Genomic DNA, 72,089 nt, shown 5'->3' with positions numbered 1-72,089 from the left:
ATTATGATCTACATAGATGAATGAAACTTTTATTTTATTAAATTATTTGACAAAAAATCTGTTATTTTTAAAAATGTATTTCCTTTAGGGTTATTTTAGAGCGTTCAGAGAGGATCTAGGAGTGTGGTATTATGTAGTTTTTAAGTAGGTATGAAATGGTTATTTATAGGATTGTTTCTTTAAGGCTTATGTATATTGTCCATTATATGCTATAAAATATTTTGAAAGTAAATTTAAGGTATGTTTTACATAGTTTATTTTTTGGAAATAAATATTGAAATGACTTGTGAAATTCAGTATATTCTCAACATTAATTTATTTTGAAATTTACCAGTTGTCTACTGAACTATTATATGGCAGATATTACTTCAGACTACACTGGTAAATGAAATACTTGGCTTTGTAGAACTTTTATTTTAATGGGTGAGACAATTCAAAGCTATAAACCTTAATAAAAATTGCATAGTGCATTCAAAAAGGATGAGTACAATGGGGAAAAAGAAAAACTCGATCAGGGTGAGAAAAATCAAGGTTGCTAGGCAGGGGATGGGGAGTTAAAATTTTTAATAGGAAGATCAGGGTAGTTACAATGAAGCTGACAATTGAACAAAGGTATGGAAAGGTGATGAATTTGCCCAGAACTATCAGCAATAAGGTCACTCCAGACAAAGGAATTGGCTATCTTGAAGGCCATAAGGTTGGATCATGCCTGGCATATCTGAGGAATAGCAAGGAGGCCACTGTGAGTGACTGAAGAGTAGCAGGGAAAGAGGTCACAGAGGTTAAATGAGTGGCTAGATCATGTAAAGCTTAGAAGTCATTGTAAAACTCTGGCTTTTATATTTGGAAACTTACTGTGTGATAGAATTTCTGCTAATAACTGAGAGTTCAATTGTCCATAAAATTTCAAGGACTCTTATTCTAGTAAGACAGAATGAAGAGAAAGAGTTCATATTTTCACATGGTGTAACAAATGCTCAGAGATACAAGTGTAGGAAGCTATAGGATCACAGAAGAAGGCACTAAAATCACACCAATATATTTGATGACTGTGACTATATATAAATTTGTATTTTCTAGATTTTTTATAGTCATGGAATCACACTGTATATACTATTCATTGCCTGGCTTTTCTTTTCTCAGCATCATTACTTTGAGAATCTCCAATTGTAAATAGTTCATTTTGATGTTGAATAGTAATCTCTTTAATGAATAGATCATAATTTTTCTTTGCTCTATGGATGGACATTGATGAACATTTCCACTGTTTTCAATTCTTAAAAATAAAGCTGCTATGAAATTCATATACAAGTCCCTGTATGAACATAGGGCTTGTTTCTCTTGGTTAAATGCCTAGAAGTAAAATGGCTATTTTTGTAACTGCAACATATTTTGCATTTAAAAAAATTTTCAAACTATTTTCCAAAGTGGTTGTATCATGATATATGCCAACAACAGTTTAGATTTTTTGTTGCTTCTCAATCTAGCTCAGACCAAGTACAATTAGCCTTTATAATTTTAGCCATTCTAATAGATATGTAAGCATGTCTCATTATGATTTTAATTTGTATTTCTTTAATGTCTAAATGTTGAGAAATTTGTCATGTGCCTATAAGCCATCCATATACTTTTGGTGACATGTCTCTTCCATTATTTCCTTCACATGTAAAATTGGATACTCTGTTTGGTTATTAGTAAGGTTTTTTATTTTTATTCATATTTAAATAATCAGAGTAGATGTCCATTATCAGATATGTAATTTGCAAATCCCTTCTCCATCTTTACGGTTTCTCAATGGAGCTTTGATAGCTGTGTCTTTCAAGAAATATGCTACTTCTTTCCTGGTACACGGAGGTATGACTAGAACATTATCAATGTTGACCTTTGCAAAGAAAATCATGGCTTAAGATATATGTAGTCTGCAGTTGTTGGGAGTGTTCACCATCCTTGCCTCTAACTCATCTCTCACTGCCCACACATTCAGATATAGGGGAATATTGATTGACAAAATATTAATTGCCAAATAACACTAGTTAGAGAATAAGAAAAATGCAGGCACCTGATTATATAATCTTACATAAATAAAATATGTTTTTATAAGTGCTATTAGAAGTAAATTCCTCTATACTTTAATCACACAGAATGATGGAATCCTAGATTTTTTTTTCTTGTATTTACTAAGAAAATGATCATGCCTCAAGTATATTAAAATGGAATAGGGAAAATTAAAAATTGTTTTAAGATGATTTGTGTGTGTTGTGCGTATGTGAGAGAGAAAGTGAGAGAGAAAGATAAAGAAAAAGAGAAAGGGAAAGACAGAGAGGTGGCTGCAGTGAATTGATGAGTTGGAGGATAGATTTTAAAGTTTTGTCTTTTGCTTTCTACATTTCTTTTTCCTTAGGTTCAAGAGAACAATCAGTAATATCTCAGAAGCCTGCTGGTAACATCAGCAGAAAGAATTAGAGGTTCCCAGAAAATTAAGATGACATATAGTTTTCCTGACATAAGAAAAGTCATTTTTTGTCCCCAGCTATTTTCAATGATCTATACCCCACCTGTGTACTTGCCCAAGCACACTTCTTCCAAAACTTCATGGGAGGTTCTTACAAAGAAATGCAAAAACCTCACTCCTTAAGGATTTTGAGGGAACAAGGCAATGGGAAAACTAACAGTCACCACCAGACCAGGAAATAGCCTAAGCTATTGAGACAATAAATCAGTGGTAAAACTCCTAGTGCTATTTCAAAAGCAATCAAGGCCTTGCATTCCTTGTCCCAGAAAATGAGCCCAAGACCCCATCTAGTTTCTATCTGCTCTTGAAGCCTGCAGAGTCCCTTTCCCTTGTCCAACAGTTACCTCTGCTTTATTCTACCATTGAAGTTTCTGCCCTCGGTGGAATACAAGCTTCATTCAGGTGAACATGCAATACATATTGCACAAATACATATGTGGATGTGCATGCATCCACAACCTTATGACCAACCATACACGGAATAATAAAACTCTCCCTTCTGAGTATTCATCTTAAATACTAAATAAAAATCTCTCTCCTGTTCAAACAGTCAAGGCTTTGGAACTTATTCCCTGTGATCTCCTTGTATGTTGTAAACAAAGATTCCTTTGTTTGACAACTCCACCTGTTTCTGTGATTCACCAAAGACTGACCTCAGTTAGTTCAGTTGCTGTAATGGCTTTCACTACTCTGATTCTACCTCTGCAAGTCTCCAAATTTAACTATTTTTTCTCCCAATTCTGCATGTTCTTGGCTTTAAACTGCAACTCTGAAGAGAAGATTTGCTTGTTTAAAAAAAAAATCAAGAAAAGGTAGTAGTAGTTAACATTGTTACTTTGAACTTCCTGCCCTAAGGGGCTCTCCTGTTCTTTCTCTTTGACTTCCTGGACTAAAACGACAGAAATTTGGCAATACATCACTCCCCAATCCAGATTACTGCCAGAACAGTTTATACTCTTAGAAAAATATTAGTTTAAAAGATCACATAATTAAATACTTAAGCATGTAGTGTAATATAGTGGTTTACAAGAAATATATTTTGGTCATCTGAATATTTGGTTTTCAACCATGGCTACTGACTCACAGCTCCTAAAACTCTTGGGATTTCCTGTGATAAGGGTGAGAGAGGTGTGTTTTGTTCTGTTAATGAAGTGACCTTCAGACCTCACTCAAGGCAAGGGCTGTTTGCCTGAAGGACCAACCACTTGGTGAAAGCCTTCACAACTTTTTGCCCAACTTGCCTCCCCTTCCTCCCAATACAGGATTATCTGGGGAGGGAAGAGGATCTGGAGATTAGATCAGCAAATGACAATGATTTAGTCAGTCATGACTATGTCATGAAGCCTCCACAGAAAAGCTGAAAGGACTGGGTTCAGAAAGCTTTTAGTTTGTGAAATGTATGAAAAGGCAGGAAGAGTGGCAGTCTTACAGAAGGTAATAGAAGCTCTGTGCCCATTCTCCATACCTTGCCCTTCTTTATCTATCTATTGATTTAAATCTTCTATTATATCTTTTAATAAGCTGGCAAACATAAAGTAAGTATTTTTCTGAGTTTTGTGAGTCCCTGTAGCAAATTAAAAGAACGTAAGAAGTAGGCCATTGGGACCTCCAACCTGTAGTTGCTCAGTCACAAGCACAGGTAATAACCTGGGGCCTACAGTGAGACTGGCATCTGAGGTGGGGTTGGAGATAGTCTTGGAGGACTGATCCCTTAACTGATGAAATCTTACACTATGTTCAGGTAGATAGTGTCAGAATTTAGTTGAATTCTTGGAGATCCTGCTGTTGTCTGAAAATTATTTGGCATTGTTGGTATGATGTCCTAAAACCCAAAAAGATATAGCTACCTCAAAATAAGAATACGGTTGACAGCTTATATATAATAAGTGAGTATATCAGGGATTTAAAATATACCCAATAAATAATGTAAGGAAATAAGGAAAGATTTTGAAATAAAAACAAGAATAAGAACCTAGTGGTACTAATAGATTAAATATATGTAATCTAGTTGAATTAAGAATACAATGGATAGAATACATAATGGATTCAATAGAGATAAGAAGTCACTTAAGGATATAGTCATCTGGATACCAGCAAAGCATTAAAATTATCAATATAAAAGAGGTGTAAGATGTAGGTGATGTGTGTGGAACAAAAGCTAGAGAAGAAATTAGATTTCCTTACTACTCATAGCCTGTTGACAAGTCCTTGAAGCTCCTCTGGGGACTCAGCTGCTTCCATGTGGACACATCCACTCAGGGCAAAAAGCATTCTTAGTCCTCCCCCCAGGATACTGAAAATCTACTTTCACATGTAAAAATTACTTTGGAAACTTCTTTATCTCTACTCCCCACCCCTGCTCTCAAGATATACATTGGCAATCATCTCCCAAGCATATACCCACTGATACACATCAGAAGAGTCTCTTCCCTGAGTTTTTACTAAATAGTAATAAATGACCTTTCCCTAACAATAGCTAGCCCCCTCAAGGTCCTGGAAACCTTGTTTATAAAATACCTTGGAGGCTTGTGCTATCCCTAACCTCCTCCCAAATTGAAAGTATATAATCAGCCACTCTTCATGACCCTCTCTCTCTACTCCAAATAAATAAATAAATATTTTTAAATAAAATAAAATAAATGACTTTTTTTAAATGAAAGAAGAAAAAGGAAAGAAATATTTGAATATTAATGTACATCTATTTCTCAAGCATAAAATAGTCAAGACACTGGATTAAAACTTACATACAAGAAAAGAAAGAAAATATTCATAACTAGAGTTGACTCTATGAATCCCAAACTAGGGCATACATACCAAAGACACAGAAAAAAAATCACAAGTGTTAGAGAGAAAAAAAATAATTCATTAATAAAGAAACAAGAATCAGACTGACAGAAATTTTTTAAATAACATCAGATATAAAAAAGAATGAAGTAATAGCTTTATTATCTTGAAAAAAAAATCACAAATGGAAACATTTATATCCTTATAAAATGTCATTGGCATAGGAAGGCATAATAAAAAAAATATTTTCAGGAATACAGACCACAGATAATTTGCCTTAATTTGTGTAGGCAGCACTTAAATACTAATATTATTTTAACAGTTAAAATATACTCTATGATCTTTGAGGTTGGGGAAAAGAGGATGACCAAGTCATCTTGAAATAATTCAGTTTTATGAAAAAAGTAAAAAGATAAAAAAAAAGACTTGTAGAAAAGAGAGATAAAACATATGCATAAAAAAAATAAATAAATAAATAAACAGCTGGAGTGCCTGGGTGACTTAGTCGGTTCAAGTGTCTGCCTTCAGCTCAGGTGATGATCCCAGGGTCCTGGTATTGAGCCCTGCATCAGGCTCCCTGCTCAGTGGAGAGTCTGCTTCTCCCTCCCATTGAGAAAAAAAAATTTGACTTATTTATTTGAGAGAGATAATCTTTAAATTTTACTTATTTATTTGAGAGAGAGTGAGAAAAGAAAAACATGCACACAGCAGAGGGAATAACAGAGGGAGAGGGAGAAGCACGCCACTGAGCAGGGAACCCCCTGCGGGGCTCTATCCCAGGACCCAGGTATTATGACCTGAGCTATAGGTAGACACTTAACTCAGGTACCCCAATAAATACAATCTTTTAAAAAAAATAAATAATAATAAAAATAAATAATATTTCAGATAGTATGATTTTTTTAATGTAAGACTTGGTATAAAAACAGGATGACATACTTGTCTAATTATAGCAAAGACTTTGATAAGTTTAGATGCAGTAGTACATAAAAAATTTAACTTCTTTCATTAACTGATAATTTAATTAGATTAAATTAAGAGACATCAAAATTTAGAGAATCTAATAGTCCTGATCTATTAATAAATGTAGCCATCCTGACCCCAAAACAAGAGTCTTCAGTAAGTATATAAGCATAAGTTGAACATTTACACAAACAGGCCATTATTTAGGCCAGAAGTATATGCCAATAAATTCCTAGAGTTAAATATCAGGCTATATTTTCCAAGAATAAGGCAATAAAATTAGAAAACAATGACCAAAATATTAAATTCATATAATTGGAAGTTAACTTCATACCTAAAAAGAAATAATACAGCTAATTCAGAAATTTTTAGAATTACAGTACTTTGGTAATATCAACTATCAAAATGAGTAACGGACAGATGGGGCTAGCAAGAGACTCGTGGGAGGATTAAATCATGGGCCCCTGTATCTCATGTGCAGTAGAAGCAGTGGATTTGGAATTTCAGTTTTTCCACAACGTTCCACCACAAGCTGGTTAGAACTGTGCAAAAGCAGGAAGGGAAGCCCCAGTAAAGTGGACTGGGGATGCCAGAAGGGGAGGCTGGAAGGGGGCGCCTGGTGCTCAGTGCCCATTACAGACCCCACATTGCAATCCCCCACAGGAGAGACTCACCAATTTTAGGCCCCACAGGGGAAGCTGGAGGTTCATCTCCTGACTTTTTGTAGGAGCTTTGCAGCTCAGCTGGTGAGAATTCTCCATCACCCTGCCTTTCTCCAAGGGACTTTCCTTCAAGCATCCTTCCCAACTTCTTCCTCCTCCATGAAATAATGTTCCTCTCCTTTGTTTCTCGCACTTGCCTGTGATGGGACCTTAGCTTGCTCAGCCCAGACTGCCATTCTCTGCTCTTCCCAATTAAACCCATGCTGCTGGTCAAATAACTGGCAGATTAAGTTTAAGGCCAATCGAACTAATAAATTCAAGAACTTGCAAGGAACAAAATCAATATGCACAAATTAGTGGCACTCCTAGGTGCTCGGAAGGACCCATCAGAAAAAGACTGCTGAGAACGATCTCATTTACACCTGCATCCAAGATAGCAAGATACCCAGGAGGCCCCTGAACCAAGAAAGTGACAGCCCTGCAACAATGACGACAGACAGGGAGGTGTACACACGGAGATGGGGAGGCACTGTGCTCAGGGAAGAACCCACACTGGGAAAATACCTACTCTCCCCCAAAACCGGCTACAGAGTCCTCACTCTGGCTCCCGAATTTCCGGACTCGGCGCAAGCCTAAAGTGGGTGTGGACACAGGAAGGACCCCGCAGGGCTGAGGTGGGGAGAGCACAAGCACCAAAGCAGGCGGACGCTCCCTGACCTCAGACCATCTGAGGAGCCCCAGGAACCGAATCCGCGAGCACACAAACACAGATGAGGACCTAGGAGCACCCGAGCCCAGAAAGGGGGGACCCCACAGCCCTGCGCACAGCACAGCAGGAGGCCACGTCTCCTCACACAAAACGACGGAAGCCCCAGTGTCTACACAGGGCGCCCTTTCTCTGTGGGGTCCTGAGACCACGAACCCCTTGACAGTCCACTAAGGGACTTCTCCTCACCTCCTCCAGCGTCTGGTCCTTAGGAGGTTGGACTGCTGCCAGTGTGGGCGCGTCCTCCACAACGGGTCCGGTCAGTGTGGATGCAGAGCCACACCCTCCTCAGCTTGTCCTGTCAGGGTGGGAGGCGCCCCACATTCTCCAGAAGTCTCCACAGTGGGTCCTGAAAAGGCAGGGCTCAGGTCCCAACTGTGGCTGTGCAGCCTGGGCTCAGGGCGGGAGCTGGGGTCTGGCGCCGTCTGCAGGCGGTGCAAGGCAGTGCAGGACTGTGGGAGCTCACCCTTCAGTGGAAGGTCCTGCTCCCTCCTGGGGTCCAGCTGACGCCATTTCATTCCGGAAATTCAAGCTGCATGGAGCCCAATACCCCCCAACGTCCCCCCAAATAGCTAAGGAACAATGAATTGGAAACAATGTGGAATTACAACAGTCCTTGACCCAAACAGTGTCACTGAACATGGCCCTGATGCGGACCCACACTCTGACCTCAACTTGGTCTCAAGCCTGGACCCTACCCTAATCCAAGACCCTAACCCTAGCCCCCAACCCAAACAATGTTCACAAAAATCAAGAGGTAGAAACTGCAAATATCCATCAATGGCAAGTGCATAAGCAAAGTGTGGTGAAGGGTTTGAATTTGGGTTCAGGTTCAGGTTTTAGTCAGAGTTCTAATCAGGCTTTGGGTTTAGTGTTATGGTGAGGATTTAGAGTGAAGGACAAGGGAACAGAGTTATAGTTTAGGGCTTTAAGTTTATGATTTAGGCTTTAAGACTCAGGGCTTATGGGATAAAGTTCAAGGTCAAATTTGGGGTTTGACTTCATGCTGAGATTTGGGTTCAGGTTTCATGACTTGGAGGTCTGGTTTAGGGTTTGGGTTCTTGGTTCAGGGCTTGGATCCAGGGCTCAGGTACAGGCTTTGGGTTCCATTCCAGGTTTGGGATTCAGGGTTCTAGTTTGGGCTTTAAGGTCAGCTTAGGTTTCAGTGTTGGTAGGGTTTAAGGTTAGGTTTAGGGATGACACATTTTCTTCAGTTGTCATCATGGACAAAATAATTCTATCTGAAGTTTCTAAGTCAGAAATGTATTTCATCTGGGGGCGCCTGGGTGGCTCCGTGTGTTAAGCCTCTGCCTTGGGCTCAGGTCATGATCTCAGGGTCCTGGTATCGAGCCCTTCATCAGGCTCTCTGCCAGGCATGGAGCCTGCTCCCTCCTCTCTCTCTCTCTACTTGTGATCTCTCTCTGTCAAATGAATAAAATCTTAAAAAAAAAGAAAAAGTAACAATTGTGAACTGTTGGTGGTGATGCAAACTGATACAGCCATATTTGAAAACAGTATGGAATTTCCATAAAATTTAAAAATAGAAGTCCTTTGTGATCCAACAATCCTGTTGGTGTGTATTTATCCAATGAATATAAGAAAACTTATTCAAAGGGATGCTAGCACCCCTATGTTTATAGCAGCATTATTTATAAAGCTAAGATATGGAAAGCGCCCAAGTATCCATCAATTGATGAATAAATAAAGAATAAGTGGTATGTATATACAATGGAATATTATTCTGCCATAAAAAAGACTGAAATCTTGCCATTTGCAATAACATGGTTGGAACTAGACAGTATAATGCTAAAAGTGAAATAAGTCAGTCAGAGAAAGACAAATACCTTTACTCATATATGGAATAAAAGAAACAAAACAAACAAGCAAAGGGGAAATAATAAGACATAGAAAGAGAAACAAAGCAAGAAACAGACATTTCATTACGGAGAACAAACTGATGGTTACTTGAGGGGATCTGAAAGGAGTGATGGATTAAATAAGTGATGGGGTTAATTAGAGCACTTGTCATGATGAGCACTGAGTGCTATATGTTATATTGTACACATGAAACTAATACAACCATATATGTTAACTAACTGGATTTCAAATGAACATTTTTTAAAATCCCAGTTTTTAGCTCACATTCTGGCTTACAAAAGGGATTTAGTCAGGAATTTGGAGATTAGTTAATGTACAAAAAAGGGGTGAACAGGCAGTTGTTAGATAAAATTACTATCCTTTCTGGCATGATCTTATACCTTTTATCTAGAATTATTTTTAGCACTTTAGACTCTTCCTATTTTATTTTGAGTCACTAAATAAAAATTTCCTCAAAGGACCTTAGACTCCATCCAATTTGAGCAACAGTGTGAGAGAGGAAATGGTGTCCAGGAGGAAAAAAAAAAAGATGAAACTACTTTTGCTTACTAGTGAATGCATAGTTCTTCCACAGAAGAAGCTCTAAATGGTCAGGGCTCCAGCTTTATATGTGTTCAGTCATATGTTCAGAAGTAGGTAACACTATCAAAAAATATAAAGCATCTGAGATTATTTTCCGTTATTTGAAAGCTGGTGTATGAGTCTGCCATAGTTTCTTGGGTGTTGATAGAAGACGCAGACTCATGGTTCAGAAATAATATGGTTTAATATTCACAGCAATAGAGGTAGCCAGAATATTAACAGTATTTGTGTGTGTGTGTGTGTGTGTGTGTGTGTGTGTGTGTAGGGGTGGGAGTTATATATCAGTTCTGAGCCTCAGTTCCCACAAGAAGAATCAAAACAGAGGCAGATAATATTTGCAAACACAACAGGTTAAGTTAAAAAAAAGATACTATTTCTGTCTTCTAAGTCTATTCAATACAACCATCTTCAAAGGATGGCCTAGAACAAATAATAAATGCAGAAATGTAAGCAACCAATTGAAAAGTGTCTCCCAAGAAACACACTTTGAGAGTCTTCATTTGACAAAAATACTATAGGATATTACATGGATCAGGTGCATTGAATACTGGAAGGTTAAAATTACAAGGGACCAAATATTTTTAAGCAGTTCTGGCATCCAGTAGAGTTCACATAGGTTTTATAAGATTGAGGAAAGAAGCCATCAAAACCTGGGCCCAGGGGCACCTGGGTAGCTCAGTGGGTTAAGCCTCTGCCTTCGGCTCAGGCCATGATCTCAGGGTCCTGGGATCGAGCTCTGCATCAGGCTCTCTGGTCAGCAGGGAGCCTGCTTCCCCCTTCCCTCTGCCTCTTTGCCTACTTGTGGTCTCTGTCTGTCAAATAAATAAATAAAATCTTAAAACAAAACAAAACAAAACAAAAATCCTGGGCCCAATTTTCCCAAAAGTATGATTCTGATTCTAGTCTCTATGATGTTATCCCTTGAAGACAATGCCTCTAATTGAGTTGAATTAGTTTACTAAAGAGCATACCCCCATTTGTTGTAGGAGATGAACAATATGCAAGAGGCAAAATGCCACTTGGAAGCCACCTGGTCTTCAGTGGAATATAGAATCAGTTCCTTTGGGATGAATTTGTTCCACATTTGACTTCCCACTTAAGGGAAAATAAGAGTGCCTTCTAATAGATTTTAAATAGGAAATGACAACGGAAGCTTATACAAGATTATAAAATGGGAAATTTCATTTAGATAAGCAATCATTTCAAAGTCATCTTCTTAATATTACAGACTCTTCACATAATCATAATTTTATTTTGGTATTATATGGTAATTTCAAATATAGTAAATATAAAGAATTTACCTCTGTAATTATAGCGAGTCTGGTCGTAGTTTAATGGCAACAAATCTTCAATTTAGAAGTATGGTCTACCAATTATTAATACATTTGGAAATGGTGTGTCATCTTCACTCCACTTGTCTCACTAAAACAGTGAGCCAAAAAAAGTAGGTCCAAGCTGTTTACTATGGTCAAAATGGGTTGCTTTTGCACTTGGTAAAGAAGCAGTCATATTTTGGAAGAAGAAACTGAGGCTATTAATATTTTCAACTTATTTTCAGAAAATGAAAGAAAGGATAATCTAAGCTAAAGCCAAAATCTTACACAAGGTGGCTGGAGAATGATCTTTTCCCAGATAAAGGGTTTTTCAACTTAGCCATGTTAGGAGGAAGAAGAGATGAGACATTGTGGACTTGACTAACGTTTGTACACTGTTCAAAAAGTTTTCAAAATAATGTGTATTATTTTTCTTCTTTTAGTTGAGACAAAAACAAACAAACAAACAAAAAAAAACACTAATGAGCTTACTCTTAAAAGGAGGTAAACAAGAAACTAGCAAAGATTGAGTGTTAGGTATTGTCCCCCTCCTTTTTTTTTTTAATTCTGTTATGCTAGTTACCATACAATACATCATTAGTTTTTGACGTAGTGTTCCATGATTCATTGTTTGTGTAAAACACCCAGTGCCCCATGCAATATGTGCACTCCTTAATACCCATCACCAGGCTCACCCATCCCCACATCCTTCTCATCTTTAAAACCCTCAGTTTGTTTCTTGGAGTCCATAGTTTTTCATGTTTCATTTCCCCCTCCAATACCCCCACTTCATTTTTCCTTTCCTTCTCCTAATGTCCTCCATGCTATTCCTTAGGTTCCACAAATAAGTGAAACCATATGATGATTGACTTTCACTGCTTGACTTATTTCACTTAACATAATCTCCTCCAGTCCCATCCATGTTGATGCAAATTTGGGTATTCATCCTTTCTGATGGCTGAGTGATATTCCATTGTATCCATAGATCACATCTTCTTTATCCGTTTGTCTGTTGAAGGGGATCTTGGCTCTTTCAACAGAATGGCTATAGTGGACATTGCTGCTATGAACACTGGGGTGCATATGGCCCTTCTTTCCAGTAAAATAGAGCTAGCCTATGACCCAGCGATTGCACTACTGAGTATTGACCTCAAAGATACAGATGCAGTGAAAAGAATTAGGTATTGTTAAAGCACAAATGCAGGGGATAGAAGTTATGGTACAGAAGAGGGAAGGGCAACCATATGGCAGAGTAGAATAAAGTAGCTCAGGAAGAAATTAGTCATATCCAGATATTGTAAGGCATGTGGGGTTGGCAGGGAGAGCATGAGAAATCATGAGAGAAGAGAGAGAAAATGGACCAGGCAGGAGAGGTTTATAACATTTTAACATCTAAGGTAAGCATATGCAAAGCAGAATAGGGAAAGAAATAAAAGTTCTTATAAGAATCAATACATAAGGAATAACGTAGAGGACACTGGGAGATGGAGAGAAGTGTGCTGGAGGAAATCAGAGGGAGAGACAAACCATGAGAGACTGTGGACTCTGAGAAACAAACTGAGGGTTTTGAAGAGGAGGGTGGCAGGTGGTTGGGTGAGCCCAGTGGTGGGTATTAAGGAGGGAATTTATTACATGAAGCACTGGGTGTGGTGCATAAACAATGAATTTTGGATCCCTGAAAATAAACTAAAAGAAAAAAAAGACTGACTACAGACATGGACCTCAGTGTAACACAGATATGGAACTCACTGTAATACCAGCCACTTCCCACCGACACACACAGACTATGATAATAATAAATAATAATGCAATTAAGAAAATTGCCTGCCAAATAATTTTTCCTCTTTTTTATTTTTATGATTATTATTTTTATTTTATTTTTAAAGTTTTTATTTAAATTCCAGTTAGTTAAAATAAGGTTAATATTAGTTTCAGGTGTACAATATAGTGATCAACACTGCCATACAATGGCTTAAATAAAAAAATGAAAAAAAATTTTTTAAAGATTTTATTTTTAAATAAAACCTCTACACCCAAGGTGGATTTCAAACGTACAACCCCAAGATAAAGATTTACATATTTTACTGACTGTTCCAGCCAGGCACCCCAACAAATAAAAATTTTATAAAATTGTTGAGTTTGTGGGAGTCTCATTTGCTTAGTCAGTTAAGTGTCTGCCTTTGTCTCAGATCATGATCTCAAGAGTCCTGGCATTGAGCCCCATATTGCTCATGCTCTCTCTCTCTCTCTCTCTCTCTCTCTCTCTCTCTCTCTGGCTTTTGCTCTTAAATAAATAAATAAAATATTTTTTAAAAAATAGTTGAATTTGTTTAACTAGTTTTAAACTAGTAGACAGAGATGAAGATAAAGGATGATGTCATGGCAGGGAAAAATACAACTTACACGTTTTAAAAATAAAATGTGTAATGCAGGGGCGCCTGGGTGGCTCAGTGGTTAAGCCGCTGCCTTCGGCTCAGGTCATGATCTCAGGGTCCTGGGATCGAGTCCCACATCGGGCTCTCTGCTCAGCAGGGAGCCTGCTTCCTGCTCTCTCTCTGCCTGCCTCTTTGCCTACTTGTGATTTCTCTCGGTCAAATAAATAAAATAAAATATAAAAAAAAATGTGTAATGCAAGTTACCTCACTTCTTTTATCACCACACTGGGACTTTCCCTACTGAGTTGTTGTAATGTAAGGACCTATTTTATATTTTTATATTTTAGCAAGAGGCTTTCATTGAGGTTAACCCTTAAACTGTCCTTGCTCCCCTTCCCCCAGGGGATTCACTTAAAAACAAGTCCTGGAAATCAGCTCCAGGTAACAAAGCCCATATACAAGGGTGGGTCAGGCCAGGTGGAGACATCAATGAGCAGAGGGGGGGGGCGGTGTTTGCATATTGTCTCCCTAGATACTAATGAGTATGCCCCACTCCTCTGCTCTTTGGGAACCTTTTTGGCACTAATCCTAATCAAGGTGTAATAGGCTGGGTCAAATGTCTATACTAGGGTAAATTGAACCTCAATTGGTCACCTAGCCTCACTGTGGAGTTTCCTGTGTGTGTTAAAATCTCATTGGTCACCTGTGCGTGGCCAGGCCTGACTGCATGGCCTTTGCCCTTAAAAGCTAGACTGTGAAACAGCAAAGGGTTGCCTTCTCTCATAAGAGGTGTGGCCCCAAACGTTCGGTTAGATTCTTGATGCTTGGCATGAAATAAAGCTTTGCTTGACCTTTGCTTTACATCAGTCTCGCTCCTTTAATCATAGACCCATTATTGGGGCATAACAGTATTAATCTTAAAGTTATAAGTCCACAATGCATCCATCATCCATTCTACCCTTTAACATTCCCCTTTGGACAGACCCATGATCTAGAACAAGCCTTATTTTATAGTGCCTTGTAGGAGATTTTTGCTGCTGCCTAAATTGCCTACTTTCCTCTCACCATTACCACGGAAATTGGGTCCACTGAAACAAAGGGGTAGTGTAAGAAATTAAGACTTCCATAAATCTCTTTAAATAATAAAGTATAAGATAGTGATACCTTTTTTTCTGCCACATAACCAATTCTTGCAAGAATAAGGTCATATAAAAGAATTTACAACACATGCTAGCATTATCCTACTGGACCCAGACCATTTGTATGTTTCTCTGTCTCTGAGAAATGTAGTTATTTACATGACTGAAACCTAAAAATTGTTTGATATGACCACTAATATCACCTACATTATTTTAAAGCCTGTTTAAGGCTTCTGTAATACATAGGCTTTGTAAACACTTATTAAGCATCTTGTATATATCAAACACTTTAAAAAAAATCTCTGCTTTAAAAAAAAAAAAAACTCTACCTCAATGGAACTTTGAGTCTGAAAAAGATACAGGCAATATACAAGGCAACAGATAGAATAATTACATATTTGATTATATACTCTGAGGATGTCACCTTAAATTGATATGAAAATGATCAGAAGGATCTGGATTTCTTGTCAAAATTTTTTGCCTTACAAAGAAATTGATATTTAGGGAAAGTTGTTACTGAAAGAGGTCCTGTGTCAACCAAAAATGTTAAACCATGATCTCGCTAAATTTTCCAGTTGTGATCATTGCTTTGTTTAGCTGTCTTCTATTAAGACTGAATTTAGTAATTCAGTCTCAGATTTCAGTAAGTCTTTTTTTTAAAGATTTTATTTATTTATTAGAGAGAGAGAGGGAGGGGCAGAGGGAGAGGAAGAACCAGACTCCTTGCTGAGCAGGCAGCTGATGCAGGACTGGATCCTAGTACCCTGGCATCATGACCTAAGCTGAAGGAAGACACTTAACCAACTGAGCCACCCAGGCACTCTAGACTGTAAACTTCTTAAAGGTAAAAAAGTTTATTCTTCTAGTAGTTCCACAGACATTTCTAACATCCATAAGAAAGCATGTACTGATGTAAAATGCCAGCAAATCAAATTATTTAAAAAAGAAAGAAAGAAAGAAAAGATATATCTGGATAAAGAGAAAAACAGAAAATCTAATAATACATTGAATTATTAGAGCAAAGAGTGGAGGAAGAGAAAATAAATATGAAATAGAGATTTCCACTAAAAGAAAAAAATTGAATAAGGCAGGAGATTTAGAAAATTATTATGACAGACTTGAGAAAAAAATAAAATAGGAATTTTTAGAAAATAGCAATGAATGAAAAGGTCAATTGTTCCTACCTCTATAATATTAGCTGTTTGTTGTTGTTGTTGTTGCTAATTTACCTATTTATGCTAATTAACAAAGAAAGGTTTCATTTAGGGATAAGGTTTCTCTCTCTCTATATATATTTTTTCCATTTAGGGATAAGGTATATGTATATATACATAGATATATATGTATATATATGTATAATTTTTTAATTTTAATTGTTAGAAAATGTGTCACAGAAAGTGTTTAAACTTTAAGATACAGATGCAACATGTAATGAACTGCATTATTTGAACGTCTAATTTGTAAATGCTGTTAGAGGAAACTTGGTGGAAATGTTCTTATGTGCTTGTGTTTCTGGAACTAAGTATATTTATTAATAAGGAATAGTTTAAAATTATGAAATGACCAGGAGCGGACAATTTTCCTAATCCTATCAGCTCTTTGCAGCTCTTTTATTAGCCCCCTTCAGGAATATCAGCTTTTTTATCTAATTAAATTTTATATTAATGTGCTTTTTTACTTTTGGCGTTTCTCTTCCTTCTGCTCTTTTTTTCCCCCTAAATTACATGTTTCTGTTTAACAGCTACTATCAATTCTTTGATATGAATTCTCAACATCAATTTACTAACTCCAGAGATGAAGGAGCATCAATATTTAGAAGCGAAGAATACAAAGCCTTGGGCATCTGGATGGCTCAGTCACTTAAGCATCTGCCTTCGACTCAGGTGGTGATCCCAGGGTCGTGGGATGGAACCCCAGGTTGAACTTTCTACTCAGCTGGGAGCCTACTTCTCCCTCTCCTTCTGCCTGCAGCTCCCTTTGCTTGCGTTCTCCCTCTCTTTGTCAAGTAAATAAAATAAAATAAAATAAAATAAAATAATGTAAATAATACATTTATTTATTTATTAAAATGCAATTATTACACAATACATAATGTATTGCATAATTATAATAATGATTAAATAATTTATTAAATATTTATATTAAATATATCAATTTAATTAAATAAATATTTTTAGAATTTAAAATATTTCAAATTTAGATTATTAAATATTAAATCATTAATTTAATAAATAAATATCTAAACATAATTAAATAAAATAATTTATTTATTAAAATGAATAAAATAATGTTGTCATTATCTCAGCATGTATTTTTAAATAGTCTAAAAAAAAATCTAATAAAGTCTAAATACATTGAGTTCAGATATTTATACAAGTTAACCCAGACACTCAACCCACAGTTTCAAAACTTTTGTTTTTATCTACTACTCAAAATACGATTTTAATGTATTTATTTGTAACTTTGACATAGCAAGGAAACTTGGAGGAAAAGGAGACATTTGCTTTTAATATTTGAAAATTATTTTGTTGATTTAAAAAAATAAAAACCTTAACACGTGAGCATTTCTTCTTAAATAACACTGTGAAGTTTCTGAGTCGCATTCTATTAAAAGTGCTGATAGGGGCGCCTGGGTGGCTCAGTGGGTTAGGCCGCTGCCTTCGGCTCAGGTCATGATCTCGGGGTCCTGGGATCGAGTCCCGCATCGGGCTCTCTGCTCAGCAGGGAGCCTGCTTAGTCCTCTCTCTCTCTCTGCCTCTCTGCCCACTTGTGATTTCTCTCTGTCAAATAAATAAATAAAATCTTTAAAAAAAAAAAAAAAAAAAAAAAAAAAAAAGTGCTGATAAAATGGCCTCAGTTACTCATTTAAATTATCAGCTGAATGGGTAACAAATGAAGTAGAGAGCTTTTTAATTATTTATGAATGTATTGCTTGTGGATGGAGTGCCACATAGAGTTACCTCTCTTTTTGGCTTTGTTTTGTGAGCAGCAGTGGAATCTATGAATGAGATTAAACATAAGGACATTCACAGAAATTCTTAATGAACTTCTGGGGAAGGGCAATAAGTGCAAGGAAAAACTGCAGCAAGACTAATTACAAATTTCAAGTGGTCATCGCTTAATTATAGAAGCTTTTAAGTTCAAGTAATATATCATTTTTATGAGCCTATCATATTGTATTAATTACCACAAACTGCACTCTTGAACACTTATCTTTTCACATATTTCTTATTCTTAGTACTTAAAATTACCCTTATGATTGATAAGTAAATGGATTTTACTGACAATGCATTTATTTACATAAATAAATAATGCTGTTTATATATATAAAAACAATTGAATGTGTTCAATGAATTTTTTTTCAAATTAACATCTTAATTCTACCACATTAGTTACAAATAGATATAGACTTTATAGATTCATCAAATATTTTATTCTCAAATTTATATGTCCTTTGTGAAGTAAATGAAACTGTATATATTAAATATAATCCTATCACATGTAACAGTTACTAGTGCATCCCAGGACATACATAGGTCAGGTCCTCCTCAAGGCATCACGGATAACTGGATTTCACTTTCTATCCTAGGAGTCTTCTGTATATTTCTGTGGCTTTTATACTACAATCAGGAGGAAGAATTCTTTTGCTAAAAGCTTCCAAATGACTATGCGAGTAGATTATTTGTAGACTAGTGATATAATATTATTGTTTAATATGTGAAGCATGATAAAATAAAATGCTATTGCCATATTTAATTTGTTCAGTAAAGCATTCATTTAGTTATCAAGCATTCATTTTCTTTTTTTAAAGATTTTATTTATTTATTTGACAGACAGAGATCACAAGTAGACAGAGAGGCAGGCAGAGAGAAAGGAAGGGAAGCAGGGTCCCTGCTGAGCAGAGAGCCTGATGTGGGGCTCTATCCCAGGACTCTGGGATCATGACCTGAGCAGAAGGCAGAGGCTTTAACACACTGAGCCACCCAAGAGCCCCAAGCATTCATTTTCTTTATACAGAAGAGATAGAACAATATTATATAGTAGAAAAGACAGTAAATAATCTAGAAACCTTGATCATTTTGTTTTGGCAATTTTAGAACATAAAATTAGCTAAAGCTCAAGTGCAAGTTATATTTGTATCATAGGAGGAAAAGTTAATTAAAAGTTTGTTTATTACCATAGTTTAACACTTCAACGAAATGATAACGAGTCCAAAATCAATGAATATATGAAGTATACAATAAAAACAATAATCTTGAGTGTATGTGACTCACTGTAGGTATTGATAGGCTAGAAATCAAAGGGAAAGTATCTATAGGGTTTGTTCAGTTCCATGCTCATCAGATTAATAGGCTTTCTCATATTGCTTCCTTCACCACATTAATTTGTCTAATGAAGTTTTCAAGAGTTAAAGACAGTGATAGGTTCATGGCTGGAGAGAAGGTACAGAATCTAAGATAGTTCAGCAGTGCTTATTATTTAAGAGAAAGACAGCATGGGAGGTGAGGGGTATATCGTGCATCCTGTTTTCACTCCCTTTGTGGAGCACCTACCCTGGAGGTCATGTAATAATAACCAATGACCAAAAAACAATAAAAAAACCCAAACATCCATGTGGAAGTGCCATCCCTGCCTGGAGATGAGTAGACTGCTCAAACAGATCCTGGGCAGGCATCTCAGCCCAGGCCTGTGCTGGGGAAGCTGGATCATGGCTTTGGGCGCAATCAGGAAGCCAGCAAACTGACGGGAGAGTGCAGCCAGGGTTAACAGGACTGATGATCTTTTTGCAGCCAGGCCGCGGGTAGACACCCGCTCAAGGAGCCAGGCTAGGAGGCTGCCCAGCGCCAGCGCTGGCAAAGCTTGCAGCCCCCGGGGCTTCCCCCCGCGCCCCAGCCAGGGCGGGGCCTCAGGAGGGAGGGGGGCGGGGCGGCGCGGAGAAGGGGCTTTGCTAATTGCCAAAGCGAAAAGGGAGCTCGCGGAGGACTCAGGAGGGAGGGGAGCGGGGGCGGGTGGAGGGCGGCGGGGAGAAGGCGCTTTGCTAATTGCCGAAGCTGGAAGTGAGCTCACCGAGGATGTGGCTGAGAGTCTGGGAGGAGGTGGAGGGGCTGGCGGAGGAGGGGCGGGCAGCGCCGCGGTGCTCTGCTGCGGCCCAGTCGGGACTGCAGGACCCACCGGACTCGCCGCCCTTACGCTCCCATGTGAGGCTCCGCTGTCCCGCTCCTGCTGCCTGCTGCCCCTCCCTGCCCCAAGGCTTCTCCGGACCACCCTCTGCACAGGGGTAAAGTGACACCGCGCCGCGCCCTCACCTGGAGCAGAAAGCGCGGACCCGACCTGGGGGCGAAGAGGGAGGTTGTGGAGGCCCAGCCTCCCGGAACCCCAGGGCACCGGGACCACCCCGGACACTGCGCCAAACCCGGGTCCTCATGGGGTCGGGCTGGGGACAGCGCCTTGCGAGGTGCCCCCCGCCAGCAGGCACGCTAGCCCCCATCTTTCCGCAGCCCCATGCGCCCCTGCTGAGGACCCCCTTCCCTCCCCCGCCGTGGCCCCGCTGCTTTTGTTATGGACTTGGGATCCCAGGTGGAAACTAGTCCCTCAGACCTCCCTGGCAGCAAGAAGGGCAGGGAGGGATTCTTGGTTTTCTGCCCTGGCTCCTCCTCTCTCCCCATTCACAAGCCTTCTGGCTTTCCTTTCCTCTCCTCATTGTCAGTTTTCTGAAATGGTTTTCTTCTGCATGTTGACCCAAAGAGCTATTTCATGAATGAATATACACGAAACTGAGTTGGGGCCCACCTGTGAGAGCCCACCTGTAGAGGCCTTTCATTAGAATGGTCTCTGGTTCTAGCCTCAGTTCAGAATACTGCATGTACCTGAGGACCAAGTCCAGATGTTTCTTTCATCTCTGACTTGAATTTGAAATCCTCCTCAGACTTCAGCTTCCAGGATTTCTCCAGTCCTTGCTCTCCCACTGTCTTGGTGGGGATCCGCCATGAGTGTTGAACACAGGAATGAATGAATGATATATACCCCAGACTGCTGGGGCTTTGTCTTCTTTTGCTGAGGTTGGAAAGGCTTGGGAGAGACCCCCTGTATGCAGATAGAGAGCTGCATGCAATTGCTTAGATAAACGGGTTCCCCACTTAATTGCTTGGGCATTGAACATTTCGCCCTTAACCTGTGGCTTGAGCAGTTAGGAGGAGACAATCTGGAGGTGAATCAGAAGATGGCTGAATCCACATGGTGGTGGTCTGGGTTTGGGAGATTTTCCTGTAGATTCAAAGGAAAGATATAAATTCTTCCAGTGGGGAGTGGTAAACTTTTTATCGATGGGAGATGGAAAATAAATGGTCTGGTTAAACTTTCCCGCCCCCTCAAAACCCATTATTTGAAAACACAAAAAGCAAAGTGAAGGGAGAAATCCTCCCACTCCCATTCCCACTCACCTCCATAGCCATCTCCTCTTCCAAGAACCTAACAGACAAGGTGCCAAGAAGTGTTAGGTACCAGCAGTGGTCTCAGATCTCATTCAAGAATCATGGTGAAAGGCTTTCAAATAGATTGTGGGGGAACAGGGGTCCAATTAGGGGGGACAAGTTTAAGGTTTGCCTGGTCCCCTAAAAATTAATGGCACTAGAGAAGATGACCTTTGGGAACTATAGCTTAATGGATACAATGTGTTAAAAGCTTCAGTGAGTCATGGTGGGAAGAAGCCATGAGGGCAGCAATCACAGTCTTAGATGATGTTATTAATAGCACTACAGGCTCTAGATTTCCTGTGGTGGTGTTCTTGGCAAGACCAGCCCGGCCAAAGTGGATACTCTCAACCTGGAACAGAGGGTCTTGGAGATGCCAGCACGTGAGGTATGATGAGAGGGTAAAATGATAGGAGGTGTCCTTTGGAAGGACTGACTCCTTGACTTTAAAAGGGAGAACCCAAATCTGTAGGTGAAATCTTTCTGGCTACAAAGAGGGCCAAGGCCTCCTAAGGCCAAGGTCTCCTCGTCACTTGCAAAGATGTCGAAGAACATATTCAGACATTTCAAAGATGTCCTCATATCATTGGTTCCCACTCTGGAATTCTATCAATAAGGTGAGAGTTCCTCTAGTTGAAAAAGAGATCTAAAAAGACTTCCCTTTCTCATGTAATTTCTGTAACCTCCAGGACACACCCACCTCCCCCTTCCAGCTCTGTAATGAAGCCACAGCTGGTGCCAATTTGTGGAACTCCTTAAAGGCTATTCTCCCTTATATACCCCGGGACCAAGTTCCCATGCTCCCTCACCCGATTTCCTGCACTCACCTCCCACCTGGTGTGTTCACACCTGCAAGTGCCTTTTACCAACCCCTTTGCCAAAAAGCAGCCAGAGTGACCTTTCAAAGACCTATCAGTTCCTGGCATTTGTCTCCATAGAAATCTGCACTGATCTTCTAACAAATTCTCAGTCCTCCAAAGGCACCCATAATCCTCCCATCAGTCTATTCATACCCCTCCAACTGACTGATGCCTGTTCTGCCCCATCTCTCTGCCCTTCAACCACACTGCCTCCTTCTTCCTGTGGAGACCTCTCATGCCACCTGCCTCCAAGCACAGGTGATTCCCATTGATGGGAAGACCCTCTTCTCTCCCCCATCTCCCCACTCCAGTTACTCCCACTTATTCGTGAGCTCACAAGCCCCATGGTACACACTCTCCATGCAGCCTGCTCTCTCTTTTCTAGCACTGGCCTCCGTTTCTAGCTGTGCTTGTGTCATGGATGTCCCTCCCCAGCCAGCCTCCAAGCTCTCCTTCCCTTTAGCTCCAACACCTGACACAGTGCCTGGCACGTAGTAAGCCCTGGCTAGCTTCTAAGAGCCTCACTGAGGGACTGAAAGCATTTTAAAAATGTCACCACGTAGGCTCCAAACTGTAGGCAGAAAAAGCTTTGCCTGGATTGACATTTTAGAGACGTATTGGTCAAGTTGGATGTGTTCACTGACTTTACCTTGTAAAATTAAAAAAAAAAAAAAGACCTCTGTATCGCTTCGCATCTACCGAAGGCGCATGTATACTACTAGACCACGTTATGAGCTTAATGGAAGGAGACAAGATGTTTTCGCTAAGAAAATGTATAAGACTGTTGAGGTCAAGTGGGAGGAAACAGTCCGTTTGTTGGAGCATTGCTATCTTACTCTATCACAGCCACTCATAAAAATCTGACACGGGGTGAGTTCAGAATTGTCTGTCGGAGATGAGTTAGATCTGGCTCATGTTCCTACAGACATGAAAGCCAGAAACGAAAAAGGAGGCTTTAAAAGCGTGGGTTGAGGAGGCCGTGTGGTTCACTGCGATGAGCTAAGTGCCCAGGGCCACCAGCAGACATGCTGGCCTGTATCCTTCCTTTGTTCTGGGGTCCCTCTTGCACCATGTGGTGAGGCTGGTGGCTGGGAGCAGCTCAGGACAGGACCCGGTGGCATCTTAATTCTCCCACCCTCCTGTGGGCTCCAGTCGGCTCCAGTAGGTCTCAAGGGACAGCCTGCCTTCCTTGCAAAGCCCAGTAGCACTGGGAGCAGAAACTGGGACCAAAGAGTGAGCACCCTGTTTGACAAGCTGGAGCAGCCACCTCTTCTTCAGATGCAGGGGGAGCCCTGGCATGCTGACTCCTCCCTTCTCCCTTTCCCCTTTCCTCTTTCCTCCCTCTTTCCTTCCCCTCTCTCCTTCCCTGGTGGTGCCCTTTCCCAATGCCCACTTCATCCCTTTTCCTTTCTACATGCCTGTCTTCTAGAGTTTTTTCTTTTTCCTCCCCATTACTTCCCTTCATCTGAATCTCCTCTTTGGTCCCTTTGTCCCTGCTCTCTGCTCCTCCTCCCCTTCCCTGGCCCCTGTTCAGCTCCATACTGAATGCAGGCAGAGCTGGACTAACATGCTCACTTGCTAGCTCAGCCACCCTCCAGAGAAGTCACTCTTCGGTGGCCACCTTCCTGACCCCCTGGTCGCTTCTCCACTTGTTCAGATATTGCTCTGAAGTCTGAGGAGGACAGAGCAGGGCTGCCACAGAAGCAGGCCAGAGGAGAAACCAAACCATGTGTCCACACTGTCCCCCAGCACTGCTGCTCTGAGAGCTTTCGGAGTCCTCAACAGGGTTAGGATTTAGGGGCTTCTTCAGAACCGGGAGTGAAAACAACCATAGGTCAAAAGAAAAGCTATGGCCCACACAAAAATAATAATCACAAAAGAAAACTATGTTAACTATGAAGTCCCAAAGTCGAAGAATTGCCTTGAATCTGTCACTAGAAAGCACCCAAGGCCTCACTCTCTGGGTTCTTGGTGCCCTGGGAATGGCAGGAGGCTCTGACATGCACGTGGGGGTGCCGAACTATGGGGGCTAGCCTGCACGCTGGCGGGGGGCGGGGGGTACCTCCTGTGGCGCTGTCCTGGCCCGACCCCCTGCGGAGGGGGTGTGGCGCGGCGTCCTGGGTGGTCCTGGTGCCCTGGGGTTGGCGGTTGCCTGGGCCCTGACCACTCCACCCCCCCCTCCTGTCCTGCGTTTTCTGCTTCAGGTGAGGGCGCGTCAGGTGTCACTTTACCTGTGAGCAGAGGGTCCTCCAGAGAAGCCATGGGTCAGGGAGGGGCAGCAGGCGGCAGGAATGAGAACGGGACACCAAGGCCTCTGGGGCTAAGCTGGAGCGTGGGAGCGCAGGGGCAGCGAGTATGGTGGTTCCTGCAGTCCCGAATGGGCTGCAGCACAGCACCCTGGCGCTGTGCGCCCCTCCTTCCCGCCTGGGCAATTAGCAAAGCCCCTTCTCCTGGCCGCCCCCACCCCGCCCCCGCCCCCCTCCCTCCTGAGTCCTCTGAGAGCTCACTTCCAGCTTTGGAAATTAGGAAAGACCCTTCTCTGCGCCGGCCCTGCCCCCTCACTCCAGGGGCCTGAGCCCTGGCTGGGGTGCAGGGCTATGCCCTAGCATGCTGCCCCATTGCCAGCGCCTGCGCTGGGCAGACTCCTAGCCTGGCTCCCTGAGCGGGTGTCCACGGGCAGCCTGGCTGCGAAAAGATCATCAGTCCTAAAGGCCAGCTGCACTCTTGGGTCAGTTTGCTGGCTTCCAGATTGCGCCCAAAGCCAGGAAACAGCTTCCCCAGCACAGGCCTGGGCTGAGATGCCTGCCTGGGATCTGTCTGAGCAGTCTCCTCCACTCCAGGCAGGGATGGCACTTCGACCTGGATGTTTGGGTTTTTGGTTTGTTTTTTTGGTCATTGGTTATTACATGACCTCCAGGGTAGGTGCTCCACAAAGGGAGTGAAAACAGGACGCCATATATAAGCATACAGCCATTCTAGAAAAATAGCTTGGGGTTCTCTCGGAAACGCGGCATTGGTCCTTGCACTATGGTTTAATAGAAAAGGGATTATGCACCAAGTTACTTAAATGAGCATAGGTTGAAATCGTTTACTGAGAGTAAATATTTTAAATAGTTATATTTTAACTAAATCTATCATCAATCATAAATCTATTACACGAAGGTTACAGGCAATTTAAAAGCAAGAGCACTCTCTTCAGGGTTTTAAATAATCCCTGTCTGTCTTGGCACATGAGAAGGCAAAGATAGGAAATGGTTTGTAAAAGATCATATAATAGCTTTTACTAATTCTATTTATTTGACAGACAGAGATCACAAGTAGGCAGAGAGGCAGGCAGAGAGAAAGATGGGGAAGCAGGCTCCCGGTCAAGCAGAGAGCCTGATGAAGGGCTCGATCCCAGGACCCTGAGATCATGACCTGAGCCCAAGGCAGAGGCTTAACACACGGAGCCACCCAGGCGCCCCCAGATGAAATACATTTCTGACTTAGAAACTTCAGATAGAATTATTTTGTCCATGATGACAACTGAAGAAAATGTGTCATCCCTAAACCTAACCTTAAACCCTACCAACGCTGAAACCTAAGCTGACCTTAAAGCCCAAACTAGAACCCTGAATCCCAAACCTGGAATGGAACCCAAAGCCTGTACCTGAGCTCTGGATCCAAGCCCTGAACCAAGAACCCAAACCCTAAACCAGACCTCCAAGTCATGAAACCTGAACCCAAATCTTAGCATGAAGTCAAACCCCAAATTTGACCTTGAACTTTATCCCATAAGCCCTGAGTCTTAAAGCCTAAATCATAAACTTAAAGCCCTAAACTATAACTCTGTTCCCTTGTCCTTCACTCTAAATCCCCACCATAACACTAAACCCAAAGCCTGATTAGAACTCTGACTAAAACCTGAACCTGAACCCAAATTCAAACCCTTTACCACACTTTGCTTATGCACTTGCCATTGATGGATATTTGCAGTTTCTACCTCTTGATTTTTGTGAACATTGTTTGGGTTGGGGGCTAGGGTTAGGGTCTTGGATTAGGGTAGGGTCCAGGCTTGAGACCAAGTTGAGGTCAGAGTGTGGGTCCGCATCAGGGCCATGTTCAGTGACACTGTTTGGGTCAAGGACTGTTGTAATTCCACATTGTTTCCAATTCCTTAGCTATTTGGGGGTAGTTGGGGGGTATTGGGCTCCATGCAGCTTGAATTTCCAGAATGAAATGGTGTCAGCTGGACCCCAGGAGGGAGCAGGACCTTCCACTGAAGGGTGAGCTCCCACAGTCCTGCACTGCCTTGCACCGCCTGCAGACGGCGCCAGACCCCAGCTCCCGCCCTGAACCCAGGCTGCACAGCCACAGCTGGGACCTGAGCCCTGCCTTTTCAGGACCCACTGTGGAGACTTCTGGAGAATGTGGGGCGCCTCCCACCCTGACAGGACAAGCTGAGGAGGGTGTGGCTCTGCATCCACACTGACCGGACCCGTTGTGGAGGACGCGCCCACACTGGCAGCAGTCCAACCTCCTAAGGACCAGACGCTGGAGGAGGTGAGGAGAAGTCCCTTACTGGACTGTCAAGGGGTTCGTGGTCTCAGGACCCCACAGAGAAAGGGCGCCCTGTGTAGACACTGGGGCTTCCGTCGTTTTGTGTGAGGAGACGTGGCCTCCTGCTGTGCTGTGCGCGGGGCTGTGGGGTCCCCACTTTCTGGGCTTGGGTGATCCTTGGTCCTTGTCTGTGTTTGTGTGCTCGCGGATTGGGTTCCTGGGGCTCCTCAGATGGTCTGCAGTCAGGGAGCGTCTGCCTTCTTTGGTGCTTGTGCTCTCCCCACCTCAGCCCTGCGGGGTCCTTCCCGTGTCCACACCCACTCCAGGCTTGCGCCGAGTCCGGAAATTCGGGAGCCAGAGTGAGGACTCTGTAGCCGGTTTTGGGGGAGAGTAGGTATTTTCCCAGTGTGGGTTCTTCCCTGAGCACAGTGCCTCCCCATCTCCGTGTGTACCCCTCCCTGTCTGTCGTCATTGTTGCAGGGCTGTCACTTTCTTGGTTCAGGGGCCTCCTGGGTATCTTGCTATCTTGGATGCAGGTGTAAATGAGATCGTTCTCAGCAGTCTCTTTCTGATGGGTCCTTCCGAGCACCTAGGAGTGCCACTAATTTGTGCATATTGATTTTGTTCCTTGCAAGTTCTTGAATTTATTAGTTCGATTGGCCTTAACGTTAATCTGCCAGTTATTTGACCAGCAGCATGGGTTTAATTGGGAAGAGCAGAGAATGGCAGTCTGGGCTGAGCAAGCTAAGGTCCCATCACAGGCAAGTGCGAGAAACAAAGGAGAGGAATTTTATTTCATGGAGGAGGAAGAAGTTGGGAAGGGTGCTCTAAGGAAAGTCCCTTGGAGAAAGGCAGGGTGATGGAGAATTCTCACCAGCTGAGCTGCAAAGCTCCTACAAAAAGTCAGGAGATGAACCTCCAGCTTCCCGTGTGAGGCCTAAAATTGGTGAGTCTCTCCTGTGGGGGATTGCAATGTGGGGTCTGTAATGGGCACTGAGCACCAGGCGCCCCCTTCCAGCCTCCCCTTCTGGCATCCCCAGTCCACTTTACTGGGGCTTCCCTTCCTGCTTTTGCACAGTTCTAACCAGCTTGTGGTGGAACGTTGTGGAAAATTGAAATTCCATATCCACTGCTTCTACTGCACATGAGATACAGGGGCCCATGATTTAATCCTCCCACGAGTCTCTTGCTAGCCCCATCTGTCCGTTACTCATTTTGATAGTTGATATTACCAAAGTACTGTAATTCTAAAAATTTCTGAATTAGCTGTATTATTTCTTTTTAGGTATGAAGTTAACTTCCAATTATATGAATTTAATATTTTGGTCATTGTTTTCTAATTTTATTGCCTTATTCTTGGAAAATATAGCCTGATATTTAACTCTAGGAATTTATTGGCATATACTTCTGGCCTAAATAATGGCCTGTTTGTGTAAATGTTCAACTTATGCTTATATACTTACTGAAGACTCTTGTTTTGGGGTCAGGATGGCTACATTTATTAATAGATCAGGACTATTAGATTCTCTAAATTTTGATGTCTCTTAATTTAATCTAATTAAATTATCAGTTAATGAAAGAAGTTACATTTTTTATGTACTACTGCATCTAAACTTATCAAAGTCTTTTGCTATAATTAGACAAGTATGTCATCCTGTTTTTATACCAAGTCTTACATTAAAAAAATCATACTATCTGAAATATTATTTATTTTTATTATTATTTATTTTTTTTAAAAGATTGTATTTATTGGGGTACCTGAGTTAAGTGTCTACCTATAGCTCAGGTCATAATACCCGGGTCCTGGGATAGAGCCCCGCAGGGGGTTCCCTGCTCAGTGGCGTGCTTCTCCCTCTCCCTCTGTTATTCCCTCTGCTGTGTGCATGTTTTTCTTTTCTCACTCTCTCTCAAATAAATAAGTAAAATTTAAAGATTATCTCTCTCAAATAAATAAGTCAAATTTTTTTTTTCTCAATGGGAGGGAGAAGCAGACTCTCCACTGAGCAGGGAGCCTGATGCAGGGCTCAATACCAGGACCCTGGGATCATCACCTGAGCTGAAGGCAGACACTTGAACCGACTAAGTCACCCAGGCACTCCAGCTGTTTATTTATTTATTTATTTTTATTATACATATGTTTTATCTCTCTTTTCTACAAGTCTTTTTTTTGATCTTTTTACTTTTTTCATAAAACTGAATTATTTCAAGATGACTTGGTCATCCTCTTTTCCCCAACCTCAAAGATCATAGAGTATATTTTAACTGTTAAAATAATATTAGTATTTAAGTGCTGCCTACACAAATTAAGGCAAATTATCTGTGGTCTGTATTCCTGAAAATATTTTTTTTATTATGCCTTCCTATGCCAATGACATTTTATAAGGATCTAAATGTTTCCATTTGTGATTTTTTTTCAAGATAATAAAGCTATTACTTCATTCTTTTTTATATCTGATGTTATTTAAAAAATTTCTGTCAGTCTGATTCTTGTTTCTTTATTAATGAATTATTTTTTTTCTCTCTAACACTTGTGATTTTTTTTGTGTGTCTTTGGTATGTATGCCCTAGTTTGGGATTCATAGAGTCAACTCTAGTTATGAATATTTTCTTTCTTTTCTTGTATGTAAGTTTTAATCCAGTGTCTTGACTATTTTATGCTTGAGAAATAGATGTACATTAATATTCAAATATTTCTTTCCTTTTTCTTCTTTCATTTAAAAAAAGTCATTTATTTTATTTTATTTAAAAATATTTATTTATTTATTTGGAGTAGAGAGAGAGGGTCATGAAGAGTGGCTGATTATATACTTTCAATTTGGGAGGAGGTTAGGGATAGCACAAGCCTCCAAGGTATTTTATAAACAAGGTTTCCAGGACCTTGAGGGGGCTAGCTATTGTTAGGGAAAGGTCATTTATTACTATTTAGTAAAAACTCAGGGAAGAGACTCTTCTGATGTGTATCAGTGGGTATATGCTTGGGAGATGATTGCCAATGTATATCTTGAGGGCAGCGGTGGGGAGTAGAGATAAAGAAGTTTCCAAAGTAATTTTTACATGTGAAAGTAGATTTTCAGTATCCTGGGGGGAGGACTAAGAATGCTTTTTGCCCTGAGTGGATGTGTCCACATGGAAGCAGCTGAGTCCCCAGAGGAGCTTCAAGGACTTGTCAACAGGCTATGAGTAGTAAGGAAATCTAATTTCTTCTCTAGCTTTTGTTCCACACACATCACCTACATCTTGCACCTCTTTTATATTGATAATTTTAATGCTTTGCTGGTATCCAGATGACTATATCCTTAAGTGACTTCTTATCTCTATTGAATCCATTACATATTCTATCCATTGTATTCTTAATTCAACTAGATTACATATATTTAATCTATTAGTACCACTAGGTTCTTATTCTTGTTTTTATTTCAAAATCTTTCCTTATTTCCTTACATTATTTATTGGGTATATTCTAAATCCCTGAAATACTCACTTATTATATATAAGCTGTCAACCGTATTCTTATTTTGAGGTAGCTATATCTTTTTGGGTTTTAGGACATCATACCAACAATGCCAAATAATTTTCAGACAACAGCAGGATCTCCAAGAATTCAACTAAATTCTGACACTATCTACCTGAACATAGTGTAAGATTTCATCAGTTAAGGGATCAGTCCTCCAAGACTATCTCCAACCCCACCTCAGATGCCAGTCTCACTGTAGGCCCCAGGTTATTACCTGTGCTTGTGACTGAGCAACTACAGGTTGGAGGTCCCAATGGCCTACTTCTTACGTTCTTTTAATTTGCTACAGGGACTCACAAAACTCAGAAAAATACTTACTTTATGTTTGCCAGCTTATTAAAAGATATAATAGAAGATTTAAATCAATAGATAGATAAAGAAGTGCACAGGGCAAGGTATGGAGAATGGGCACAGAGCTTCTATTACCTTCTGTAAGACTGCCACTCTTCCTGCCTTTTCATACATTTCACAAACTAAAAGCTTTCTGAACCCAGTCCTTTCAGCTTTTCTGTGGAGGCTTCATGACATAGTCATGACTGACTAAATCATTGTCATTTGCTGATCTAATCTCCAGATCCTCTTCCCTCCCCAGATAATCCTGTATTGGGAGGAAGGGGAGGCATGTTGGGCAAAAAGTTGTGAAGGCTTTTACCAAGTGGTTGGTCCTTCAGGCAAACAGCCCTTGCCTTGAGTGAGGTCTGAAGGTCACTTCATTAACAGAACAAAACACACCTCTCTCACCCTTATCACAGGAAATCCCAAGAGTTTTAGGAGCTGTGAGTCAGTAGCCATGGTTGAAAACCAAATATTCAGATGACCAAAATATATTTCTTGTAAACCACTATATTACACTACATGCTTAAGTATTTAATTATGTGATCTTTTAAACTAATATTTTTCTAAGAGTATAAACTGTTCTGGCAGTAATCTGGATTGGGGAGTGATGTATTGCCAAATTTCTGTCGTTTTAGTCCAGGAAGTCAAAGAGAAAGAACAGGAGAGCCCCTTAGGGCAGGAAGTTCAAAGTAACAATGTTGACTACAACTCCCTTTTCTTGATTTTTTTTTTAAACAAGCAAATCTTCTCTTCAGAGTTGCAGTTTAAAGCCAAGAACATGCGGAATTGGGAGAAAAAATAGTTAAATTTGGAGACTTGCAGAGGTAGAATCAGAGTAGTGAAAGCCATTACAGCAACTGAACTAACTGAGGTCAGTCTTTGGTGAATCACAGAAACAGGTGGAGTTGTCAAACAAAGGAATCTTTGTTTACAACATACAAGGAGTTCACAGGGAATAAGTTCCAAAGCCTTGACTGTTTGAACAGGAGAGAGATTTTTATTTAGTATTTAAGATGAATACTCAGAAGGGAGAGTGTTATTATTCCATGTATGGTTGGTCATAAGGTTGTGGATGCATGCACATCCACATATGTATTTGTGCAATATGTATTGCATGTTCACCTGAATGAAGCTTGTATTCCACCGAGGGCAGAAACTTCAACGTTAGAATAAAGCAGAGGTAACTGTTGGACAAGGGAAAGGGACTCTGCAGGCTTCAAGAGCAGATAGAAACTAGATGGGGTCTTGGGCTCATTTTCTGGGACAAGGAATGCAAGGCCTTGATTGCTTTTGAAATAGCACTAGGAGTTTTACCACTGATTTATTGTCTCAATAGCTTAGGCTATTTCCTGGTCTGGTGGTGACTGTTAGTTTTCCCATTGCCTTGTTCCCTCAAAATCCTTAAGGAGTGAGGTTTTTGCATTTCTTTGTAAGAACCTCCCAGGAAGTTTTGGAAGAAGTGTGCTTGGGCAAGTACACAGGTGGGGTATAGATCATTGAAAATAGCTGGGGACAAAAAATGACTTTTCTTATGTCAGGAAAACTATATGTCATCTTAATTTTCTGGGAACCTCTAATTCTTTCTGCTGATGTTACCAGCAGGCTTCTGAGATATTACTGATTGTTCTCTTGAACCTAAGGAAAAAGAAATGTAGAAAGCAAAAGACAAAACTTTAAAATCTATCCTCCAACTCATCAATTCACTGCAGCCACCTCTCTGTCTTTCCCTTTCTCTTTTTCTTTATCTTTCTCTCTCACTTTCTCTCTCACATATGCACAACACACACAAATCATCTTAAAACAATTTTTAATTTTCCCTATTCCATTTTAATATACTTGAGGCATGATCATTTTCTTAGTAAATACAAGAAAAAAAAATCTAGGATTCCATCATTCTGTGTGATTAAAGTATAGAGGAATTTACTTCTAATAGCACTTATAAAAACATATTTTATTTATGTAATATTATATAATCAGGTGCCTGCATTTTTCTTATTCTCCAACTAGTGTTATTTGGCAATTAATATTTTGTCAATCAATATTCCCCTATATCTGAATGTGTGGGCAGTGAGAGATGAGTTAGAGGCAAGGATGGTGAACACTCCCAACAACTGCAGACTACATATATCTTAAGCCATGATTTTCTTTGCAAAGGTCAACATTGATAATGTTCTAGTCATACCTCCGTGTACCAGGAAAGAAGTAGCATATTTCTTGAAAGACACAGCTATCAAAGCTCCATTGAGAAACTGTAAAGATGGACAAGCGATTTCCAAATTACATATCTGATAATGGACATCTACTCTGATTATTTAAATATGAATAAAAATAAAAAACCTTACTAATAACCAAACAGAGTATCCAATTTTACATGTGAAGGAAATAATGGAAGAGACATGTCACCAAAAGTATATGGATGGCTTATAGGCACATGACAAATTTCTCAACATTTAGACATTAAAGAAATACAAATTAAAATCATAATGAGACATGCTTACATATCTATTAGAATGGCTAAAATTATAAAGGCTAATTGTACTTGGTCTGAGCTAGATTGAGAAGCAACAAAAAATCTAAACTGTTGTTGGCATATATCATGATACAACCACTTTGGAAAATAGTTTGAAAATTTTTTTAAATGCAAAATATGTTGCAGTTACAAAAAGAGCCATTTTACTTCTAGGCATTTAACCAAGAGAAACAAACCCTATGTTCATACAGGGACTTGTATATGAATTTCATAGCAGCTTTATTTTTAAGAATTGAAAACAGTGGAAATGTTCATCAATGTCCATCCATAGAGCAAAGAAAAATTATGATCTATTCATTAAAGAGATTACTATTCAACATCAAAATGAACTATTTACAATTGGAGATTCTCAAAGTAATGATGCTGAGAAAAGAAAAGCCAGGCAATGAATAGTATATACAGTGTGATTCCATGACTATAAAAAATCTAGAAAATACAAATTTATATATAGTCACAGTCATCAAATATATTGGTGTGATTTTAGTGCCTTCTTCTGTGATCCTATAGCTTCCTACACTTGTATCTCTGAGCATTTGTTACACCATGTGAAAATATGAACTCTTTCTCTTCATTCTGTCTTACTAGAATAAGAGTCCTTGAAATTTTATGGACAATTGAACTCTCAGTTATTAGCAGAAATTCTATCACACAGTAAGTTTCCAAATATAAAAGCCAGAGTTTTACAATGACTTCTAAGCTTTACATGATCTAGCCACTCATTTAACCTCTGTGACCTCTTTCCCTGCTACTCTTCAGTCACTCACAGTGGCCTCCTTGCTATTCCTCAGATATGCCAGGCATGATCCAACCTTATGGCCTTCAAGATAGCCAATTCCTTTGTCTGGAGTGACCTTATTGCTGATAGTTCTGGGCAAATTCATCACCTTTCCATACCTTTGTTCAATTGTCAGCTTCATTGTAACTACCCTGATCTTCCTATTAAAAATTTTAACTCCCCATCCCCTGCCTAGCAACCTTGATTTTTCTCACCCTGATCGAGTTTTTCTTTTTCCCCATTGTACTCATCCTTTTTGAATGCACTATGCAATTTTTATTAAGGTTTATAGCTTTGAATTGTCTCACCCATTAAAATAAAAGTTCTACAAAGCCAAGTATTTCATTTACCAGTGTAGTCTGAAGTAATATCTGCCATATAATAGTTCAGTAGACAACTGGTAAATTTCAAAATAAATTAATGTTGAGAATATACTGAATTTCACAAGTCATTTCAATATTTATTTCCAAAAAATAAACTATGTAAAACATACCTTAAATTTACTTTCAAAATATTTTATAGCATATAATGGACAATATACATAAGCCTTAAAGAAACAATCCTATAAATAACCATTTCATACCTACTTAAAAACTACATAATACCACACTCCTAGATCCTCTCTGAACGCTCTAAAATAACCCTAAAGGAAATACATTTTTAAAAATAACAGATTTTTTGTCAAATAATTTAATAAAATAAAAGTTTCATTCATCTATGTAGATCATAATAAATGTTTTTAATAAGCATGAAATTATAACTCTGAAGTGTGCTAAAATGAAACCACCTGCTAAGGGTGAGAGAATAAAAATAAACATCATGTTTCCAAATAAGAGGAATTTATTACCTTTGAATCAAAGCATGTGGATTTGTTCAAACTGGCAATAAAGGAATATGGAGACACAAACCATAGAAAGTCATATTTTAGATTTCTAAAAGACTTCGAAGTGAAGAGTATACATTCACTTCTCACTTATTGCTCCTACATATTCATGAATTTGAGAGAAAATATAGGCCCTGTGTGTCTTAGCATCTAATGCGATATTTTTTGATATTTACATGCTTACACATAGTATGTGTTATAGTCTTCTCTTTTACATGCTGTAAAAAGGTTAACCCCTTTTCTGCAGAGATCTGAAAATGTGAAACAGTGCCTGAGTAGCTGAATTCATCTAATTCAAATTTCTTGCAGGTCTAAGACCTATTGTTTTTCACTTGACTGCCTCCTTTTTCATCTGTCAATTGGTTACAAATTCTGGTACTGAAGAGAATACATTGGGGCTGGTGGCTCAGTGTGTTAAAGCCTCTGCCTTCAGTTCAGGTCATGATCTCAGGATCCTGGGATCGAGCTCCACATCGGGACATAATGTAACGACAGATAGTTTATATGGGAGCCCTTTGGGTACTCTGGTGGATGAATGTTTTTAAAATAGTTTTTCATGGACATGGGGAGTTAGAGACGAGAAGGGAGGTGGGGGAAATTGGAAGGGGAGCTGAATCATGAGAGACTATGGACTCTGAAAAACAATCTGAGGGTTTTGAAGGGGCGGGGGATTTGGAGGTTGGGGTACCAGGTGTTGGGTATCATAGAGGGCACTGCTTGCATGGAGCACTGGGTGTGGTGCAAAAAGAATGAATACTGTTATGCTGAAAATAAATAAAAAATTAATTTAAAAAATATTAGTTTTTCGTAAACTACAAAAAAAAAAAAAAAGAAAAGCGCTCCCATTTATAGCGTACACTTTATGGTTCACAAAGCACGTGCCAACAATAAAAATAATAATGGGTTACCGTTACACTTCATAGAAAAGGAGGTACAGGGAAATTGAATGAAAGGGAATAACAAAGTAGGTTCATAAGTCAATCTTCCTTGTAAAAAAATTAACCTGAAAGTGCGTTTCTGCCACCTCTCTCCTGTGTGACATTTTATCGATGGGAGATGGAAAATAAATGGTCTGGTTAACCTTTCCCTCCCCCTCAAAACCCATTATTTGAAAACACAAAAAGGGAAGTGAAGGGAGAAATCGTCCCACTCCCATTCCCACTCACCTCCATAGCCACCTCCTCTTCCAAGAACCTAGCAGACAAGGTGCCAAGAAGTGTTAGGTACCAGCAGTGGTCTCAGATCTCATTCAAGGATCATGGTGAAAGGCATTCAAAGAGATTGTGGGGGCACAGGGATCCAATTAAGGGGGACAAGTTTAAGGTTTGCCTGTTCCCCTAAAAACTAATGGCACTAGAGAAGATGACCTTTGGGAACTATAGCATAATGGATACAATGTGTAAAAAGCTTCAGTGAGTCATGGTGGGAAGAGGCCAAGAGGGCAGCAAACACAGTCTTAGATGATGTTATTAATAGCACTACAGGCTCTAGATTTCCTGTGGTGGTGTTCTTGGCAAGACCAGCCCGGCCAAAGTGGATACTCTCAACCTGGAACAGAGGGTCTTGGAGATGCCAGCACGTGAGGTATGATGAGAGGGTAAAATGATAGGAGGTGTCCTTTGGAAGGACTGACTCCTTGACTTTAAAAGGGAGAACCCAAATCTGTAGGTGAAATCTTTCTGGCTACAAAGAGGGCCAAGGCCTCCTAAGGTCAAGGTCTCCTCGTCACTTGCAAAGATGTCGAAGAACATATTCAGACATTTCAAAGATGTCCTCATATCATTGGTTCCCACTCTGGAATTCTATCAATAAGGTGAGAGTTCCTCTAGTTGAAAAAGAGATCTAAAAAGACTTCCCTTTCTCATGTAATTTCTGTAACCTCCAGGACACACCCACCTCCCCCTTCCAGCTCTGTAATGAAGCCACAGCTGGTGCCAATTTGTGGAACTCCTTAAAGGCTATTCTCCCTTATATACCCCGGGACCAAGTTCCCATGCTCCCTCACCCGATTTCTTGCACTCACCTCCCACCTGGTGTGTTCACACCTGCAAGTGCCTTTTACCAACCCCTTTGCCAAAAGGCAGCCAGAGTGACCTTTCAAAGACCCATCAGTTCCTGGCATTTGTCTCCATAGAAATCTGCACTGATCTTCTAACAAATTCTCAGTCCTCCAAAGGCACCCATAATCCTCCCATCAGTCTATTCATACCCCTCCAACTGACTGATGCCTGTTCTGCCCCATCTCTCTGCCCTTCAACCACACTGCCTCCTTCTTCCTGTGGAGACCTCTCATGGCACCTGCCTCCAAGCACAGGTGATTCCCATTGATGGGAAGACCCTCTTCTCTCCCACATCTCCCCACTCCAGTTACTCCCACTTATTCGTGAGCTCACAAGCCCCATGGTACACACTCTCCATGCAGCCTGCTCTCTCTTTTCTAGCACTGGCCTCCGTTTCTAGCTGTGGTTGTGTCATGGATGTCCCTCCCCAGCTAGCCTCCAAGCTCTCTTTCCCTTTAGCTCCAACACCTGACACAGTGCCTGGCACGTAGTAAGCCCTGGCTAGCTTCTAAGAGCCTCACTGAGGGACTGAAAGCATTTTAAAAATGTCACCACGTAGGCTCCAAACTGTAGGCAGAAAAAGCTTTGCCTGGATTGACATTTTAGAGACGTATTGGTCAAGTTGGATGTGTTCACTGACTTTACCTTGTAAAATTTAAAAAAAAAAAAAAGACCTCTGTATCGCTTCGCATCTACCGAAGGCGCATGTATACTCCTAGACCACGTTATGAGCTTAATGGAAGGAGACAAGATGTTTTCGCTAAGAAAATGTATAAGACTGTTGAGGTCAAGTGGGAGGAAACAGTCCGTTTGTTGGAGCATTGCTATCTTACTCTATCACAGCCACTCATAAAAATCTGACACGGGGTGAGTCAGAATTGTCTGTCGGAGATGAGTTAGATCTGGCTCATGTTCCTACAGACATGAAAGCCAGAAACGAAAAAGGAGGCTTTGAAAGCGTGGGTTGAGGAGGCCGTGTGGTTCACTGCGATGAGCTAAGTGCCCAGGGCCACCAGCAGACATGCTGGCCTGTGTCCCTCCTTTGTTCTGGGGTCCCTCTTGCACCATGTGGTGAGGCTGGTGGCTGGGAGCAGCTCAGGACAGGACCCGGTGGCATCTTACCTCTCCCACCCTCCTGTGGGCTCCAGTGGGCTCCAGTAGGTCCCAAGGGACAGCCTGCCTTCCTTGAAAAGCCCAGTAGCACTGGGAGCAGAAACTGGGGCCAAAGAGTGAGCACCCTGTTTGACAAGCTGGAGCAGCCACCTCTTCTTCAGATGCAGGGGGAGCCCTGGCATGCTGACTCCTCCCTTCTCCCTTTCCCCTTTCCTCTCTTCCTCCCTCTTTCCTTCCCCTCTCTCCTTCCCTGGTGGTGCCCTTTCCCAATGCCCACTTCATCCCTTTTCCTTTCTACATACCTGTCTTCTAGAGTTTCTTCTCTTTCCTCCCCATTACTTCCCTTCATCTGAATCTCCTCTTTGGTCCCTTTGTCCCTGCTCTCTGCTCCTCCTCCCCTTCCCTGGCCCCTGTTCAGCTCCATACTGAATGCAGGCAGAGCTGGACTAACATGCTCACTTGCTAGCTCAGCCACCCTCCAGAGAAGTCACTCTTCGGTGGCCACCTTCCTGACCCCCTGGTCGCTTCTCCACTTGTTCAGATATTGCTCTGAAGTCTGAGGAGGACAGAGCGGGGCTGCCACAGAAGCAGGCCAGAGGAGAAACCAAACCATGTGTCCACACTGTCCCCCAGCACTGCTGCTCTGAGAGCTTTCAGAGTCCTCAACAGGGTTAGGATTTAGGGGCTTCTTCAGAACCGGGAGTGAAAACAACCATAGGTCAAAAGAAAAGCTATGGCACCCACAAAAAATAATAATCACAAATGAAAACTATGTTAACTCTGAGTCCCAAAGTCGAAAAATTGCCTTGAATCTGTCTCTAGAAAGCACCCAAGGCCTCACTCTCTGGGTTCTGGGTGCCCTGGAAATGGCAGGAGGCTCTGAAAAGCGCGTGGGGGTGCCGAACTATGGGGGCTAGCCTGCCCTCTGGCGGGGGGCGGGGGGTACCTCCTGTGGCGCTGTCCCGGCCTGACCCCCTGCGGACAGGGTGTGGCACAGCGTCTGGGGTGGTCCTGGTGCCCTGGGGTTGGCGGGAGGCTGGGGCCCAAACATCCCACGCCCAGCTCCTGGACCGCGTTTTCTGCTTCAGGTGAGGGCGCATCGTGGTGTCACTTTACCTGTGAGCAGAGGGTCCTCCAGAGAAGCCATTGGGCGGGGAGGGGCAGCAGGCGGCGGGAACGGGAACAGGACACCATGGCCTCATGGGCTAGGCTGGAGCATGAGAGTGCAGGGGCAGCGATTATGGTGGGTCCTGCAATCCCGAATGGGCTGCAGCACAGCACCCTGGCGCTGCGCGCCCCTCCTTCCCGCCTGGGCAATTAGCAAAGCCCCTTCTCCCGGCCGCCCCCAACCGGCCCCCGCCCCCGCCCCCCTCCCTCCTGAGTCCTCTGAGAGCTCACTTCCAGCTTTGGAAATTAGCAAAGACCCTTCTCTACGCTGGCCCCACCCCCTCACTTCTGAGGCCGGAGCCCATGCTGGGGTGCTGGGCTAAGCCCTGGCATGCTGCTGCATTGCCAGCGCCTGCGCTGGGCAGCCGCCTAGCCTGGCTCCCTGAGCGGGTGTCCACGCGCAGCCTGGCTGCCAAAAGATCATCAGTCCTAAACGCCGGCTGCACTCTTGGGTCAGTTTGCTGGCTTCCAGTTTGCGCCCAAAGCCAGGAACCAGCTTCCCCAACACAGGCCTGGGCTGAGATGCCTGCCTGGGATCTGTCTGAGCAGTCTCCTCCACTCCAGGCAGGGATGGCACTTCGACCTGGATGTTTGGGTTTTTGGTTTGTTTTTTTGGTCATTGGTTATTACATGACCTCCAGGGTAGGTGCTCCACAAAGGGAGTGAAAACAGGACGCCATATATAAGCATACAGCCATTCTAGAAAAATAGCTTGGGGTTCTCCTGGAAACGCTGCATTGGTCCTTGCACTATGGTTTAATAGAAAAGGGATTATGCACCAAGTTACTTAAATGAGCATAGGTTGAAATCGTTTACTGAGAGTAAATATTTTAAATAGTTATATTTTAACTAAATCTATTATCAATCATAAATCTATTACACGAAGGTTACAGGCAATTTAAAAGCAAGAGCACTCTCTTCAGCGTTTTAAATAATCCCTGTCTGTCTTGGCACAAGAAATGCAAAGATAGGAAATGGTTTGTAAAAGATCATATAATAGCTTTTACTAATTCTATTTATTTGACAGACAGAGATCACAAGTAGGCAGAGAGGCAGGCAGAGAGAAAGATGGGGAAGCAGGCTCCCGGTCAAGCAGAGAGCCTGATGAAGGGCTCGATCCCAGGACCCTGAGATCATGACCTGAGCCCAAGGCAGAGGCTTAACACACGGAGCCACCCAGGCGCCCCCAGATGAAATACATTTCTGACTTAGAAACTTCAGATAGAATTATTTTGTCCATGATGACAACTGAAGAAAATGTGTCATCCCTAAACCTAACCTTAAACCCTACCAACGCTGAAACCTAAGCTGACCTTAAAGCCCAAACTAGAACCCTGAATCCCAAACCTGGAATGGAACCCAAAGCCTGTACCTGAGCCCTGGATCCAAGCCCTGAACCACGAACCCAAACCCTAAACCAGACCTCCAAGTCATGAAACCTGAACCCAAATCTCAGCATGAAGTCAAACCCCAAATTTGACCTTGAACTTTATCCCATAAGCCCTGAGTCTTAAAGCCTAAATCATAAACTTAAAGCCCTAAACTATAACTCTGTTCCCTTGTCCTTCACTCTAAACCCTCACCCTAACACTAAACCTAAAGCCTGATCTAGAACTCTGACTAAAACCTGAACCTGTACCCAAATTCAAATGCTTCACCACACTTTGCTTAGGCACTTGCCATTGTAGGATATTTGCAGTTTCTACCTTTTGATTCTTGTGAACATTGTTTGGGTTGGGGGCTAGGGTTAGGGTCTTGGATTAGGGTAGGGTCCAGGCTTGAGACCAAGTTGAGGTCAGAGTGTGGGTCTGCATCAGGGCCATGTTCAGTGACACTGTTTGGGTCAAGGACTGTTGTAATTCCACATTGTTTCCAATTCATTGTTCCTTAGCTATTTGGGGGGAAGTTGGGGGGTATTGGGCTCCATGCAGCTTGAATTTCCGGAATGAAATGGCATCAGCTGGACCCGGGGAGGGAGCAGGACCTTCCATTGAAGGGTGAGCTCCCACAGTCCTGCACTGCCTTGCACCGCCTGCAGAGGGCGCCAGACCCCAGCTCCCGCCCTGAGCCCAGGCTGCACAGCCACAGCTGGGACCAGAGCCCCGCCTCTTCAGGACCCACTGTGGAGACTTCTGGAGAATGTGGGGCGCCTCCCACCCTGACAGGACAAGCTGAGGAGGGTGTGGCTCTGCATCCACACTGACCGGACCCGTTGTGGAGGACGCGCCCACACTGGCAGCAGTCCAACCTCCTAAGGACCAGATGCTGGAGGAGCTGAGGAGAAGCCACCTGAGTGGACTGTCAAGGGGTTCGTGGTCTCAGGACCCCACAGAGAAAGGGAGCCCTATGTAGACACTGGGGCTTCCGTCGTTTTGTGTGAGGAGATGTGGACTCCTGCTGTGCCCTTGCGCGGGGCTGTGGGGTCCCCCCTTTCTGGGCTCGGGTGCTCCTAGGTCCACATCTGTGTTTGTGTGCTCGCGGATTCGGTTCCTGGGGCTCCTCAGATGGTCTGAGGTCAGGGAGCGTCCGCCTGCTTCGGTGCTTGTGCTCTCCCCACCTCAGCCCTGCGGGGTCCTTCCCGTGTCCACACCCACTCCAGGCTTGCGCCGAGTCCGGAAATTCGGGAGCCAGAGTGAGGACTCTGTAGACGGTTTTGGGGAGAGTAGGTATTTTCCCAGTGTGGGTTCTACCCTGAGCACAGTGCCTCCCCATCTCCGTGTGTACCCCTCCCTGTCTGTCGTCATTGTTGCAGGGCTGTCAGATGACAGGTCTGTCACCTTCTTGGTTCAGGGGCCTCCCGGGTATCTTGCTGTCTTGGATGCAGGTGTAAATGAGATCGTTCTCAGCAGTCTCTTTTTGATGGTTCCTTCCGAGCACCTAGGAGTGCCACTAATTTGTGCATATTGATTTTGTTCCTTGCAAGATCTTGAATTTATTTGTTCGATTGGCCTTAAACTCAATCTGCCAGTTATTTGACCAGCAGCATGGATTTAATTGGGAAGAGCAGAGAATGGCAGTCTGGGCTGAGCAAGCTAAGGTCCCATCACAGGCAAGTGCGAGAAACAAAGGAGAGGAACATTATTTCATGGAGGAGGAAGAAGTTGGGAAGGGTGCTTGAAGGAAAGTCCCTTGGAGAAAGGCAGGGTGATGGAGAATTCTCACCAGCTGAGCTGCAAAGCTCCTACAAAAAGTCAGGAGATGAACCTCCAGCTTCCCGTGTGAGGCCTGGAATTGGTGAGTCTCTCCTGTGGGGGATTGCAATGTGGGGTCTGTAATGGGCACTGAGCACCAGGCGCTCCCTTCCAGCCTCCCCTTCTGGCATCCCCAGTCCACTTTACTGGGGCTTCCCTTCCTGCTTTTGCACAGTTCTAACCAGCTTGTGGTGGAACGCTGTGGAAAAACTGAAATTCCAAATCCACTGCTTCTACTGCACCTGAGATACAGGGGCCCATGATTTAATTCTCCCACGAGTCTCTTGCTAACATGTGTCCTCTCCATGTTGGGTGACCTGGATTTGGGAGGGCTTGGCCTCCATCCCAAAGTCTGATGTTCTCTCTGCTTCCGTGTCATCGTGCTAACATGGATATTTGGAAGATTCATTTCCTCTGTGGTGATTTCAAAGTGCAGTCAGCTTGTTATAGCAGCACAAATACGTGCTGTCTCCACACTCAGATTCCCCAGCCGTCATTTCTTTACCACGTTTGCCACTTCACACGGGATGCTTCAGTGTGTTTGATCCCACACCAGGACAATGTCCTGCAGAACCACCACATAACCTGAAATGAGGAGATCATTACAGAAACCATCCAAGGGTTAGTGTTAGGAACCAGGGACATGGCAGGGCTGATCTGAAGACCCCATGGAGAGCTGTCTGGGTGGCTGAGTTGACAGTGGAGGTGAGGGTGAGTGTCTGGCTCTGGCTTTGTGTCCAGGAGTCAGCTCTGTGTGGGTGTGTCCTTAGCTAGGCATGCAGATTTCTGCTCCTCTGAATCCTTTCCGGAGTTCCAAATGGCACAGTTTCCTTCTGGGCAGCAGGCTGAGTCCTCTGGGATTGCCCATGTGTCCCCAAATTGTAGGGCACCTACTGCAAGGCCTTTGGGGTCAGAATCTTGAAAAGCAAACCAAAGGTTATGGTTAGGGACCACAACATGGCAGGCCCGATCTGCCAGCACTCTGTCCATCTTTCTGGGGGAGGGGGCAGTCGAGGGATTTGTTCAGGTTGAGTGTCAAGCTCCAGGTTTGCATCCAGGGGCCTGCTGAATATGGGGCTGTCCAGAGGTAGGAATGCAGATTTCAGTTCCTCTGAATCCTTTCTGGAGTTCCAAATGGCATGGTTCCTTTCAGGGTGGCAGGGTTAGTCCTATGGTGTTCCTCACTGTCCCCAATCTCTGAGGCTTTGGAGCCAGGCCGTCGGGGACAGACAAACACAGGCTGGAGAGCTTTAATGTCAGAAATGTATTTTCGCACAGATCTGGAGGCCAGAAGTTCCAGATCAAGGTGCCAGCAAGGTTGGTCTCCAGTGAGCTTTTTCTTGTTGTTCTATAGATCACTACCTTTTCAACTGTGCCCTCAGATGACCTCTTCTCTGTGGGCCCCCAGAGGGGAGGTAGGGGGAGTGCTTTCATGTGTTTCACCCTTATGAGGACACCAGTCCTAGCAGATTAGGACTCCTGTGACCTCACCAAGCCTTCAGTACCTCCTTCTAGGTAGGCCCTATCTCCAGATGCAGTCACACTGGAGATTAGGAATTCTTCATATGACTTTTGTGGGGACACAATTCAGTCCATAACAATTAGTACAGGAGAAAAGCCATGGAGAGAATTCTAGAGGAGTCACACATTGATGTTATAAGGTAAGTGGGTATAAAAGAGCACCTCTGAAGTCCAATAGGTCATTAGAGCTAGAGGCTGACAGGAAAGTCCCGTACGTGCCACAGTTTTGAGTTTGATGCAAGCGCAACTCTGAAGGGAAGATATTTGGGAGGCCTTGGCCGACCACTACTTCCAGCCAGGGGTGATTCTGGAGGGAGTATCTCTCGGAGTGCTGCCTAGAATCAAGACTTTGGGGTTGGAAAAGTGCCACTTCCAAAGCTGGAGAAGGATGGTGCTGTAAGTTACTTGAAGAGTACTGTTCTGGGAGATAGGAGATCTGGGGTGTCTTCTTTGTTCTGCTGCTGACCAGATGTGAAAATGCAGATTAACTCCCTAACCATCTCAGTTCTACCACCATGTGCTGCTGTCATGTGTCCCAAGCCCCAGAGTTAGTTTGATCCATAAGCAGAAGCCGGTCTTTTAGTTCCCAATCTCTTAATCGGGCTGATCGTCACAATATATAGCGGACACGTGACAGCCACCGGGGAGAAGTAAGGGTTGTCTTCCCCTCAGGGAGAGTGGAAAAGCTCTAGGAGAGGGCATACCCGTAGACCAAAGGCAGCCAGTGCTGGGGAGTGGAGCCACGGGGAAGAGTGTGCTGATGACAGCCTTGTGGAGGGAGGGCAGAAAGAGCCACCACCATGACACTTGAGTTACAGATCGAGCTTGGGGATAGAGAAGGGATCAGGGCACGGTAGAGCAGCAGCTGGCAAAGTGATTCTGTTGAGCTTAAGCTCATAGTGCCTTAGCGAATTAGAATGGGAAATGCCTTGCTATTGTCTGTGACTCTGTGATTGTGTGAGTATGAGTGACAGAGTGGGGACAAAGAGAGAGGGAGAGAGAATACATTAAATTTTAAAGAAGGACAATAAGGGACGCCTGGGTAGCTTACTCAGTTAAGCATCTACCTTTGGTTCACGTCATGATCCCAGGGTCCTGGGATTGGATCCCATACCAGGCTCTAGTGGGGGGCCTGCCTTCCCTCTGCCTGCAGCTCCCCTTGCTTGTGATCTCTCTCTTCCTCTGTAACAAATAATAGTAAAAAATAAACAAGGGCGATACGTTATGTTTACTTTTGTTTCTGATGCCAGACATGGGTTCAGAGGATTGAAGAGGGAGATCCAAGGAGCTAGCCTCTCAAGAGGAGTGAATACCTAGTCACTGGTAAGACCCCTGGTCCTGCAATACAATATGGCTCCTGTGATCTGGGTCCTGTTAAATGCCCCTCGCCATCCTTCACCCGATAGTTTGATTCTTCATTGCGTTCAGTGTGGGGAACTGGGAGAAGCTATGACACTTGGCCCTTTGTGGAGGAATGTTAGTAGTATAAATAGCAATAGTTATCAGTTCTGGAGCACTTCCATGACTCTGCTGCAGGCACTCTGCTGTGACCTGGGTTTATAGCAGTGAGATAAACATAGAAATAGATGTGGGCTCTGTTCCCAAGAATCTGAAACCCACTATTCTCCTTGTCCCCTTCCCATTCTGTCTTCTTCAGCCCTTGTGCAATCCCACCAAGCAGGAAGCTTGCTTCTCCCCTTCCCTCTCCTGCTCCCCCTGCTTGTGCTCTCATTCCCTCTCTCTGACATGTAAATAAATCAAATTTTTTAAAAAATTATAAAAAAGGCAAAACAAATAACCATTTTTGGAGAGTGATTTTCTGAATGCAGTTATGGGCAGTGCTGGGTACTGAAGAAGACGCTCTGCTGACCAGAGGAGTGGGGGAAATTACAGAACAAATTCCACAGGTCATTGAATATATCACATTCATCACCCCACCCATAGCACTCATTAATCTCTAGCCCAGCCAATATGTTGGTTATAAAAATGAGCTTTCTCCAAACTGACAGGAAGTTCTCGTTTTAGCAATGTAAATCATTCTGATCTTTATCACTAATGTGATCTAATCCTGTCTAGTAAAGAAACTTGAGAGTTCTATATCTCTGTAAGCATTTAAGAAAAACAATGGACTCTACTCTAATTACTTTTTAACTAACTTGACTTGCCAAAGGAAGGAGAAAGTAAATATCAGAAATCTTACCACTAAGCACAAGTTGCAAGTTATACCTGCCAAAATGTGGTTCAAAATATAAGTAACCAGTCTCCTTAGAAGCCTTTTACCTTCTTATATCTGTTATGTTGGGTAAATGAGTAGTTACTAGAATACAGCTGGCTCAGTGATCACAATTCAGCTTACCCTCAGAAATATAAATAGATTACATGTTTAGCCCGGTAACTGGACACTGATATAGAATTATTCACTGGCTGATTCCTAGATCAGAAACCACAAAAAATTTTTCTTTTTTATGGAAGTATGGCTGTTACAATAGTCTCACCTGTACCTCATAGTGATTGACTTAACTACTCTATACGTTACAACTCTAGATGTAACATTTTAATAAAACAACAATATCTTTGATGGTATCATGGAAATGTAAGTGCCTTGTGCACTTTTCTTAATGTGTATAATTACCTAAACATCATAGTAAGTAAATCAAGGCCATTGTCAAGCTTCCGTCAAGGAGAGTCCTTAACTAGAGGGATTTCCCATTGCTCTCAGGATGATAACCTCTGAGTTACAGGTTCCGTTAGTTGGCCACACACATTTGGAGCCTTGTGGACTTTCTGACAGCTGAGCAGCATATCTGTTTCAAGCATTGTGATCCCTGTTCTTACTGCAAGAGTGACAGTTGTCACTTTTCCTTTGACCCCTGTCTTTAGGAAAGTGTCTGACTCAGAAAGTCGAGTCAGTACCCCCCAAAAATATTTTCAGGAGAACCACCTCAAAGATGATCACCTGAGATACTGTCAAGAAAAAAAAAAACTGAAATTCTAAGCAACATCCATAAAAAGTATTTTCATGTTGATAAGGAAAGATTTTCCCCTAAATACCAGAGAGGCTCCATGAAAGTGAGATTTTTACCTATTTTGTTCACCGTGTCACCAGTCCCTAGAAGAGCGCCTAAGACATCACTCAAGATTAGGTTGCTTTGAATGAATCAAATGAATGAATGAACTGTAGCCTTTGATAGTGAGGTAGTTTATGGTCCTTAGGCAAGAGATGTGATTTGTGTTGGGATTTCAAGAATGGGAGGTGCCGAAGAGAAAATTGAGAAGCTAAATGTGAAAATATGCAATTGACTGACTGGAGTAGTTCTGAATATATTTCAAACATAATTAAACTATGGCTGTGGGTCTATATGCGTTTTCATAATTTTCCCTTGAAAATGTGAGGCATACAGATGTCATCTCCAATGAATTCTCCTTGTCCGTATACAGAATCACCAAAAAAAAAAAAAAAAAAAAAAAAAGGCATTCTGACAGTCTTCAGACCATCCACTCCAGGATTGTGACTCTTTCTTCTCCATGTTCTTTCTGACATCATGGACTTTCAGGTTGACCTCTCTCATCTTGGGTCCCACTCTCATTAGCTGTAGAAGTCATGCGATGTTTGTGATGTGAGGGTGGCAATACTCTCTGACTTTTGGTTACAATATGTCTTTGAAAGCCAGTGTTTATTCTGCTTTTACAGCATTTCTCCATTTGAATTGGCCACCTTTTAAGTGGTCATTAGCCACATGTGGCTACTAGCCATGGGACTTGGACAGCAGAGGTGTGGAAAGTCCGCACATTCTTCCACTCAAAGGATATTGTGAGTTATGCTACATCTTTTTTTTTTGAAGTGCCTTTTTTAGATATTTAAATTCAATTAGCCATTAGATAGTACATCATTGGTTTCAGAGAATTCAGTAACTCATCAGTTGTGGATAACCCTTGGTGCTCATCACATCACGTGTCCTCCTTAATGCCTATCACCCAGTTTCTCCATGTCTCCCACTCCCCTCCCCCCCAGCAACTCTCAGTTTGTTTCCTATAGTTAAAGGTGCCTCATGGCTTGTCTCCCTTTCTGATGACTCCCATTCAGATTTCCCTCCCTTCCCTCTGATCCTCTGTACTACATCTTAATCTCAACAGTCAAGCAGTGGTAGTAATTCAGTCATGGAGTCATGCATATTCTAAATCTGATGAGGTGGATTCCCATACTGCCTTTGTCTCTTCTAGAGCGCTTACATTTGTTATATTATTGCTGCTGCGTTCATGTTTCTCGTTCACTGAATGTCTGATAAAAGAATTAGTAAAATGTGTGACTGCAGAAAATACAATGGTCATGGATGATGAAGATTTTCTCCTTGACCAGACTCGAGTCAAGTTCCTCTGAGTCCTCTTTCTGTCTAGCCTTGACCTTAGGCTCCGCCCACTTAGCCCAGTTTTAGCAAGAAATCTGCTTGGTCATTTTTCAGCAATCTTCTATCCTACTCTTGATATCTGATCAAATTCCTTATCTCTCACCCCTGGTATCTTACCACTTTTTTTTTTTTAAGATTTATTTATTTTGACAGAGAGAGAGCCTGAGCAGGGGGAATAGCAGAGGGAGAGAGAGAACCAGACTCCCCACTGAGCAGCAAGCCCAATGCCAGGCTTGATCCTGGGATCAGATCATGACCAAGCCAAAGCCAGAGATTTAACCAACTAAGCCACCCAGGTGCTTCAGTATCTATAACCCTTAATATCTGATCCAATCCCTTATTCCCAGGGCACCTGGTTGGTGCAGCTGGTTGAACGTTTGACTCTTGGTTTCTACTCTGGTCATGATCTCACGGTCCTGAGATTAAGCCTCACCTCAGGCTCTATGCTCAGTGAAGAGTCTGATTAAAATTCTCTTTCCCTCTCCCTCTACCCCTACCCCTGCTCCCTCTCTCTAAAATGTATTAATAAGTCTTTTAAAAAATTCCTTATCCCCTGATCTCAATAGTTTATGACCCTAGCCTTCCTTCAACAATATTACTGTCCAGATGGTTTAGCCAGAATCCCTTCATCCTTACCCTTGATGTTCCATCTTAATTTTACATTCAGTGATCCCCACCATGCTCTTTAGCTGTAAATCTCCATTTGTCTGAGCTGAGCCAGATTTCTCTCCCATACTATACAATAAAATCTCATCATAGTAGCATCCCTTGAATAAAATCTTCCTTACTCTCTTTAATGGGTGTCACAATATTTTTTTTTTCTTTAACAGTCAGGAGGGTGCTAATGGAGTACCATGACAAAAGGCCTAACTTCCTATAATGGACATTTCCTTGGTTTACCTGACAAATACTCTTTCTCTCTTCTAAGGAAAATTTCCGGTTCTCAGTATAACTGCCAACTGGCCCAGGGGTGGACAAGTGAGGCAGATGAGACCAAAATGAAAATTCTGTTGAGACACTGGACCTTGAGGATTCAAGCCAAGGACATAAAAGTGTTGGTACTCCATTATTCTGATGGTCCGTTAACTCTTGCTTTTTTGGTTCCTGTGTCTATCACTGCCCCTGCCTTTTTGAAGATAATGACCATTCATCTGAGTACACGGTTCACAGAATCCCTTTGCAGTGGCCCATGCGGGCCAAGGTAGTAGAGCATAATAGATCTCTGTAAGTTTTTAAAAAATGTCTTTGTCCCTGTTGCCCATGGCCATTAAAGACCAAAGGTCGGGGGTAGGGGGATATTGGAAAAGGTGAAGTTATAGTTACTCACTGATTTTTTGATTGGTAGAGAGAAAGCAACACCTACATACAGGGCCAGTGGGTGAGTGGAGGAAACATCTTTGGCTCTAGGAGGAATGGGGGAAGGAGAAATATTAATAATCTTTGTCTTTGGAACTGCCCCTGAAGACTTCCCCACACAGGAAAATGACCTAGCGTGACTCTCCTATACTTTGGCAAGCCCCTTAAATTTAACTGACATCTAGATCTGATACTCCCTGCTGGATAACTCTGATCATTATTGGATTGTTACTTATTTTATTTTAAAATTATTTTTAAAGAAAATTTTAATCTAAATACAATTAATTAACATATAATACTAGTTTCAGACATACAGGTTAGTGATTCATCAGTCTTTTGTAACACCCAGTGCTCACTGTATCACATGCCTTCCTTAATGTCCATCACCCAGTTACCCCATCCACCCATCCCTCTCCCCTCCAAGAACCCTCAGTTTGTTTACTGTGATTAAGAGTCTCTTCTGAGGGGTACCTGGCTGGCTCAGTGGGTTAAAGCCTCTGCCTTCAACTCAGGTTATGATCTCAGGGTCCTGGGATCGAGCCCCACATCAGGCTCTCTGCTCCCTGGGGAGTCTGCATCCTCCTCTCTCGCTCTTCCTGCCTCTCTGCCTACTTGTGATCTCTGTTTGTCAAATAAGTAAATAAAAATCTTTTTTTTTAAAGTCTCTTCTGGTTTGTCTCCCTCTTTAACTTCATCTTGTTTTATTTTTTTCCTTTACTCCCCTATGATTCTGGTTTGTTTCTTGAACTCCACATATGAGTGAGATCATATGATAATTGTCTTTCTCTGACTGACTTATTTCGCTTGGCATAATACCCTCTACTTTCACCCCTGTCATTGCAAATAATTGCCATTTATTTTAACTTGACAGAGAAGGCCACTAGAAACAGCAGGTGATGGCCCCAGCTCCTGTTCCTCCATGCAGAACATCTGTCAACACCTGTGGACATCTTTTCCTCCCCCCATTCCTATGAATGTTGCTCAGTTGTTACATGGCATGGACAAATGCTGTTGGCTGGTGGCATGGACACACTGGACAAGCTTGGCCTTCGGTAAAACAAAGACTGGCTTCAATTACTCAAACTGAAACAGGAATGCTTGGATGAACAAGCCTGCCAGGAAGTCCCACTGGAGGTACTCAACCTGTGCCCCTTCCCTCCTTGGACCAAGAACCTGAACTTGAGAGATGAATGGCTTATCCAAGGTTATGGCAAGGTTACACAGACCTGAAACTAGACACAGGTGTACATGCCTATTGATCAAGGCTGGCTGAGAAATCGAACTGCCTCAAATCTTGATTCTTTTTGCCACATCTTATTCTCTGACCCTGTTTTTCATAGATTAGGATGTAGGAATAATAAAAATATCAGCTAATGGGGTATCCTGACTTTTTGATCTTTTAGTTCTTGTCAGACATTTACCATAATGCTTAGCACATGGATATGTGTGTGCACACACGTGCACATGCATGACACTCAAAAAATTGTTCCCTGATATTAACTTTATCAGTGCACTTTGCATCCACCACCAATTGGCTGTTTTGTCACAAACTGATTAAAGCAGAACTGTCAAGTGAGGAACTTCAAAGCCAAAGCATTAAGTGCTTTGAAAAACCAGCACCTGGGAGGATTTGTCTCAGCATCTGTGATTAGAAGGCAGCAAAAAGAGACTTTGGGGACACAGTTCACCCCTTCATGAAGCAGCCATTCAGAACTTTCTCCGAAGGGCTAATGCCTAATCTTCCAAAGACCAGCAAGAACAAGCTTATGGTCTGTTAAAATCAGATTTTTAAAAGATTTTTATTTATTTATTTGAGAGAGAGAGAGAGAGAGAGAGAGAGAGAGCATGAGAGGGGAGAAGGTCAGAGGGAGAAGCAGACTCCCCATGAAGCTGGGAGCCTGATGCAGTCCTTGATCCTGGGACTCCAGAATCAAAATCAGTTTGATTGACTCAATACAGTCAGGGAGGACAGTCCTCAGGAGTCACAGAATGCTGGTTGCCATGAGGGAGGAGTCTTTTACAAAGTCTGGGCTCTCACAGAAGGAGTCTGAAGCACGTGTATGGAAAGCAGAGGTCAGTTCTGGATTAGAAGCTCTTTCTGAGGGGAAATGAGTAGAAGCAGGGATTAACCAGGACTTGGGCTCTGCTTTATTCAGTTCAAGTTGCTGCAACAAATGATGACAGACTGGGTGGCTGAAACAGCAAAACATGTACTATTCCTTGCAGTTCTAGAGACTGAGAAGTCCAAAAGCAAGATCCTGGGAGATCTGATATCTAGCAAGAGACTGCTTCCTTATCTACAAATGCCCATATTTCTGTTGTAGACTTGCATGGATGACAGCTGGCAGAACAATCTCTCAGGTCGTTTCTCAGAAGTGCTTTTATCTCATTCACAAGTGTTCCAATCTCATGACCTCACCACCTCTCAAAGCCCATACCTCCTGATGGCACTCCTTGAGGGTCAGGGCTTCAACATCTGAATTGGGACAAGACACAAACATTCAGTCCATTAGCAAGTGTTGTCATGAGGACAGCATAGCTTATCAACTGGGTATCCCCAGGAATCCATGGGACTAGCAAAGCAGAATCTGGGGGTGTCACTGGTAGGAAAGCAGGAGGTCCCCAAGAGACAGTCCTCATAGCATTTTACAGAGACAGCAGGACCCTTGAGAAACAATAGTTTCTGTGACCCATACACCAGCCTTTATCTATGCCTGTCCTCCCTGCTGGATTCACAGCAAGCCTACTTTTTCTTTTCCAGTACAAATGGATTTCCACTCTCTGAATCCTGATGAATTTTTGCTCTTTTGCAGTTAGTAGGTTGTCCCTCAGGATTCTGCATGTCTGGATTTGCAATCGTGGAAACTGCCAAAGGTCTAGGGACCTGCATGGCAGAACCCGGCCTCTACCACTATTGCCCAAGGTAGGGACTCTGGTCCCTTGAGTGTCCTGTGCTGCTGTCAAAGGTCTGTGTGCATTGGCTTATTGTTTTTTTTTTTTTAATGTAATTGCTTATACGTGTGTTTCATCATGCTCAAGTGGCCTTTCTGTGAAAAAGTGGCCAAGCTACACCTAGAAGTCACTGAAGAAAGTTCTAAGAACTCCTGGTTAGTATGAGGCTAGAGAGAGAGAGAAAGAGAGAAAAGAAATCTGCCTCTCTGCATTTTGCAAGTCCCTGGGCAAAATCTGTTGGCTGTGCACTCCTCACACGAAGATTCCAGGCAGGGAGACCCTCCTGAGCCTCATCTCCCTGAGTTCCTCTTCCAGGAGCAATCCCTAGTTTGAGACCAGGGTTAGCGAAAATAGAGCAGCAAAGCAGGGTCCAGAAGGAAGGACTGCCACAGACCATGGAGCACCAGGGGGACAGGCTGGTACCTCCTCACGGTTGGGGTACAAATGGGCTCAGCTCAGCAGGTATAGGGGTGCCCTTGGCCCCTCTGGTGGGCTTTGCAGTGCCCCAATCTCAGGAAGAAAAAAGGCTGGCTCAGGTGACATATTTTTGACTGGGAAGGAGCTGACAGCAATGGAAATAAACAAGTAGGGAATGATGTTGGAAAGTTGGAGGGTTTGTCCTTTATATCTCAGCTTTCTCTCCTATCTTCCCTTGCTCTGTAGTGTGTTATCAAAGAAGTTTTTGGCATGATATTCCTGTTCACTGATTAACTCTTGAGCTGTGTCTTTTCTGCTGTTCAGCTCATCTGGTGAATTCTTTTACTGTAAAAAGTATCTTGCCCTTGCAAGGGCAATGGCAAGACCTGAGAAATCCCAGAGATTTCAGCTTGCCACCCAGAAGGAAACCAGGCTATTTGGAATGCTGGAAAGGATTCAGAGTAGGGGAAATCGTCTTGGACATCTGAGACCACCCCCACATTCAGCGGTCCACTGGACACAAACCCAGACCTTGATACTGATCCTGAACCATGCTCTCAACTCAGACCCCTGTGATCCTCGCCACAGTGCTTTCAGATCAGTGCAGCCATGCCCATAGGCACAAACTCTTAAGCCTAGATTCTGTCCTGAGAGGTGTGTCCCCGACGGCCTAGCTCCAAATCCTCAAAGATTGGGGACAGTGAGGAACACCATAGGACTCACCCTGCCACCCTGAAAGGAACCATGCCATTTGGAACTCCAGAAAGGATTCAGAGGAACTGAAATCTGCATTCCTACCTCTGGACACCCCCATATTCAGCAGGCCCCTGGATGCAAACCTGGAGCTTGACACTCACCCTGAACAAATCCCTCGACTGCTTCCTCCCCCAGAAAGATGGACAGAGTGCTGGCAGATCGGGCCTGCCATGTGGTGGGCCCTAACCATAACCTTTGGTTTGGTTCGGTTCTCAGGATTGTGACCCCAAAGGCCTTGCAGTAGGTGCCCTACAATTTGGGGACACATGGGCAATCCCAGAGGACTCAGCCTGCTGCCCAGAAGGAAACTGTGCCATTTGGAACTCCGGAAAGGATTCAGAGGAGCAGAAATCTGCATGCCTAGCTGAGGACACACCCACACAGAGCTGACTCCTGGACACAAAGCCAGAGCCAGACACTCACCCTCACCTCCACTGTCAACTCAGCCACCCTGACAGCTCTCCATGGGGTCTTCAGGTCAGTCCTGCCATGTCCCTGGTTCCTAACACTAACCCTTGGATGGGTTCTGTAATGATCTCCTCATTTCAGGTTATGTGGTGGTTCTGCAGGACATTGTCCTGGTGTGGGATCAAACACACTGAAGCATCCCGTGTGAAGTCGCAAACGTGATAAAGAAATGACGGCTGGGGAATCTGAGTGTGGAGACAGCACGTATTTGTGCTGCTATAACAAGCTGACTGCACTTTGAAATCACCACAGAGGAAATGAATCTTCCAAACAACCATGTTAGCACGACGACACGGAAGCAGAGAGAACATCAGACTTTGGGATGGAGGCCAAGCCCTCCCAGATCCAGGTCACCCAACATGGAGAGGACACATGTTAGCAAGAGACTCGTGGGAGAATTAAATCATGGGCCCCTGTATCACAGGTGCAGTAGAAGCAGTGGATTTGGAATTTCAGTTTTTCCACAACGTTCCACCACAAGCTGGTTAGAACTGTGCAAAAGCAGGAAGGGAAGCCCCAGTAAAGTGGACTGGGGATGCCAGAAGGGGAGGCTGGAAGGGGGCGCCTGCTGCTCAGTGCCCATTACAGACTCCACATTGCAATTCCCCACAGGAGAGACTCACCAATTCCAGGCCCCACACGGGAAGCTGGAGGTTCATCTCCTGACTTTTTGTAGGAGCTTTGCAGCTCAGCTGGTGAGAATTCTCCATCACCCTGCCTTTCTCCAAGGGACTTTCCTTCAAGCACCCTTCCCAACTTCTTCCTCCTCCATGAAATAATGTTACTCTCCTTTGTTTCTCGCACTTGCCTGTGATGGGACCTTAGCTTGCTCAGCCCAGACTGCCATTCTCTGCTCTTCCCAATTAAATCCATGCTGCAAATAACTGGCAGATTGAGTTTAAGGCCAATCGAACAAATAAATTCAAGATCTTGCAAGGAACAAAATCAATATGCACAAATTAGTGGCACTCCTAGGTGCTCGGAAGGAACCATCAAAAAGAGACTGCGGAGAACGATCTCATTTACACCTGCATCCAAGACAGCAAGATACCCGGGAGGCCCCTGAACCAAGAAGGTGACAGACCTGTCATCTGACAGCCCTGCAACAATGACGACAGACAGGGAGGGGTACACACGGAGCTGGGGAGGCACTGTGCTCAGGGTAGAACCCACACTGGGAAAATACCTACTCTCCCCAAAACCGTCTACAGAGTCCTCACTCTGGCTCCCGAATTTCCGGACTCGGCGCAAGCCTGGAGTGGGTGTGGACACGGGAAGGACCCCGCAGGGCTGAGGTGGGGAGAGCACAAACACCGAAGAAGGCTGATGCTCCCTGACTGCAGACCATCTGAGGAGCCCAAGGAACCGAATCCGCGAGCACACACAGACTAGGACCTAGGAGCACCCGAGCCCAGAAAGGGGGGAACCCACAGCCCTGTGCACAGCACAGCAGGAGGCCACGTCTCCTCACACAAAACGACGGAAGCCCCAGTGTCTACACAGGGCGCCCTTCCTCTGTGGGGTCCTGAGACCACGAACCCCTTGACAGTGCACTCAGGCGGCTTCTCCTCAGCTCCTCCAGCATCTGGTCCTTAGGAGGTTGGACTGCTGCCAGTGTGGGCGCGTCCTCCACAACGGGTCCGGTCAGTGTGGATGCAGAGCCACACCCTCCTCAGCTTGTCCTGTCAGGGTGGGAGGCGCCCCACATTCTCCAGAAGTCTCCACAGTGGGTCCTGAAGAGGCGGGGCTCTGGTCCCAGCTGTGGCTGTGCAGCCTGGGCTCAGGGCGGGAGCTGGGGTCTGGCGCCCTCTGCAGGCGGTGCAAGGCAGTGCAGGACTGTGGGAGCTCACCCTTCAGTGGAAGGTCCTGCTCCCTCCCCGGGTCCAGCTGATGCCATTTCATTCCGGAAATTCAAGCTGCATGGAGCCCAATACCCCCCAACTTCTCCCCAAATAGCTAAGGAACAATGAATTGGAAACAATGTGGAATTACAACAGTCCTTGACCCAAACAGTGTCACTGAACATGGCCCTGATGCAGACCCACACTCTGACCTCAACTTGGTCTCAAGCCTGGACCCTACCCTAATCCAAGACCCTAACCCTAGCCCCCAACCCAAACAATGTTCACAAGAATCAAAAGGTAGAAACTGCAAATATCCATCAATGGCAAGTGCATATGCAAAGTGTGGTGAAGGGTTTGAATTTGGGTTCAGGTTCAGGTTTTAGTCAGAGTTCTAGATCAGGCTTTGGGTTTAGTGTTAGGGTGAGGGTTTAGAGTGAAGGACAAGGGAACAGAGTTATAGTTTAGGGCTTTAAGTTTATGATTTAGGCTTTAAGACTCAGGGCTTATGGGATAAAGTTCAAGGTCAAATTTGGGGTTTGACTTCATGCTGAGATTTGGGTTCAGGTTTCATGACTTGGAGGTCTGGTTTAGGGTTTGGGTTCGTGGTTCAGGGCTTGGATCCAGGGCTCAGGTACAGGCTTTGGGTTCCATTCCAGGTTTGGGATTCAGGGTTCTAGTTTGGGCTTTAAGGTCAGCTTAGGTTTCAGCGTTGGTAGGGTTTAAGGTTAGGTTTAGGGATGACACATTTTTTTCAGTTGTCATCATGGACAAAATAATTCTATCTGAAGTTTCTAAGTCAGAAATGTATTTCATCTGGGGGCGCCTGGGTGGCTCCGTGTGTTAAGCCTCTGCCTTGGGCTCAGGTCATGATCTCAGGGTCCTGGGATCAAGCCCTTCATCAGACTCTCTGCTTGACGAGGAGCCTGCTTCCCCATCTTTCTCTCTGCCTGCCTCTCTGCCTACTTGTGATCTCTGTCTGTCAAATAAATAGAATTAGTAAAAGTTATTATATGATCTTTTACAAACCATTTCCTATCTTTGCCTTCTCATGTGCCAAGACAGACAGGGATTATTTAAAACCCTGAAGAGAGTGCTCTTGCTTTTAAATTGCCTGTAACCTTCGTGTAATAGATTTATGATTGATGATAGATTTAGTTAAAATATAACTATTTAGGGACGCCTGGGTGGCTCGGTTGATTGGGCGGCTGCCTTCGGCTCAGGTCATGATCCCAGCGTCCTGGGATCGAGTCCCGCATCGGGCTCCTTGCTTGGCAGGGAGCCTGCTTCTCCCTCTGCCTCTGCCTGCCACTCTGTCTGCCTGTGCTTACTCTCGCTTCTCTCTCTATGACAAATAAATAAAATAAAATCTTTAAAAAAAAAAAAAAAAAAATATAACTATTTAAAATATTTACTCTCAGTAAACGATTTCAACCTATGCTCATTTAAGTAACTTGGTGCATAATCCCTTTTCTATTAAACCATAGTGCAAGGACCAATGCAGCGTTTCCAGGAGAACCCCAAGCTATTTTTCTAGAATGGCTGTATGCTTATATATGGCGTCCTGTTTTCACTCCCTTTGTGGAGCACCTACCCTGGAGGTCATGTAATAACCAATGACCAAAAAAAACAAACAAAAAACCCAAACATCCAGGTCGAAGTGCCATCCCTGCCTGGAGTGGAGGAGACTGCTCAGACAGATCCCAGGCAGGCATCTCAGCCCAGGCCTGTGCTGGGGAAGCTGGTTCCTGGCTTAGGGCGCAATCTGGAAGCCAGCAAACTGACCCAAGAGTGCAGCCGGCGTTTAAGACTGATGATCTATTCGCAGCCAGGCTGCACGTGGACACCTGCTCAGGGAGCCCGGCTAGGAGGCTGCCCAGCGCTGGCACTGGCAATGCAGTAGCATGCCAGGGCTTAGCCCCGCACCGCAGCCATGGCTCAGGTTTCAGAAGTTAGGGGGCGGGGCCTGAGCAGAGAAGGGTCTTTGCTAATTTCCGAAGCTGGAAGTGAGCTCTCAGAGGACTCAGGAGGGAAGGGGGGGGCGGGTCGGGGGCAGCCTTGAGCAGGGGTTTTGCTAATTGCCCAGGCGGGAAGGAGGGGCGCACAGCGCCAGGGTGCTGTGCTGCAGCCCATTCGGGACTGCAGGACACACCATACTCGCTGCCCCTGTGCTCCCACGCTGCAGCCTAGCCCCTGACTCCGCGGTGTCCCGTTCCCGTTCAGGCCTTCAGGCCGCCTGCTGCCCCTCCCCGCTCCATGGCTTCTCTGGAGGACCCTCTGCTCACAGGTAAAGTGACACCGCGACGCGCCCTCACCTGAAGCAGAAAACGCAGGACAGGAGCGGGGTGTGGGGTGGTCGGGGCCCAGCCTCCCGCCAACCCCAGGGCACCAGGACCACCCCGGACGCCGCGCCACACCCTGTCCGCAGGGGGTCGGGCCAGGACGGCGCCACAGGAGGTACCCCCTCCTCCCCCCCGCCCCCCCCCCCCCCCCCCCCCCGCCAGCCGGCAGGCTAGCCCCCATAGTTCCGCACTCCCACGCGCCTGTCAGAGCCTCCTGCCATTCCCAGGGCACCCAGAACCCAGAGAGTGAGGCCTTGGGTGCTTTCTAGTGACAGATTCAAGGCAATTTTTCGACTTTGGGACTCAGAGTTAACATAGTTTTCATTTGTGATTATTATTTTTGTGTGGGGGCCGTAGCTTTTTTTTTGACCTATGGTTGTTTTCACTCCCGGTTCTGAAGAAGCCCCTAAATCCTAACCCTGTTGAGGACTCAGAAAGCTCTCAGAGCAGCAGTGCTGGGGGACAGTGTGGACACATGGTTTGGTTTCTCCTCTGGCCTGCTTCTGTGGCAGCCCCGCTCTGTCCTCCTCAGACTTCAGAGCAATATCTGAACAAGTGGAGAAGCGACCATGGGGTCAGGAAGGTGGCCACCGAAGAGTGACTTCTCTGGAGGGTGGCTGAGCTAGCAAGTGAGCATGTTAATCCAGCTCTGCCTGCATTAGCGATGGAGCTGAACAGGAGCCAGGGAAGGGGAGGAGGAGCAGAGAGCAGGGACAAAGGAACCAAAGAGGAGATTCAGATGAAGGGAAGTAATGGGGAGGAAAGAGAAGAAACTCTAGAAGACAGGCATGTAGAAAGGAAAAGGGATGAAGTGGGCATTGGGAAAGGGCACCACCAGGGAAGGAGAGAGGGGAAGGAAAGAGGGAGGAAGAGAGGAAAGGGGAAAGGGAGAAGGGAGGAGTCAGCATGCCAGGGCTCCCCCTGCATCTGAAGAAGAGGTGGCTGGTCCAGCTTGTCAAACAGGGTGCTCACTCTTTGGCCCCAGTTTCTGCTCCCAGTGCTACTGGGCTTTTCAAGGAAGGCAGGCTGTCCCTTGGGACCTACTGGAGCCCACAGGAGGGTGGGAGAGGTAAGATGCCACCAGGTCCTGTCCTGAGCTGCTCCCAGCCACCAGCCTCACCACATGGTGCAAGAGGGACCCCAGAACAAAGGAGGGACACAGGCCAGCATGTCTGCTGGTGGCCCTGGGCACTTAGCTCATCGCAGTGAACCACACGGCCTCCTCAACCCACGCTTTCAAAGCCTCCTTTTTCGTTTCTGGCTTTCATGTCTGTAGGAACATGAGCCAGATCTAACTCATCTCCGACAGACAATTCTGAACTCACCCCGTGTCAGATTTTTATGAGTGGCTGTGATAGAGTAAGATAGCAATGCTCCAACAAACGGACTGTTTCCTCCCACTTGACCTCAACAGTCTTATACATTTTCTTAGCGAAAACATCTTGTCTCCTTCCATTAAGCTCATAACGTGGTCTAGTAGTATACATGCGCCTTCGGTAGATGCGAAGCGATACAGAGGTCCTTTTTTTTTTTTTAATTTTAAAGGCAAAGTCAGTGAACACATCCAACTTGACCAATACGTCTCTAAAATGTCAATCCAGGCAAAGCTTTTTCTGCCTACAGTTTGGAGCCTACGTAGTGACATTTTTAAAATGCTTTCAGTCCCTCAGTGAGGCTCTTAGAAGCTAGCCAGGGCTTACTACGTGCCAGGCACTGTGTCAGGTGTTGGAGCTAAAGGGAAGGAGAGCTTGGAGGCTGGCTGGGGAAGGACATCCATGACACAACCACAGCTAGAAACAGAGGCCAGTGCTAGAAAAGAGAGAGCAGGCTGCATGGAGAGTGTGTACCATGGGGCTTGTGAGCTCACGAATAAGTGGGAGTAACTGGAGTGGGGAGATGGGGGAGAGAAGAGGGTCTTCCCATCAATGGGAATCACCTGTGCTTGGAGGCAGGTGCCATGAGAGGTCTCCACAGGAAGAAGGAGGCAGTGTGGTTGAAGGGCAGAGAGATGGGGCAGAACAGGCATCAGTCAGTTGGAGGGGTATGAATAGACTGATGGGAGGATTATGGGTGCCTTTGGAGGACTGAGAATTTGTTAGAAGATCAGTGCAGATTTCTATGGAGACAAATGCCAGGAACTGATAGGTCTTTGAAAGGTCACTCTGGCTGCCTTTTGGCAAAGGGGTTGGTAAAAGGCACTTGCAGGTGTGAACACACCAGGTGGGAGGTGAGTGCAGGAAATCGGGTGAGGGAGCATGGGAACTTGGTCCGGGGGTATATAAGGGAGAATAGCCTTTAAGGAGTTCCACAAATTGGCACCAGCTGTGGCTTCATTACAGAGCTGGAAGGGGTGTGTCCTGGAGGTTACAGAAATTACATGAGAAAGGGAAGTCTTTTTAGATCTCTTTTTCAACTAGAGGAACTCTCACCTTATTGATAGAATTCCAGAGTGGGAACCAATGATATGAGGACATCTTTGAAATGTCTGAATATATTCTTCGACATCTTTGAAAGTGACGAGGAGACCTTGGCCTTAGGAGGCCTTGGCCCTCTTTGTAGCCAGAAAGATTTCACGTACAGATTTGAGTTCTCCATTTTAAAGTCAAGGAGTCAGTCCTTCCAAAGGACACCTCCTATCATTTTACCCTCTCATCATACCTCACGTGCTGGCATCTCCAAGACCCTCTGTTCCAGGTTGAGAGTATCCACTTTGGCCAGGCTGGTCTTGCCAAGAACACCACCACAGGAAATCTAGAGCCTATAATGCTATTAATAACATCATCTAGGACTGTGTTTGCTGCCCTCATAGCCTCTTCCCACCATGACTCACTGAAGCTTTTAACACATTTTATCCATTAAGCTATAGTTCCCAAAGGTCATCTTCTCTAGTGCCATTAATTTTTAGGGGACCAGGCAAACCTTAAACTTGTCCCCCCTAATTGGACCCCTGTTCCCCCACAATCTATTTGAAAGCCTTTCACCATGATTCTTGAATGAGATCTGAGACCACTGCTGGTACCTAACACTTCTTGGCACCGTGTCTGTTAGGTTCTTGGAAGAGGAGATGGCTATGGAGGTGAGTGGGGATGGGAGTGGGAGGATTTCTCCCTTCACTTCCCTTTTTGTGTTTTCAAATAATGGGTTTTGAGGGGGCGGGAAAGTTTAACCAGACCATTTATTTTCCATCTCCCATCGATAAAAAGTTTACCACTCCCCACTGGAAGAATTTATATCTTTCCTTTGAATGTACAGGAAAATCTCCCAAACCCAGACCACCACCATGTGGATTCAGCCATCTTCTGATTCACCTCCAGATTGTCTCCTCCTAAATGCTCAAGCCACAGGTTAAGGGCGAAATGTTCAATGCCCAAGCAATTAAGTGGGGAACACGTTTATCTAAGCAATTGCATGCAGCTCTCTATCTGCATACAGGGGGTCTCTCCCAAGCCTTTCCAACCTCAGCAAAAGAAGACAAAGCCCCAGCAGTCTGGGGTATATATCATTCATTCATTCCTGAGTTCAACACTCATGGCGGATCCCCACCAAGACAGTGGGAGAGCAAGGACTGGAGAAATCCTGGAAGCTGAAGTCTGAGGAGGATTTCAAATTCAAGTCAGAGATGAAAGAAACATCTGGACTTGGTCCTCAGGTACATGCAGTATTCTGAACTGAGGCTAGAACCAGAGACCATTCTAATGAAAGGCCTCTACAGGTGGGCTCTCACAGGTGGGCCCCAACTCAGTTTCGTGTATATTCATTCATGAAATAGCTCTTTGGGTCAACATGTAGAAGAAAACCATTTCAGAAAACTGACAATGAGGAGAGGAAAGGAAAGCCAGAAGGCTTGTGAATGGGGAGAGAGGAGGAGCCAGGGCAGAAAACCAAGAATCCCTCCCTGCCCTCCTTGCTGCCAGGGAGGTCTGAGGGACTAGTTTCCACCTGGGATCCCAAGTCCAGATCAAAAGCAGCGGGGCCACGGCGGGGGAGGGAAGGGGGTCCTCAGCACGGGCGCATGGGGCTGCGGAAAGATGGGGGCTAGCGTGCCTGCTGGCGGGGGGGCACCTCGCAAGGCGCTGTCCCCAGCCCGACCCCATGAGGACCCGGGTTTGGCGCAGCGTCCGGGGTGGTCCCGGTGCCCTGGGGTTCCGGGAGGCTGGGCCTCCACAACCTCCCTCTCCGCCCCCAGGTCGGGTCCGCGCTTTCTGCTCCAGGTGAGGGCGCGGCGCGGTGTCACTTTACCCCTGTGCAGAGGGTGGTCCGGAGAAGCCTTGGGGCAGGGAGGGGCAGCAGGCAGCAGGAGCGGGACAGCGGAGCCTCACATGGGAGCGTAAGGGCGGCGAGTCCGGTGGGTCCTGCAGTCCCGACTGGGCCGCAGCACAGCACCGCGGCGTTGCCCGCCCCTCCTCCGCCAGCCCCTCCACCTCCTCCCAGACTCTCAGCCACATCCTCTGTGAGCTCACTTCCAGCTTCGGCAATTAGCAAAGCGCCTTCTCCCCGCCGCCCTCCACCCGCCCCCGCTCCCCTCCCTCCTGAGTCCTCCCCGAGCTCCCTTTTCGCTTTGGCAATTAGCAAAGCCCCTTCTCCGCGCCGCCCCGCCCCCCTCCCTCCTGAGGCCCCGCCCTGGCTGGGGCGCTGGGGGAAGCCCCGGGGGCTGCAAGCTTTGCCAGCGCTGGCGCTGGGCAGCCTCCTAGCCTGGCTCCTTGAGCGGGTGTCCACCCGCGGCCTGGCTGCAAAAAGATCATCAGTCCTGTTAACCCTGGCTGCACTCTCCCGTCAGTTTGCTGGCTTCCTGATTGCGCCCAAAGCCATGAACCAGCTTCCCCAGCACAGGCCTGGCCTGAGATGCCTGCCCAGGATCTGTTTGAGCAGTCTACTCATCTCCAGGCAGGGATGGCACTTCCACATGGATGTTTGGGTTTTTTTATTGTTTTTTGGTCATTGGTTATTATTACATGACCTCCAGGGTAGGTGCTCCACAAAGGGAGTGAAAACAGGATGCACGATATACCCCTCACCTCCCATGCTGTCTTTCTCTTAAATAATAAGCACTGCTGAACTATCTTAGATTCTGTACCTTCTCTCCAGCCATGAACCTATCACTGTCTTTAACTCTTGAAAACTTCATTAGACAAATTAATGTGGTGAAGGAAGCAATATGAGAAAGCCTATTAATCTGATGAGCATGGAACTGAACAAACCCTATAGATACTTTCCCTTTGATTTCTAGCCTATCAATACCTACAGTGAGTCACATACACTCAAGATTATTGTTTTTATTGTATACTTCATATATTCATTGATTTTGGACTCGTTATCATTTCGTTGAAGTGTTAAACTATGGTAATAAACAAACTTTTAATTAACTTTTCCTCCTATGATACAAATATAACTTGCACTTGAGCTTTAGCTAATTTTATGTTCTAAAATTGCCAAAACAAAATGATCAAGGTTTCTAGATTATTTACTGTCTTTTCTACTATATAATATTGTTCTATCTCTTCTGTATAAAGAAAATGAATGCTTGGGGCTCTTGGGTGGCTCAGTGTGTTAAAGCCTCTGCCTTCTGCTCAGGTCATGATCCCAGAGTCCTGGGATAGAGCCCCACATCAGGCTCTCTGCTCAGCAGGGACCCTGCTTCCCTTCCTTTCTCTCTGCCTGCCTCTCTGTCTACTTGTGATCTCTGTCTGTCAAATAAATAAATAAAATCTTTAAAAAAAGAAAATGAATGCTTGATAACTAAATGAATGCTTTACTGAACAAATTAAATATGGCAATAGCATTTTATTTTATCATGCTTCACATATTAAACAATAATATTATATCACTAGTCTACAAATAATCTACTTGCATAGTCATTTGGAAGCTTTTAGCAAAAGAATTCTTCCTCCTGATTGTAGTATAAAAGCCACAGAAATATACAGAAGACTCCTAGGATAGAAAGTTAAATCCAGTTATCCATGATGCCTTGAGGAGGACCTGACCTATGTATGTCCTGGGATGCACTAGTAACTGTTACATGTGATAGGATTATATTTAATATATACAGTTTCATTTACTTCACAAAGGACATATAAATTTGAGAATAAAATATTTGATGAACCTATAAAGTCTATATCTATTTGTAACTAATGTGGTAGAATTAAGATGTTAATTTGAAAAAAAATTCATTGAACACATTCAATTGTTTTTATATATATAAATAGCATTATTTATTTATGTAAATAAATGCATTGTCAGTAAAATCCATTTACTTATCAATCATAAGGGTAATTTTAAGTACTAAGAATAAGAAATATGTGAAAAGATAAGTGTTCAAGAGTGCAGTTTGTGGTAATTAATACAATATGATAGGCTCATGAAAAAGATATATTACTTGAACTTAAAAGCTTCTATAATTAAGCGATGACCACTTGAAATTTGTAATTAGTCTTGCTGCAGTTTTTCCTTGCACTTATTGCCCTTCCCCAGAAGTTCATTAAGAATTTCTGTGAATGTCCTTATGTTTAATCTCATTCATAGATTCCACTGCTGCTCACAAAACAAAGCCAAAAAGAGAGGTAACTCTATGTGGCACTCCATCCACAAGCAATACATTCATAAATAATTAAAAAGCTCTCTACTTCATTTGTTACCCATTCAGCTGATAATTTAAATGAGTAACTGAGGCCATTTTATCAGCACTTTTAATAGAATGCGACTCAGAAACTTCACAGTGTTATTTAAGAAGAAATGCTCACGTGTTAAGGTTTTTATTTTTTTAAATCAACAAAATAATTTTCAAATATTAAAAGCAAATGTCTCCTTTTCCTCCAAGTTTCCTTGCTATGTCAAAGTTACAAATAAATACATTAAAATCGTATTTTGAGTAGTAGATAAAAACAAAAGTTTTGAAACTGTGGGTTGAGTGTCTGGGTTAACTTGTATAAATATCTGAACTCAATGTATTTAGACTTTATTAGATTTTTTTTTAGACCATTTAAAAATACATGCTGAGATAATGACAACATTATTTTATTCATTTTAATAAATAAATTATTTTATTTAATTATGTTTAGATATTTATTTATTAAATTAATGATTTAATATTTAATAATCTAAATTTGAAATATTTTAAATTCTAAAAATATTTATTTAATTAAATTGATATATTTAATATAAATATTTAATAAATTATTTAACCATTATTATAATTATGCAATACATTATGTATTGTGTAATAATTGCATTTTAATAAATAAATAAATGTATTATTTACATTATTTTATTATATTTTATTTAGTTGACAAAGAGAGGGAGAACGCAAACAAAGGGAGCTGCAGGCAAAAGGAGAGGGAGAAGTAGGCTCCCAGCTGAGCAGAAAGTTCAACCTGGGGTTCCATCCCATGACCCTGGGATCACCACCTGAGTCGAAGGCAGATGCTTAAGTGACTGAGCCATCCAGATGCCCAAGGCTTTGTATTCTTCGCTTCTAAATATTGATGCTCCTTCATCTCTGGAGTTAGTAAATTGATGTTGAGAATTCATATCAAAGAATTGATAGTAGCTGTTAAACAGAAACATGTAATTTAGGGGAAAAAAAAGAACAGAAGGAAGAGAAAGGCCAAAAGTCAAAAGCACATTAATATAAAATTTAATTAGATAAAAAAGCTGATATTCCTGAAGGGGGCTAATAAAAGAGCTGCAAAGAGCTGATAGGATTAGGAAAATTGTCCACTCCTGGTCATTTCATAATTTTAAACTATTCCTTATTAATAAATATACTTAGTTCCAGAAACACAAGCACATAGGAACATTTCCACCAAGTTTCCTCTAACAGCATTTACAAATTAGACGTTCAAACAATGCAGTTCATTACATGTTGCATCTGTATCTTAAAGTTTAAACACTTTCTGTGACACATTTTCTAACAATTAAAATTAAAATATATATATATATATATATATACCTTATCCCTAAATGGAAAAAAAAAATATATATATATATATACATAGAAACCTTATTCCTAAATGAAACCTTTCTTTGTTTATTAGCTTAAATAGGTAAATTAGCAACAACAACAACAACAAACAGCTAATATTATAAAGGTAGGAACAATTTACCTTTTCATTTATTGCTATTTTCTAAAAATTCCTATTTTATTTTTTTCTCAAGTCTGTCATAATAATTTTCTAAATCTCCTGCCTTATTCAATTTTTTTCTTTTAGTGGAAATCTCTATGTCATATTTATTTTCTCTTCCTCCACTCTTTGCTCTAATAATTCAATGTATTATTAGATTTTCTGTTTTTCTCTTTATCCAGATATATCTTTTCTTTCTTTCTTTCTTTTTTAAATAATTTGATTTGCTGGCATTTTACATCAGTACATGCTTTCTTATGGATGTTAGAAATGTCTGTGGAACTACTAGAAGAATAAACTTTTTTACCTTTAAGAAGTTTACAGTCTAGAGTGCCTGGGTGGCTCAGTTGGTTAAGTGTCTTCCTTCAGCTTAGGTCATGATGCCAGGGTACTAGGATCCAGTCCTGCATCAGCTGCCTGCTCAGCAAGGAGTCTGGTTCTTCCTCTCCCTCTGCCCCTCCCTCTCTCTCTCTAATAAATAAATAAAATCTTTTAAAAAAAGACTTACTGAAATCTGAGACTGAATTACTAAATTCAGTCTTAATAGAAGACAGCTAAACAAAGCAATGATCACAACTGGAAAATTTAGCGAGATCATGATTTAACATTTTTGGTTGACACAGGACCTCTTTCAGTAACAACTTTCCCTAAATATCAATTTCTTTGTAAGGCAAAAAATTTTGACAAGAAATCCAGATCCTTCTGATCGTTTTCATATCAATTTAATGTGACATCCTCAGAGTATATAATCAAATATGTAATTATTCTATCTGTTGCCTTGTATATTGCCTGTATCTTTTTCAGACTCAAAGTTCCATTGAGGTAGAGTTTTTTTTTTTTTAAAGCAGAGATTTTTAAAGTGTTTGATATATACAATATGCTTAATAAGTTTTTAAAAAACCTATGTATTACAGAAGCCTTAAACAGGCTTTAAAAAAAGAAGGTGATATTAGTGGTCATATCAAACAATTTTCAGGTTTCAGTCATGTAAATAACTACATTTCTCAGAGACAGAGAAACATACAAATGATCTGGGTCCAGTAGGATAATGCTAGCATGTGTTGTAAATTCTTTTATATGACCTTATTCTTGCAAGAATTGGTTATGTGGCAGAAAAAAAGGTATCACTATCTTATACTTTATTATTTAAAGAGATTTATGGAAGTCTTAATTTCTTACACTACCCCTTTGTTTCAGTGGACCCAATTTCCGTGGTAATGGTGAGAGGAAAGTAGGCAATTTAGGCAGCAGCCAAAATCACCTACAAGGCACTATAAAATAAGGCTTGTTCTAGATCATGGGACTGTCCAAAGGGGAATGTTAAGGGGTAGAATGGATGATGGATGCATTGTGGACTTATAACTTTAAGATTAATACTGTTATGCCCCAATAATGGGTCTATGATTAAAGGAGCGAGACTGATGTAAAGCAAAGGTCAAGCAAAGCTTTATTTCATGCCAAGCATCAAGAATCTAACCGAACGTTTGGGGCCACACCTCTTATGAGAGAAGGCAACCCTTTGCTGTTCCACAGTCTAGCTTTTAAGGGCAAAGGCCATGCAGTCAGGCCTGGCCACGCACAGGTGACCAATGAGATTTTAACACACACAGGAAACTCCACAGTGAGGCTAGGTGACCAATTGAGGTTCAATTTACCCTAGTATAGACATTTGACCCAGCCTATTACACCTTGATTAGGATTAGTGCCAAAAAGGTTCCCAAAGAGCAGAGGAGTGGGGCATACTCTTTAGTATCTAGGGAGACAATATGCAAACACCGCCCCCCCCCTCTGCTCATTGATGTCTCCACCTGGCCTGACCCACCCTTGTATATGGGCTTTGTTACCTGGAGCTGATTTCCAGGACTTGTTTTTAAGTGAATCCCCTGGGGGAAGGGGAGCAAGGACAGTTTAAGGGTTAACCTCAATGAAAGCCTCTTGCTAAAATATAAAAATATAAAATAGGTCCTTACATTACAACAACTCAGTAGGGAAAGTCCCAGTGTGGTGATAAAAGAAGTGAGGTAACTTGCATTGCACATTTTTTTTTAAAAAGTGTAAGTTGTATTATTCCGTGCCATGACATCATACTTTATCTTCATCTCTGTCTACTAGTTTAAAACTAGTTAAACAAATTCAACAATTTTTTTAAAAATATTTTATTTATTTATTTAAGAGCAAAAGCCAGAGAGAGAGAGAGAGAGAGCATGAGCAATATGGGGCTCGATCCCAGGACTCTTGAGATCCTGATCTGAACCAAAGGCAGACACTTAACTGACTAAGCAAATGAGACCCCCACAAACTCAACAATTTTATAAAATTTTTATTTGTTGGGGTGCCTGGCTGGAACAGTCAGTAAAATATATAAATCTTGATCTTGGAGTTGTACGTTTGAAATCCACCTTGGGTGTAGAGGTTTTATTTAAAAATAAAATCTTTAACAAAATTTTTTTCATTTTTTTATTTAAGCCATTGTATGGCAGTGTTGATCACTATATTGTACACCTGAAACTAATATTAACCTTATTTTAACTAACTGGAATTTAAATAAAAACTTTAAAAATAAAATAAAAATAATAATCATAAAAATAAAAAAGAGGAAAAATTATTTGGCAGGCAATTTTCTTAATTGCATTATTATTTATTATTATCATAGTCTGTGTGTGTCAGTGGGAAGTGGCTGGTATTACAGTGAGTTCCATATCTGTGTTACACTGAGTTCCATGTCTGTAGTCAGTCTTTTTTTTCTTTTAGTTTATTTTCAGGGATCCAAAATTCATTGTTTATGCACCACACCCAGTGCTTCATGTAATAAATTCCCTCCTTAATACCCACCACTGGGCTCACCCAACCACCTGCCACCCTCCTCTTCAAAACCCTCAGTTTGTTTCTCAGAGTCCACAGTCTCTCATGGTTTGTCTCTCCCTCCGATTTCCCCCAGCACACTTCTCTCCATCTCCCAGTGTCCTCCACGTTATTCCTTATGTATTGATTCTTATAAAAACTTTTATTTCTTTCCCTATTCTGCTTTGCATATGCTTACCTTAGATGTTAAAATGTTATAAACCTCTCCTGCCTGGTCCATTTTCTCTCTCTTCTCTCATGATTTCTCATGCTCTCCCTGCCAACCCCACATGCCTTACAATATCTGGATATGACTAATTTCTTCCTGAGCTACTTTATTCTACTCTGCCATATGGTTGCCCTTCCCTCTTCTGTACCATAACTTCTATCCCCTGCATTTGTGCTTTAACAATACCTAATTCTTTTCACTGCATCTGTATCTTTGAGGTCAATACTCAGTAGTGCAATCGCTGGGTCATAGGCTAGCTCTATTTTACTGGAAAGAAGGGCCATATGCACCCCAGTGTTCATAGCAGCAATGTCCACTATAGCCATTCTGTTGAAAGAGCCAAGATCCCCTTCAACAGACAAACGGATAAAGAAGATGTGATCCAAGGATACAATGGAATATCACTCAGCCATCAGAAAGGATGAATACCCAACTTTTGCATCAACATGGATGGGAATGTAGGAGATTATGTTAAGTGAAATAAGTCAAGCAGTGAAAGTCAATCATCATATGGTTTCACTTATTTGTGGAACCTAAGGAATAGCATGGAGGACATTAGGAGAAGGAAAGGAAAAATGAAGTGGGGGGATTGGAAGGGGAAATGAAACATGAAAAACTATGGACTCCAAGAAACAAACTGAGGGTTTTAAAGATGAGAAGGATGTGGGGATGGGTGAGACTGGTGATGGGTATTAAGGAGTGCACATATTGCATGGGGCATTGGGTGTTTTACACAAACAATGAATCATGGAACACTACTTCAAAAACTAATGATGTATTGTATGGTAACTAACATAACATAATTAAAAAGAAAAGGATGGGGACAATACCTAACACTCAATCTTTGCTAGTTTCTTGTTTACCTCCTTTTAAGAGTAAGCTCATTAGTGTTTTTTGTTTGTTTGTTTGTTTTTGTCTCAACTAAAAGAAGAAAAATAATACACATTATTTTGAAAACTTTTTGAACAGTGTACAAACGTTAGTCAAGTCCACAATGTCTCATCTCTTCTGCCTCCTAACATGGCTAAGATGAAAAACCCTTTATCTGGGAAAAGATCATTCTCCTGCCACCTTGTGTAAGATTTTGGCTTTAGCTTAGATTATCCTTTCTTTCCTTTTCTGAAAATAAGTTGAAAATATTAATAGCCTCAGTTTCTTCTTCCAAAATATGACTGCTTCTTTACCAAGTGCAAAAGCAACCCATTTTGACCATAGTAAACAGCTTGGACCTACTTTTTTTGGCTCACTGTTTTAGTGAGACAAGTGGAGTGAAGATGACACACCATTTCCAAATGTATTAATAATTGGTAGACCATACTTCTAAATTGAAGATTTGTTGCCATTAAACTACGACCAGACTCGCTATAATTACAGAGGTAAATTCTTTATATTTACTATATTTGAAATTACCATATAATACCAAAATAAAATTATGATTATGTGAAGAGTCTGTAATATTAAGAAGATGACTTTGAAATGATTGCTTATCTAAATGAAATTTCCCATTTTATAATCTTGTATAAGCTTCCGTTGTCATTTCCTATTTAAAATCTATTAGAAGGCACTCTTATTTTCCCTTAAGTGGGAAGTCAAATGTGGAACAAATTCATCCCAAAGGAACTGATTCTATATTCCACTGAAGACCAGGTGGCTTCCATGTGGCATTTTGCCTCTTGCATATTGTTCATCTCCTACAACAAATGGGGGTATGCTCTTTAGTAAACTAATTCAACTCAATTAGAGGCATTGTCTTCAAGGGATAACATCATAGAGACTAGAATCAGAATCATACTTTTGGGAAAATTGGGCCCAGGATTTTTGTTTTGTTTTGTTTTAAGATTTTATTTATTTATTTGACAGGCAGAGACCACAAGTAGGCAAAGAGGCGGGGGGGGGGGGGGAGCAGGCTCCCTGCTGAACAGAGAGCCTGATGCAGAGCTTGATCCCAGGATCCTGAGATCATGGCCTGAGCCGAAGGCAGAGGCTTAACCCACTGAGCTACCCAGGGGCCCCTGGGCCCAGGTTTTGATGGCTTCTTTCCTCAATCTTATAAAACCTATTTGAACTCTACTGGATGCCAGAACTGCTTAAAAATATTTGGTCCCTTGTAATTTTAACCTTCCAGTATTCAATGCACCTGATCCATGTAATATCCTATAGTATTTTTGTCAAATGAAGACTCTCAAAGTGTGTTTCTTGGGAGACACTTTTCAATTGGTTGCTTACATTTCTGCATTTATTATTTGTTCTAGGCCATCCTTTGAAGATGGTTGTATTGAATAGACTTGGAAGATAGAAATAGTATCTTTTTTTTAACTTAACCTGTTGTGTTTGCAAATATTATCTGCCTCTGTTTTGATTCTTCTTGTGGGAACTGAGGCTCAGAACTGATATATAACTCCCACCCCTACACACACACACACACACACAA

Source organism: Mustela nivalis, assembly GCF_964662115.1.
Source record: "Mustela nivalis genome assembly, contig: HAP1_SCAFFOLD_234, whole genome shotgun sequence".
Classification (NCBI taxonomy): domain Eukaryota; kingdom Metazoa; phylum Chordata; class Mammalia; order Carnivora; family Mustelidae; genus Mustela; species Mustela nivalis.
This window is presented reverse-complemented; position numbering follows the sequence as displayed.